The sequence below is a fragment of the Maylandia zebra genome, linkage group LG4 (genome assembly GCF_041146795.1).
Source record: "Maylandia zebra isolate NMK-2024a linkage group LG4, Mzebra_GT3a, whole genome shotgun sequence".
Taxonomy (NCBI): Eukaryota; Metazoa; Chordata; class Actinopteri; order Cichliformes; family Cichlidae; genus Maylandia; species Maylandia zebra.
Window position 1 is genome coordinate 32,852,888 of NC_135170.1, and position 60,948 is coordinate 32,913,835.

At 39.6% G+C, this 60,948-nt stretch overlaps 2 protein-coding genes across 4 annotated transcripts in view; both read right to left on the reverse strand.

The window, feature by feature from the left end:
• Positions 1-2,035, reverse strand: part of eif3d (eukaryotic translation initiation factor 3, subunit D) — an 8,334-nt gene extending 6,299 nt beyond the window's left edge. For both annotated transcript variants that reach the window (XM_004556343.5, XM_004556342.5), the window contains exons 1-2: positions 1,894-2,035; positions 1-34 (exon numbers count right to left, since the gene is read on the reverse strand). The exon at positions 1-34 is cut by the window's left edge and continues 92 nt beyond it. In XM_004556343.5, the coding sequence (XP_004556400.1) occupies positions 1-31 (31 nt within the window). In that variant the 5' untranslated portion in view covers positions 32-34; positions 1,894-2,035. The remainder of the gene's footprint in view (positions 35-1,893) is intronic.
• Positions 2,036-16,839: 14,804 nt separating this feature from the next.
• LOC101475277 (somatostatin receptor 3) lies at positions 16,840-60,698 on the reverse strand. 2 transcript variants are annotated; one of them, XM_004556344.3, is made up of 2 exons: positions 60,423-60,698; positions 16,840-24,308 (listed from the first exon to the last, which is right to left on the reverse strand). In XM_004556344.3, the coding sequence occupies exon 2, from the start codon at positions 24,272-24,274 to the stop codon at positions 22,823-22,825; it is 1,452 nt and encodes a 483-aa protein (XP_004556401.1). In that variant the 5' UTR covers positions 24,275-24,308; positions 60,423-60,698; the 3' UTR covers positions 16,840-22,822. The 2 variants fall into 2 exon arrangements, with proteins under 2 accessions (XP_004556401.1, XP_012775980.1); XM_012920526.3 differs by having other exon boundaries at positions 16,840-24,311.
• Positions 60,699-60,948: the final 250 nt, after the last annotated feature.

Below are 60,948 nucleotides of genomic sequence, written 5' to 3' on the forward strand. Positions count from 1 at the left end.
CCTGGATCACAGGGGCGTGGAACTTCGCCATGGCCTGAAGACAGAGGGGAAACGGAAAAAGACGACAAACCCTATGAGACCAAACATTAAAAACCTTCTGGGTCTAGCTGACTGATGGTACACATACAGGGTCTCAGGCAATGAGCAGCACTGATTTCTTCAGCAATGCACTAAAAGAAACAGGCATTGATCAGCTTGCGCAGTGGGCTAGTCATCACTGACCCCTGAAAGTCAACTCCATGATTTATGGCTATAATACAACATATTAAAACAGTGACAGGATTCTTCAGTTAAACAAATTTTCGTTTTAGTTACAATTTTGGCTTCCACTGATTGTTAAAACCGAATTGCAATAATTATTTTCTTTACAACAATTGCCTTGTTTGAGTTTTTATTTCATTTATCTCCTGCATAATTAGCCAATATAAGCAAGTCTTTGGGATAGTTTCTTCCCACATTTCTCTTTTCTTTAGGTGGTGGATCTAACTGATGTTTAGTTGTGGTTTGCCCCTTCTCAATTTTTGTTTTTTTTATCATTAAATGCTTTTAATGTGTCATGCTGTAGTATTTCCCACCATCTATCAACAAAGAGATTTTGGATCCCTTTGACAAAAACAGAAAGAGAATTCTGGTACATGAGTGCCTAAAAAGTACTTACATAGCTCGTGAATCAGTCATTACAGCTGTATGATCAACATAGGATCCTGCAGTACACCACTTGGGATCCTATGGTACAAGCTGTTGCCTAAGCATGTAACAAACACCTTTTGAGCTATTAGCGTGGGTGGAGGGTGTCTCTGTTACTCTATAATTAAATCAGCAGGGTGCCGTGGGGTTTCTATACCACAATGCTGTTTAATTACAATAAAGCAAAACAGAAGGGCTTTTGAACAAAAATGAATGTGTGTGGATGCACCCCAAATGATTTTAGTGTGGGGCAGTTTGACCTGTAGAAATCTGGTCTACTTTTGACACTCAAGGCTCAGTTACAGCACAGCAAATGCTGCATGCCCCACAGACATGAACCACAGGCCACAAATACAGTATTTAAATGGTTTAAATGTTGATTGACCCACAAGTGGGACATCTGGGCCATTTCAGATGGACCTGAGGTTGCATTCATCATACTTATCCTGAGTCAAGCCTAAATGTAGGCCACAGCTGCGTCAAATATTTCTTTGTAAGGTTTAGGTGATACAGTTAAAAAAAAAACAAGGAACCGGTATTGTGTTGAGCCCTTCAAGATAACATCTGGCATGCTCCCACCAACAAAGAACCGCTCTGTGGCTAAAATAAAACATCTCCTACTAACGCGGTGTCTTTTAAGACCGATGAACAAAGACCAATCAAGACAATCTCCAAAGCAGATTGAGTGCGCAGTAGACCTGACGTGGATCATTTCATCATCCTGTAATGCTGCATTAAAGTTGGTAACATAAAGTAATGATCGGTGCTCACTGCTGGTACATTCACGATTCTAAGATTTCAACCATAAGCACGTCCAAGGACATTATTTTATCGTTTGATTTGATGTTTAAGATTTGTGATATTAAAAACGAATAAATGGGCTCTTTACGGGCTTTCGGTAGCCAACTGGTAATAATCGCTGCTTAAAAACTAGACATACTAAGACTAAACGCACAGTTGCTAACTTGAGATCAGCCAGTGTAATTATTTAAAAGAAATAGAGCAGCATTGAAACGCTTTTTCTGCACCGTTAGCTCATTGTGGCTAACGCTAACCCTAGGCACCGCCAGGTGGTCATGCTAGCAATGCTAAGCTAACCGGGTGGAGCGCGTCACGCGCGTAAACACAAAACTCTGATGTTTGACTGAAAATGCTGCTAAAAACAGGCGCTTTTCACACGTCTGTGTGTGCTTTCTCTGCTCTTACCGTGAATTCTGTGTCAGTATATGGAGTCTTTTAATCCAGCAGTTTCTCTGACGCTGCTCTGCCCCAACACAGCGCCGGTATGAAAGGAAGTGCGAAGGGCCGTATAGCGCTGTGTTTCCTGCAGTGTTACAGCAGCAGCCGACGTAGTACGTCAGTTGTTTGTTTGTTTTTTACCGTCGTCTGAAATGAGCGTTCCCTAAAAAGTAAGATAACTGCTATTTTTACATTACATGAAAAAAAATACAGGTTAATGTATGTAATTTTAATAATTAATTAGGCCAAAGAGCAAATAAATGGTTGAATGGCCTTTTGAAATGTTACTCTCAAATTCTATGCTTATGAAGTTTAATTTTCAATATTGTTAAAGAGAAATACAACAATCATTCATACATATATACTGTAGATCTTTGGATGTTATATAATTTTGCATATTACTACATTTTTAGCCAATTTTATTTGGGTTTCATTGGCTAATTTTCAAGAGATTTTTTAAATCCCTTTGCGTTAGTTACGTGTCCTTTTATTTTGAAAGAACGCATCGGATGTAAAGCTATGCTATCACGTCTAACTTGACAGCTGTTGTGTGCTGCAGTTCAGGACGTCACCGCTAGAGGGTACCAACTACATGTGTTCCTGCTAGCGATCAACGACACAATCAAAAAATGTTTCCAAAAAAGCCTTAAATACTGCGGTTTGTCAACAGTGGTGGTGTTTTTCAATAATTGCAACAATAATCACTCAGACGTTTTGCTTTTAACAAGTATTTAAAAACTTTTCTTGTCAAAAAGTGCTGCAATTTCCCACTTTGACCACAGGAGGGCAGTGAATACTTTACATTGTGATCACCCACGGTCTCCACAAACGTCCAAAATATATATTTACACTTCCGGGCGCAATTTCCAAAATCAAACATTTAAACAGTTGTTAAAATATCAAAAAACAAGGTAAATGGGGTAAATATTATGTTTTCTTACATTGATGTGTAGAAATACATTTGAAACTACAAATTATATCCAATATTCACAGCCTAAAATACCTATACTTTCTAAAAAGCATGGAATGAGTATTATTTAATTAATTTTGTTAAGCCATTTAAAATAGGAAAGTATTTCCATATGGTCAATTTTATATGGTGATTTTTTGGTATCTTAATTTTTGTTCAGTCAGTAGCAGAATCCTGGTAAACCCATCCATTCATCCATCCATCCATCCTGAGGGTGTCATGGCGTTTGGTTACTGGGACAACAAACTCAGTTTTGAGGTTCTTTTATTTGCATTTTATGCTATTTTTCACTGCATGCACATTTATTGCACTGCACTTATCTGACAGTTTGCAGATTAAATAAAATTTTATGGCTTGATTTAAACTCCTGTGTTTGAATATAAATGGAGCCTTTGGAAGCAGCTGTGAGTGATGGTGTTTCTCAGCCTATTTGTTGAAGTTCTTTGTGCAACTGAACCAGCGACAACTAAAAACAAGCACAACTGGAGCTGATTAACGTCAGCCAACAGTTACTACCACTGAAACTCCCGAAAGTCAGAAAGGAGATGAGACGCTCGTCAGAGCTTTGTAGCAACAGAACAGGAGACAGCCACATTAGAAAAATCATTCAGAGGATTCAAAATCATTCTGCAGATCAATATGTCATGTTTACAGATTACTCCGGAGCTGTATGCATCACCACGCTGTGCAGTCACATTTGTGGGGAGCTGCACGTGAACCTGCAGCAAAACAACACTGTTTGCCAGCTGAGAACTAGAGGTGTGTGTGTGTTGTGTGTTGAAGGCTGGCCTGGAGGATTTGTTAATCTGTATGAGTAACACCTGGACATGTTATTGGGTTAGAAAATGCAGAAAGTGTCCCTCATCCAAGGTCCTGCTGTTGCGTTCCATATAAAGTGCTGGTTACTGAACCTTGCCACGTGTAAGTTGTTGTTTTCTTTCCTTTTTGTGTTTTGTCTTCTCTTCTTTTTGCCATTTCTGAGATGGCCTGTGAGGGTGTAGCTCACAGTGTTGGACTGTATGGACTCAACTGGAGCAACTGGAGCAAAGTTCACCTTAGAGGAAAACAGGTTTCTTTTTCTTTTCTCTCTCCTTGTTTTCTCAGCAGATACAAGATTCATACAGGTTCCATTTATTGTCAGTCCACCGTGTTTCATCTTGTCTTTTTAATGCTGCTTTATGCAAGTAATTAGAGCTTAATCTCATACACGTTCTGTCAAAAGTGCTTTAGAAATGTAAATCAGACGCACATCACCTCAGAGGCCTCGAGAGGGGCTTCTAAACGAATCCCCAATCCAATTAAGATGTTACTCATGCGGCGCAAAGGTCAGGAAATCTGATTAAAACAGAAAAAGGAGTCTGTGTGCGCGACTGGTGTCAATTTGGCAGAGAGAAAATGAATTCTCCTGCAGCAGCGTCAGCCCTTCCTGCTGCTCAGGGATCAGTCGGGTGATGAATAATGCTGCCATCTTCGCATATCTGCAAGTCTTTCTCCACATCTGCATTCTCGTCTCCGACATGTAGTCGAGCTCGAACAAAACCACAGATTCTCACTGTGTAGACAACAGATACAGCACTACAGTGAACTCTGCCATTTTCCTTGTTTTGTGTGTTGATTATCTCCCGGCAGCTGGGCGGTGAGTCATATCAAACTTGCCCACAGTCGTCCTTCCGGGATTTCTGGAGCGGCGCTGACAACAGATGGTCAGCACAGTGTGTGCTAAGTGATTTTATTATGTATCTTGATGGATGTATGAATTATTTCTGTAAACCAAAAAGAATATCTTTTACACCCTCACACAGAGGGTGTTTTGCTAGCTAGGTGGAAAGGAACAAGACAGCCGCTGTCTGACGCAGAGGTGTATTTTTGTCAGACTTGACGTTTCTTTGCAATTTTACAGCAGCAGCAACATCTTTCACACGACTTTGTTCTAAACCAAAGGTGTCAGACTCAGTTTTACTGAGGGCCACCGTGGGAAAATCAAGTGCCAGACATATACAGTTTACTGGCTCCAGTTTAATGAAAAATCCTTGTTTCTCGGTTTTTTCAATTAGAAATTAAACACAGGTCAGGGAAAAGTTACACCATGGAAGAGAGTTCAAAACTCTTTGGATTTTGTTCACAAAAGAATGGGGAAACTGGAGCGTGAGGAAGGCGAAGCTTTCAATTTTAGATCTACGTTGCAACCCTCACCTGTGCTCACGAGCTTTGGGTAGTGACTGAAAGCACAAGATTGTGGTGAGGAGGTCAAACATCTGGCGGGAGCTCAGAGAAGAGTTGCTGGTCCTTCCCGTCAAAGGGAGCGCGCTTCATTGGCTCAGGCGTTTGATGAGGATGTTCCCAAGAGGTTTTCCAGCCACGACCAACTGGAAGGAGAACCCAGGAGAGATGATATGTGTTGAATGGCCTGTGGAAGGCCTCAGGATCCTTCAAGGGGAACTGGAAAGCGTTGCTGGAAAGAAGGATATCTGGGAAACCTTGCTAAGCCTGCTGCCATCGTGACCCGAAGATGATGATTGATGTATGTTGAAGGAACAATGGGCTGGGTGGTCAGTTCCTTAATCTTAATTATGCAAATTCTCATGACCAATGATCAACAACCACTGATCAAAACCCACTGTCAAGGACCATTGATCACTGGCCATGAGTACCATTCACAATTGTTCCTTCAGTGGGCTGGTTTCAGTCATTATGCAAATGTGCTGTTTATAAGATTGGGGAAACCTGCAGTCAGCTGAGACTGAAGAAGTCATTTGGATGAGTGACTAAATGTTTCTCCCACAAAACGCTACGTCCAGATGAACAGAATCAACTTTTCTACTTACCTGGATGATTGATGAGCATGCATCAAGATGATTGATGGATGGATAGAAAAGAATGTATTCTAGTAACATTTTCTCAAGAAAACTGCCATTTAGCTGTTTCAAGGTAGCAAGTTTGAGACATTTATTGGTAAAGAATAAATAGTGAAAAACTAGCAGGCTGGAGGTGTCAACGTTCTGCAACATAAGTGTCAAAACACAGGAGGTCTCCCCGAGTGAGACAGGGAGCTAACGGAGCTGCAGATGAGGAATATTGTTTGCAGAGCTGAGTGATAAACTGTGTCAGTCTTATTTGTGTTGTAGGAGACTGGAGGGGGGTCCGTGGGCGGCTGGAGGCAAATCAGAAGTTAGTAAGGGGAACAGGCAGAGCGTGGGTAGGCTGGGGAGCAGGTGATTCCTTTCTTTGACAGGTTACAGAGAACAAGTGATGAAGTGGGCAAGTTTGCTCCACAGGCAGCAGCCGAGTGTGTTTCCGAAGGAGGAAAGATTTCCAAGACAGCTGGGAGCAGGAAACCAGGAGAGGCGAGGAGAGACGGGATTATTACAGGCAGATGATTGCAAACAACAGGTAACAGCACAATGTTCATCACAATAGTAATGACGATCTGCTGCAACCTCCAGCACTTGATTAATAAATCAAGCTGGACCCAGTGAGAGGAGCCAGCGCAGCAGCTCCACTTGATACTGACATCCACCTCACACCAAGCTGCTTCACAGCTGCAGGAGGTACAAGATAATTATAAAACTAAACATCCTGAAAATTTAAAAGCAAAAAAGTAAATCTTTAACTTTCTTTTTGAAAATGTCTACAAGTCTTGCCGAGCCCGTTTTACAGGTTTGGACCAAGCAACTGGAAAACAGAGTACAAAAACATCTTCTAATGTCCTGCCTTAGACATCATCATATCATCCCACAGATAATGTAATAACTGAAATAATATAAATAAAAATGAATAAATAAAAGAAAGAAACACCTAAACGAGCAGATTTTTATGTTCTTGGGAAAGCAAAATGTATTTGGCACCAGCGTGCATTCAGATCACAAATCTGATTGGAAAAGCTGTCACACAGGACAGGATTTAAAACAAATGCCAAACTTTACAGAATTAAAAGGCATTTTATACCATATTTATGTTTTTGTCTTCTTCATAAATCCTGATTCTTTATAACTCATCCACCTGGATGCTGGAGTTAGGGGCATGGCCTACTTTGATTGGCAGGTGTGGTGACTCACCTCTGCTGCTTGGAGTCACTGATCATGAACTCTCCACTGAGCATTTCCAATAATAATGTGGCTCCCTGTGCAGGACAGAGCATCTCAGAAAAGTGTGCTTCAGCTGTGCTGAGTTAAATTCTAATATTTTGTTATTCTGTTGCTTCAGTGAGCAGAAGAATCTGATTCTTTGTGTTTCGCATATTCACTTTGAGCGTGACAGCTAGCCTTAGCTGAACGCTATTTTTCATCCCAGAGTGAGTCTATAATCAGTTACATTTCATATCAACACAAAAGTGTAACCATTATTTATTATCATTATATTTTCCACTGTGTTACAGACAAAAGCTGTTTGGTTGTAGACGTACACGAGGCACTACACATTTGAAAAAGCATGTCATTGAAGTCTGAGCTATCCTCAAATGTAATATTTTTTCAACATTACACAGAATTTATGGTTATTCAACATCTTTATGTAAGACTTTGATGTCTAAAAACGTACCATTTTTACCATTTATCTGATATTTAAGACACAGAAATCACATGCAGCACACCTCACACAATGGATTAGGGGGAAATAGAAACATCTTTTTAAAACAGTTTCTATAAATATGAAGCTTTTTTCTCAGAATCAGGACCTGGTGCTGCTTCCCAATTGAAGATAACCTCATCTTCCTAAAACATAAAACACTTTAATGTGTGTAAACGTGTGAGTATGATGGCTTAAAGGAGTACTTTGCAGTTTTCCAACCTTCCCCTGTTATGGATCAAATTAAAGAAATGTCAGCAGAAATGTCACCCATCCTTTCACACCTCTGAATCATACTGAAATGATTCATACTTAATGAAATCATTATTCCCTCGATTCTTTCCAAGATAACGCTGAAAAACAGATGCTCTTTAAGCAGGCAGGGAGGTCTGCTGGGAGTCACTGTATACGCTATAATAGTGTTTAGATCAGTTACAATAATCCCCTATAAATTATCAAGCTTTTACGCATTTAATGTGAACATAAACTATGACATCACGCCTAAGCCCTGATATACTATCAGCCGCACAGTATGTAAGTGTAACACTGTGGGCATGTGTTAACCACTAAATACTAACATGTAAACTCAACTCATGTTTAAATAGACTTTCTCTGCATTTTTTGTAGAATATATGAATTAAAATCTGTAAAACAAGTAAATATGTGATGTCATATTGTCTTTAAAACACGTTTCTCAGTTTTAATGATAATTTTGGACAAATAATGATGAAAGTAATATTCAAAGACATGTATCCTAGTGTAAAGCAAAACTTGATATCCAGCAACACAAAAAAGCACATTCTAGTGTAGCGTGCACATTTTCTGTTAATAAATGATGGAACCTGCAGACTTTTTTGCAGTAATTAAAAATAAATGTGCCTCATTTAAAACTGATTACTGCTTGTAGTAAATAATCAATAAAATTGATAGTTGATGCAAAAATGGGCATGTTTGTCTGAAAAAAGGAATATAGCTGAAACCAAAGAACTAGATTTAGGACAGAATCAGCCCAGAGAGCAACATCCATGCTACCCGGTGCTTCACCATCCTGGCAATATGAAGCTTAAATGCTTTGGTGATTGGGTCTTCGTCATGGCTGCGGTTCAAAGTGGGCTGGTGCTACATGTGCTGAAAAGACACTGAGCATTTGAAGGACAAATTACTTCACAGTTCACTCTCAAAGTGATTACGGTGAGGACAAAAGGAAAGACAATGAAGACAAAGGGAAGCTGAAGTTTGCTTCTGTTATGCAACAGGCTGCTAACACTCATTCTCCTTTAAAACTGTTGTTTACTGGTATTTATGTTTAACCTTGTAATCATTTGGCTTTCAGTAAGAATGATTCAACTTGCATGACTCTTTTTGAACTGCAGCTTTCTAATGAAACATAAATATCTTTCACTAGTTTTGTGCAGTTATTTTTTATTATCTAAATTTGTATTTTTTTAATTTATTGGACATTTCTTAAAAATTCCACAAAAATCATTTACAATTATAAATAATTTTTTAATATTATAGGCAGCAAAAGACAATTACATGTTAGCCTGCAGGAGACCTGTGACTCCTTTATTCAAAGTCAAACTAAAGCCAGACACTCAAAAAAAGTAATAAAAGGCCTTTATTCTGCAAAAACCCAGCCAAAGTCCAAATTTGTCAGGTTTTTTTTTTTTGCTTTTTTGCTTCCTAAAAAGTTCTAGATACTCTGTGCAAAAAATTGATCTGATTAATAAATTACATTTTTCAGCCATGGTTTTGAAAGATATTTCCAGACAGTGAAGTCAAAGTAGCAAACACAGGAAATATTGGGAAGTTCCTCGTTTGGCTGTTTTAGTGTGCAGCTGTTCTCTGTTTTTCCTGAACTGCATCACACAACAAGTCTTTGATCCGCCCATTTTAACCTCCAACAGGCTTTTGTAAAATGACGTTAACTCGCATTAACTAAAACAAGTCTTCACAGTCCTGAGGTCTTTGATGTTTGTAAGACTAAAAGTGAGGATATTCACTGAGCTCAGAACTACCAGAAAATCATTGGAAAATCAGATTGGCCTAAAAAAAAAGAACCAATCACATCGTCTTTGTCTTTAGTAGAGATCATAGTGATCAAACTATAAACACTGTTTGCCAAGCCGGGCTGGGATAATTTCAATAACATCTCTTTCTCACAGTAAAATAACATGCAAAATTTGGAAATGCACAACCTGACCGATCATTTGTTTTTAAAAATTATTCATTCTGTTTGAACACGACCCTGAGGTAACACATTTGTACTGTTTTACTCTTTGTTTCTGTTAGAAAATGATTTTTGTTCACACACACGTTATGCATTGTAACACAGTGAACAATGATGTGCAGCAGGAATGAACTCCTGCACATAGTCAGCACTGATGTTTGTTAAACAGATATCAGCTGATGATGATGTGGCCATTCACTTGTTATAAATAAGAATTATTGTAGGGTTTTTACTTTACAATGTAAAGCACCGATTTATAAATAAAACTAAATTGAATTGAGTGAAAACAGACATTTGTTTTCATCGAATTAGACTTACTCACACTCCAAGTGTTATGATCTAAAGCTGATTTGTCATTTCTGTAACAAACCCAGAGCATTGCATCAAACACTATTCTACAGTTTCATATGAAAGTGTACAGTGGAGAGGAAGACAATCAAGCACTGCTATCCACAATACTTTATTTCCTTTCTCATAATTTGCAAGGGAAAAAACTGAAGTGCATTTTGTGAAACATTTCAAAGGGTAATTTTAGAATTTGGGATAGATGGCTGCTCCAAACAAGTTAGATCATATAAAAGGACCCTTTGTTATCTGGCTATTAAAACTAGGCTCATCTTATAGCTGCGATTTCTTCTGGGAGAAAATAGCTTGGTTCAAAGTCCAGTACTGCATTAAACCAACCATCCCTCAACGTTAATACACTTCTTACACTGCTTTGTAACAGTCATTAATATTGTCTTTGGGGCACATTTCATTTGTGTTCAAAAGCAGAGCACCAGCTGCATGGAGAGATTACTGAAGATGCTGGGCACAAGCCCAGGGCCCGAGCTGGGAAGTCTGAGCATAATCAAAGGGCTACAAAGAGATGCAGCAGAACAAACAACTACATAGTGACACAAAATTATCACAAAGATATGGAGAATGCCCAACAAAGGATGCCAGATGACCATGAAAACAACCTCAAAAACCAGAGAACTGCAAATGAGCTACAGGGAGACTGGGCCTGTTGAAGACTTAGTGAAAAGCTCAGAGAGAAACACATGGTGCTGAGGATGCTGAGACAGAGCCAAGTTTGCTGTTTACAATTTTTACGCTAATCTTAGCTACAGCAGCTGAACTATTAGATTTATATCTACCATAAAATGCATAAGAGCATCAACACACATAAACTAAACAAACCTGTGGATTTTCCTTAGTTTGTATTACTTTTTCATTCATACAGTCAGAGAAATAAGTATTAGAAAAAAACATGAAGAAAACCCTTTACAGAAAAGTTATGAATTGATTTGCATGTCACTGATCGGAATAAGTATTTGATCCCCAGGTACTTGGTGGAGAAACCCTTGTGGGGAAGCACAGCTGATCACCGGGTTTGCACACATATCAGGAGCCGTGTTGTCGCTCTCCTCTTTACAGAAACTCCCTAAGTCTTTGAGGTTTCTTGGCTGCCGCTTGGCAATTCAAAGCTTCATCTCTCTTCACAGATTTGTGATTAAGGTCTAGAGACTTTGGCCACTCCTTTGTTGGCTTGGTGGTATTGTTTGGTTCAGTGTCATGCTGGGAGACACATCTTCATCATTCTGGCTTTTGGAAGGAGAAGCTCATCCATGATTTTGCAGTACATGGCCCCATCCATTGGCCCCTCGATGTGGTGAAGTTCTGTTGTACCTTTAGCTCAGGCTGTACATTTGCCTTCTTAAGCAGAGGGACTTGGTGGATGCTACAAGATTTCAATACATTACTGCACAACGTGTTGCATTTTGCAGATGCTGCCCACTCTGATTTTCTTCCAAACTGAAACTTCCCCAAATGTTAACAGTGCTTTATATTCAGTTGTCAAACCAGCTGAGTTGTGGGATGGTTCTCAAAAAGGATCAAGGCCGAGCATTCCACACAGCTGCTTTATCCTTGGGAAAAATGCATGTAATCATTTGAAACAGAAGTCATGTGGTCATCCTCTTTTTCATCAGTGTCCATCTTCAGGATACAACACTTTAAAATCTCTGGAATGGTGCATCACACTTTAAATTCTTTTCTCTTGAACGCAACATTTAAATAAGGAGTTCAATACAAAAGCTTTACAAACCTACCTAGACCTACATCTTATCCGAGACCTTGGACGATAAAACCATCAAATCTAAATTTAAAGGTCATAACTGAAGACTTATTTGCACAGTATGTTACACTGAAAAATAAGGGGACACATTGGACAGGAAGGTCTGATTACTTTCCCAGAAAATTAATTTCCTGGATTCTGTCTTTTTTTCTAATTCATTTATTTTAGATGCATCAATTTCTGCCATTTTCAGAAATCAATTTGTGGTGGAAACCTTATTTATGCAAGAAAAATACAAAAACCAGGCACCAGCATGAAGCACAACATTTACTGGAATATAATGTATTCTTTATTGCTTTCTGAGTCAACACACACAGATAAGACTCTTCTGTCCTCCCTTTTGTTTGCTTTGTTTCTGAGATGAGTTTAATGAGCTGACATGTCTGACACCTTCTGAGTCTTCTATAAGGAAACAACCATGCATGTGTCACCCTTTCATGAACAGTTGACTTATTAGGCTGTGGACTTTTGTAACCAAGTTTAATACTTCCTCCAAATGAAAGACAAAAAGTATTTAGGTTGATTAGATATTTACTTTAACAAGGAGTTGAATAGATGTACCTAATAAATTGGCTGGTGAGTGTATATTTACTTTCTGTAAAAAGCGTAGGTGCCAAAGGCCACAGAATATTTGGCTCTTTCCATTTAATTAATTTATTTTCTGTGATTAATTTATTTCTATTTCTTATGGTTGACATCGACTGTAAATAATGGCCAGGACAGAGCTGATTAGCAAATAAAAGACCCATGACTGAAATGGAAAAGACTAATAACGTGACTGAAATTAGTGGTGGTGGTGGGGAGGGGGGTTAGCAGTTTTTCCTGATTTTTAACAGGGAGGACAAACACCTGTGTTGCTAATACTTGGATCTGTCTCTGGAATCTGTAGTTGTGCAAATAAATGTGTTTAGATTCTTCGTCTGAATAACTGACTGAGTCATAAATCCAAACACTGGAACTGCAGCAGCACTGCTAGGAAAAAAACCCCCAAAACGACAACAAATAGAAACTCTGCTCTAACCGGCATCCAAGAGAACTGTGAGACTCATTTGTCCCTGATGGTTTGAGTCGAGTCAGACAGTCTGACGAGAGGAAATATAACACGAGACACATACTGTTGCTATGCACCGAAGCAGCAGTATGTGTCTGTACACTTCAGGTAAAGGTTGATTTCTGAAAATAAAGACTCCCCCTCATTTGTGTTAGCTGTGTTTTAAAAGCCTTCAGTGATTAAAATGCTTGCATGTTTGTACATGTTTCTGTTATTTTAAATGTGCTGCAGAATCAGCTGCAGTTGTATAACGTGTTCATTAGGATCGTGTGGGGACCTTGTTGTGCTTGTCCTCTTGAGCTGATGACAGTGTTCACTCTGAGTTTCCATAGTTTCTCCTGCCAAAAAAGTGAATAATCGCCTATTAGAGTTAACTTGAGTCTTGGTCCATATTATACGTGGGTGAGAGCCTGTAGGCAGAGAATCAGAGTGAGTCATAGTGATGCCACCAGCAGACCCATCAACTGACTATCACCTCTCCATGTACAGTAAGCGCCGCTGGAGGAGGGGGGGGGTCACACTATATTTATAGTCTAACAAACTGTAGTAAACAAGAGCTCTGCTCGGCCACAACAAATCTCCACTCTCATCAAACTGCAAGCCACAGGGGCCGGGCAATATAAAGTATGTGCCAAGCAAACCCAGTTTTAATGTGTCTTTAATGACGGTTTTATGCTCCTCTGAGGATCATTGCAGAAGGCTGTGCGTGGGCTGAAGACCAGCAAGCAGCGGCAACTCGATAAAACTGAACAGAAGCATTGTTTCATTGTATTTACAGCTGGATAAATAAAACATGCTGTGAGGCATGTTTAGATTCATGAATGAGCCACGGGACGTTGGGTTTCCATTAAAGATACAGAGTTGTTATCACATTTACTGACAATTAAATTTATTGTATCACCTGCAGGTTTTTTTTAGTTGGTGGAAAATATGAACTGTAATTGAAATAAAATAATTTTTTTACTTCAATTTTTGAGCACCACGTGTCCACACAACCACCTAAAGCTTTGGCTTCTGGTGTATCAATCACTTCCATGGCCAGGAGTATAAACTCAAGCACGTACGCATGCAGACTACGTGGTACGCTGTCATGTAAAGTTTGGTGGAGGGACGATTATGGATTGGGCTCTGGTTTTTGTAGTCATTTCTTTCGTTGCCAAGTTTCAAAAATGGTGGTTTTGATTTTCGTGAATGAGACACTCTCATGACTCATCAAGTAATGCTACTGGCAGTAGGTACTAAAGGTATGTGTCTTTTAATACCTGTTTGGATCGCTTGGAACCCCAGCCGAGCAGGTACTAAACAAGTACCTGGTACCTGGTACCATGGAAAAGGGGCTAAAGATGACTGTGATTAGCAAGGAGCAGATCTGACATTGAAACTAATAAGTAAGCAAGTTGTCAGCTACACAATAAAGAATACTGTAGTTTTGTCAGAGATTATTAGCCAGGTAGAACTCAAGCACCTGGCAAGTAGGTGGTTGAGGTGCCCTAGTAGGTACCCTAACCCAAGTTCAGTGCATTTATTTACAGTGAGATAATGGTCTATACAAAAGATCAGCAGCTGTGTTGGTCCCAGTTTGCACAGGCAAGAATATCCTCAGATCTACCGTTTCTGCAACGTTCACCAATGTAGGGTTATTGAGGAGGACAACAGAATCATTCTGACAGGTACTATAACACAAGAAGGTGCCAGTGTTCTGGTAAACCATCCTACTTTGGCAAACTGTTCTACCGCATGTAGTTTATGCACATTTCTGCTGTCACAGAATAATTCCAGCATAAATTTAAGTAGGTAGGACGGTTTGCCATTTAACTTTACCCATCAGAGTATGATTCTAGCTCATATTCATAAAGGTAGGACGGTTTAGTCAGGATGGTTTGTGAGGTAGGATGGATTCCCAGAACACTGGGCTTCACTAACTGTTGCTATGTAACGATCCAGTGAAGACTGAATATCTGCCACTGCCTTACGTAGTGGGAACAAGCGAGGACCTCAGGATCAGGTGCGTGATTGTTTCAGGTGTGTGGAGGCAGAAGGCAGGAATTCAGGTGGAGTTTCTGCGCAAACATTTAACCACACATATACATACGCACACTCACACAAATATGCACATAAAGAACATAGTAGAGGTAGATCGGTTCAGATAGAAAGTTGTGAGTCAAGAGGTGAGGACAGGTGGACAGTGACAACTTTAACCTCCTTTTTACTGTAATTGAGAGAATAAGTTGTACAAAATAAGAACTGAAACTAGAGAATGAAAGCGTGAACTCATCAGGAAAGTGTTTACTGAGGTCAGACAGAAGGTAGACACGGAAACACCCCCTCCAACTGCATCTACCTCTCCATCAGCTCCCCTCCTCAGGATATGTCCTAAGTCCTTGACTGCAGCTCTGCATCCGCTTCTAATCATATCATCAAGTATGAAACAGGGGTGGGTCTCATTAGGGAAAACAAGGACCTGTCCTATCAAGAGCAGGTGAAGTGATTGGTGGACTGATGCACTGTCAACAATCTGATCTTAAATGTTAAGAAGACAGATGAGATGAGCATTGACTTCAGCACAAGCCAGCCCAGGCATTCCCCATTCATCACTGACAGTGGAGAGGAGGAAGTCAATAGTATCAAGTTTCAGTGGTGCAGATAACCGATAGTCTTGACTGGTCACTTAATACATTATTACGGGTTAAATGGGCTCAGCAACTGCACTTCCTGTGCCGGAAGAGGAGACCACACCTTTCCCCCTCCTGTTCTCACCACCAGTGTCCTGACCAGCCATCTCCCTCTGGTTTGTGAGCTGCACGCCATGATAGAGGAAATCTCTGCAGAGTGTGGTGAGGACTGCAGAGAAGATCATTGTGACTTCTTCCATCGAGGATGCTGTGCACAGACGCTGTCTCAACGGAGCCCATAACTGCATCAAAGCCTCAGCCCACATTCACCATGTACCAGCCGTCCCCCCTCCTGCCCACAAGCAGCATCAGGTCCAGGTTCTGCAATAGCTTTATGTATGGCAATTTCATGCCTCAAATGGTGAATGTATACTGGATTTCTATATATTCATTTCCTAATATTCTGTACAGTTTTCCCTACAAATAATAATGTTTATGTTTATTATAATCTCACATGTACATATCATATATACTTAAAAAGTGTTTTTATACCTTTAGACTTAGATTTGTTTATTATCTATATGACTTCCAGACACGGTGGGAAGATCTTTTAGACTGGCTTCTTCTTCCTTGGTCCTCCATTTGTCCTGTTTCCTTAAGTTTTTAAGGACATGCCGCACACAGTACCTGTATATCTTACGGTTTCAGCTAATATCCTGATGCATGTTCAACAATCCACGTATATAGGCAAACGTTAGAAAGGTGATTCAGGTTATCTGGATGCAGTGTTTTTAGTGAGACAGATGTTTCACAACCAACTGAAAACAAGTGGAAAAAGCAGCCAAAGAAAAACATTGAAAGAACTTCTGAAGGTGTGAAACTATTGCTCAAGAGCACTTTAAAAATTACAAGCAAGTCTGACTCCTTGGAAGTAAAATGAGCAGTGGCTCAAGGTTTTTGCACAGACCCATACATTTTATGAATAATCACTCCCCCGATACTGGTGCCATGATTAAAGTATAAAGTAAGTTCGTTCTGGGGTTCTTATGCCATAATGTTTTAACGTGTTTCATGAATAAATGATGACTACATGTAGACAAAACCTATTTCCATTTTCAGTATAAATGAGCTGTCATTTAAATGCAAGGTGCTGTGGAGTAGCATGGATCTGTGCTTCTTTGATGGGGTTTGTACAACTGTGTTTTCCATGCAGAATTTTACGCCATTGCTTTGCCAGCAGTTGTGAACTGAGGGCGTAGTGTTTAGTAAATCCACTTTAATTACTACTTTTTTAGGGTAGGAAAAAGAAGAAAGGCAGGTCAGTAGTAAATTTTAAGCAATATTTGGCGTTTAATGGAGATCCTCTTCCATGAGCCCCAATAAACCTTTGTATGCTCAATAGAGGCAACTTGACACTGTTTGTGAGTAATGAACAAAATCATTTTTACAGTTATGTGAAAAAAAGTCTGTGTGTAATCACACCAAAGTGCAAACAGTGTGTACAGGAGTCCATTCACATGTACCGGAGTCTGATAAAGAAAGGACGCCTGTCTGGCACATAGCTTTACTTTATGACAATTAAAACACACAAAATTACCAAGAATGCACACCAACACAAAGCCAGTGTGACCAAGTTTGTTTTACATGATAACTCACATTCCCGAAGCAGCTCAGTACACCACAAAGACATAACTTCAGATAAGAAAATAGTAACTTATTAACTTTTTAAAATCTTTTTCAGTGTTGCAGTTATACAGATCATAACGGTTAATTAAGGCGCAGATCCTTCAGAATTATATGTTTAATTACAGCTGTACTGAAATTGATGAGGACCATAAAAACAGTATTGTGGCTACTGCTCAAATATTTCTGGATCCACCCTGGCCTACACACCTCAGGCAGCACGTGTATAATTAATCAGCGAGCCTCGGCATGATGGCTCAGTGTTCAGCTTTCAAGAAACAACACAGACAAATTAGCTCTTTCGCTAAGGTCACAATCTGAGCAGCGACACAGATTAATTTCAAAGTACACCCATGTAATCAGATAATTATCTACATTATTTGTATAGAATCAGTAAGAATGCTGTAACATAAAAAGCCATGCAACTCTGTCTCTTAGAAATTGTCCTTATGAACCATTCCTGCTACGGCAAACACGTTTTCATGGAAACTGAATGCAGCTTGATTTCTTTTATAGCAATAGAAAATAATACAGAACACTCGCTGCACATAGGGATGGGCAAGCCGAACAAAAAAGCTACCTGATATTCACTGAGAACTGTTCAAGTGTTCTTCAAAGCTCGTCTCCTTGCACCTGTTCTAAGCGACCGGGACGTGACAGCTTTATCTGGCAGTGTTTGCTCGTCTTCACTTTCATTGACTTTATTTTTAAAGAGTTCCACACAGTCTGACAGCTGTATTGATCTTTAGTGCTGCATGTTAGTTACCAAAAAACCTTCTAAATCTTGAACTTCTGATCTTAAAACTAAATAAGAATCATTACGTAGAAACAAAAAAATATCCACAGGCCTGAATGTCTGATGCAGAATTGGCACAATTTTAATATCTTTGCCATAAATCAAACCCGCTGGCACACTTTCTGTAACATCTCTGCAAATCTGGTGATGGTTTAGACTTCTACCCTGGAGAAAGTTGCAGTTTCCTTGAATAGTACCGTGTCGTCTATACTGGGCCACACATTACCTTTGGCATCCTGGTTCTGGCCCAGGCTGTATGTCTAATATCCCTGTTCTAAATAGTGGAGTCCCACTTGTCTGGCCTTGAATATCAAAAGTCAAAATGGCAGCTAGAGACAAAAAAAAAATGTTTCCAGGTATAGGGGCGATGTTTTCTTTTCTCTTTTCGCTTAGCTTGATCATATTTTCAATACGAGGGCCCGAGACAGTAAATATCTAAATTACTAAAATATGCATGTTGAAGATTCTGGTGTGGTTTAACTGTTTTGTGGAGCAGTCAGCATGTGTTGGGAGAGTGCTGGAGTTTTATGGGTAAATTCGTCTTCCACATGTGAAAAACTAGGATACAAGTATTGTTTTAGTTAAATTTAGACATCAAAGAAATATGTAATTTGCTAAATTAAAAGATAACATGGGTTTCTTTGTCTGTATGCAGGTGTAATAACATTATTTTAGCAACCTGTGCATAGCAAATAATTCTAATAGTAGGGCAATAAGCGAACCACAAAAATCTGTATTTTAAAACCAGAAATAATTGCAACCCTATGATTATAACCTTACCAACTTCCCTACGTCAAGCAACCTTACTGAATGAACAGACATCAATTTAAAGTATATTCCCTAATTTCTTCTTTATTAATACAGTTTTGTCTCTTTCTTGTGGGAAAATGTTGCCATGCATGGAAAAGTAAACCTGTCAGTTAAAAAGCAGTGTCGGTGTGAACTGTGGACGTAGTATTTCTATAGATGGAACTGCTGCGATCAGCCACCCACATCTGATATTATCTTAAAAACCCTTATGTTGCAAAAAAAGCATATTATATAAAATCTGAATATGTTATTTGCAGACAATAGCTTGAAAGATATGAATAACAATATCCAGCAGAAAATTTATGAAGCATTTTAAACTGATTTCAAGGTCACTGGTTAAATATTCAAGCTTTTCTGCAGCATAAGGAGAAAAGTGAATGTGTGTTTTTCAGCACCTTGAATTTTTATTTCTGAGGCTTAAAATGAAACAACTTTAAGGCTGGGTCAGTCTGTCAGTGGTTTTAAGTCTTATTAAAATAATGAGTAAACATTTGGCCCGCTACCTGAGCAGCAGGTACAAGAAATTTAAGAGAATTTGTTACATTCACCGTTTGGCTTGAAATCATTGGATACCTGCCTTCACTCAACAGACTGCTCTGACACTACCCATATGGAAAAGAAATCGAAAAAACTTATAAAGACTTGCATCAGATTTGGCTTGCCTCATATAGTGAATCATATAAGGCTAATGGAAAAGATATATATAAATCTTATAACGTTTGTATCTGTCTTGTGTGAAACTTGTATGAAAAGCATACAAGAGTGAAAACAGATATAAGATCCCCTGAAAAATTATATAAATGAAACTTGTATGTATTGGATACTTCCTAAAACAATATATGAAAGTAATGAGAAAGTGGACACTTTTATAAGTAAATCAAATAAGGGTATAAAAGCCTTCAGTATGATTATATATCAGAAATGGGAGGGTTTTTTTTCTCCTTCTATAATCTGAGTGTCAGGTAGAAACAAGTTTCATTTGTTTCAGTTTGCTCATTTTAAGTTTTAAATTTAAAATTATATATATATATGATCTGTATCTATAGGAATATAAATAAAGGTGAACACTACATGAAAAATTCACAGCATTTCCGCTTTCCAGTGTGATTGCGGTTTGACTCGTGTGAGCCGGCGTGTCGTCCTCAGAAACGCGCGAGACGCTCTGGATGAAAGAACTCGGTCCTGCGTCACGCTTCACATCTTCACGGTGAGGAACTACGACACGGACAAATGATGCAAGCGAGGGAAACCGGGATGACGCTAATGGAGTTTGCGAGTGCCTGCAGCAGCTTGATCTTCATTAGATCAGAGATTATACTGAGTTTAAATGGGGCACTGAAATTAATGAAAAAAATATAGAATATTTAAATTTAAAAAATGGTTTTCCTATGAACTTTTCCTTTTTTGTTGGCATGTTTTAGAACAGCAACTTCTGTATGTCAGCGGTTATTAGAAGCACTCTCATTCTGACAGCAGCCTCAGGGCTTTCACACAGGTATCGGTTCAGCACTGACAGATTAATGGATTCTCTAATATCTCTTTGACTGTCACATCAATCCAGCCGTTATTATAAAGCACTTTGGTTTTATGAGGCGGCTTTTTCAAATTATTTTACGTGCACAACTGCTGCTCTGATGACACACTGGAAGCAGCTGGATAATAAGATTTTGTAATTATGCTGGATCTAAAACTGTTAAAGTGTTTGATTTCTGAAAGCAGGGCTGGAAGCTCTACGAGAAAATTCCTACAGCATGAGCGTGGATATGCTCATCTTTTATATCTAACGTTTATTACTTAATATGGCCAAAGCTTCTAACAGTGGGGTCAGAAGTTTTGGCAAAGGCACAAATCTTGTCTTTCATACAAACGTTATTTGTGGCGTGGTGGATATCAGCCTCTGAGCCAAATCCTGAATGATGGCACATTTCTAAGATTAAATCTCGGTGGGATTAAGAAATAGATTTGAGGAGATTCCTGGCCGTTGATCCAAAAAGCTGATTTGACCTTAGTTATCGCTTTGATTTCTGACGTGGTGCTCCATCATCCTGAAAAATGCACAGATTATCACCCCATTGCTCTTGGACCATTGGAAGAAGCTGATCTTTGAGCATGTTTTTCGTATGATCAGTCCTTTAAAAGCAAGCAGATAACCTGAAGCCCACAAAGGGTGATCGACTTGAAGCACTGATAATACAGAAATGGATTACCATCAATCAGGACTTGGGCCAGAACTGATTATTCACCAGTAAAAAAAAAGAAGCAAAGAATGCTTATGCTGAAAATAATCCAAGTAAAAACTGAAATGACAAAGTGTACAAAACACAAAATGTGTGCCACTGCCAAAACATTTGGTCATGAGTTTAAAATTTCTGTATGTGCGGGGCCAGCCAATCAAAAATTGTCTTGAACAGAGAAACTTGTTTTAGATGGAGGATAAACTGAGGGAAGTGGAAGCTAAATAAGGATTCATCTCAACTGCTAATTGTGTAAAGTTACTCTAGTAGAAGCAAAGAATGAAAATATGAGGCAAGGAAATGAACATAATGGGTCCCTGGAATTTGAAAAAGTGCAGCAGGCTTGGAAAATAATAACATACTAATAATGTAAGTAAGAGAAAACAGTTTTCCACAAATTATATAGTATATAGATAGTTTATATCATAGATCCACAGTTCTCATAACCTTAACTATGCCTTGCACAGAGCCCGGTATAAAGTGTATAAGGATTAATTTAACAGTGCACCATGCATCCAAGGGGTTAAATAAGTATTTAAAGATAAGATATGACTGTCATGGTCCTGGGTCGGTGACCCAGCGCTTTTAGTTATCATTTTCTAGTTTATGATGATGATGATTATTATTGTTTGAGTTCTGTGTGTCATATTTGGTCTGCCTTTGAGTCTGTCTCTGTCTATGGTGTCACCCCATCTGTTTGTGAATCTGTCTGTTTAGTTCAATGTCTTGCCTGGTTCCATGTGTCTGAGTTTCCTGTTTTATTGTGAAGGTTTGTGTCATATGTGAGTGTGCTCAGTTACGTTTCCCCTGTCTCGTCAGCTGTGATTTCTCCCAGGTGTGTTCCCCTTCTGTCTCTCATCCCTTGATTACTGCCGTCTGTGTATTTAAGCCCTGTGTTTCTCTGTGTCAGTGTCGCGTCGTACCCTCAACTAGCTGTGTGTTCTGCTTCTATGTTCCTAGTGTTTGGCCTCCTGCTCCAGTTTAGTGTTTCTTTCCAGTGTTTCAGTCCTTGGTTCCTCTGTTCTGACTTTTGGTTTTCTTTTGGTGAGTTTAGTTGTACGAGGTTTTTCCCAGCAATAAAGCTGCGCCTTAAGTTTCACTTCCGTGTCTGAGTTCTGCATTTTGGGTCCACCACTCCTGCTTGCCTGCCACACAGCGATTCATGACAATGACACTATTAATGAGATGCTGAGTATGTTTAGGAGCTGGCAGCTGGTGGTTATGTTAAATTAAACAATCATATTCAAAAAATATGTAATTGACTTTTTCCTGGATTCACTGAGTGTGAAAATTAGTGCTTTTGTCCTAACCCAATCAGAAACATTTTTTTTTTTTGCATGTTGTTCATCCACCCCGACCACCTCTTTACCTGTTTGACTCTCTATAGAAAACACAAAGTGTGATCCCGGCAGCAAAATGAAACTAACAGACAAACTAGGATTTCTAGGAGCTGGAGCTGCAGGCATTTGGTTTTATAATAGTTGCAGTAACAACACCCATGTCATCAACCTAGATGGCGACTGAAGCTTAAATACAGCCAAACCTGAGCAAATGATTTTCACATTATGGAATATAACAGCTTAAAAGAGCAGAAAAAAATGGTGATCAAACCAATTAAAGGCACATATTTGTACATACAGGCATGCATATAAACAAAATTTACATTATAAACATGCTTTTTAATGTGTACACTGATGAAAAAATGTTAAGACCCACCCAAGTGTTCATTAATGGGTTGTTATGGGGGGTTTTTTTGGCTTAGAAGCAGGCCACCCTGTATTGTACTCACTCCACATCGGTCCCATAAACTTAAAGTTCATATTTTACACTAGAGGTAACTTATCTCCAATGATGCGCTTGGTTCCAAGTTTTCCTCTGGTAGCGTTTTAGTGCTCCCACCCTTGGTTCCGTTGAGAAGCAGTGGGACAGTCAGGGTGGCCCCGTTGGCGTCTTTCCCTTTCGCATCCCCCATGTTATCCCGCCTATCTGGGGAGGCTAGCTCTGTGACTCCAGGCGTTGCGCCTTTCTCTAAGAATAACGGCTGCGAGCTCTGCAGCTGGTAGCTGCTGTTTCCATTCTGGGCAATTCTGTATATCTCAGTCATTTCTGAAACCACCTCTTCATCATCATCCTCTTCATCCCTGATTGCTCGTCTCAGGCTCTCTCTGGGCATGAGCGCCCTCCTGCCCTCGTCCTGCTGCTGGTGCTCCAGGGGCTCGTGGTTCTCCACCTTCCTCGTGGAGCGGCAGAGGGCTTTCCGGAAACCCCGCTTGAAGTTGTCTGACAGGAAGCCGTAGACGATAGGGTTGGCGCAGCTGTTAGCATAACCGAGCACTACGACAAAGTAGTAAAGGCCCTGGTACTCTGGTGGCAGGGCCACCAATAAGTTGATGATGTTGAGGGCATAGAAAGGTAACCAGCAGAAAACAAACACAGCAACAACAATCACAACCATGCGTGTCACTTTCCGCTCTGACTTTCTCCGCTTGGTCGAGGTGGCGTGGACTTTCTTCCCCGAGCTGCGGATCTTGAAGACGATGAGCAGGTAGCAGAGGCAGATGATGAGAAGAGGGCAGAAGAATCCAACAGTGGAGGTGTAAATGATGAAAGCAGCCCTCCAGATGTTAGCCGGCTGGGGCCAGGCGATGTTACAGGTGCCTCCTGCTTTCTGGATGTTAGCAAAGATGACCACTGGCAGAACAACAAGGAATGACAGCGCCCACACGGTGCCATTCACCACTTTGGCCACCTGAGGCCGCCGCCACTTAGAAGACCGAATGGGGTGGACCACGGCGAGGTAGCGATCGATGCTCATTACGGTCAGGCAGAAGATGCTGGTGAACTGGTTGATGGAGTCGACAGTCATGACCAGTCGGCACATGAAGGAGCCGAAGGGCCATGACTGGAGCGTGTTCTGCACCGCCAGGAAAGGCAGGCCGAGCATGAAGAGTTCGTCGGCGATGGCCAGGTTGAGAATATAGATGTTTGTCACGGACTCTATCTTTGAGTAGTGCAGAACAATGTGAATCACTAAAGTGTTGCCGCCCAGGCCGATGATGCAAACAATTATGTAAATGAGTGGGATGAGGACCCCTGCTACGCTGGGACCCGAGAAGGCATCAGGGGCGGTGGAGTTGGTGGAGTTGAACAGCGTGTCGTTCAGATCGCTGTCGTTGAACATGAGCGGAAACAGTGGGAGACCCGGCGAGGGGCTCGCAAAGCTGCCGTTCTCCCACGTCTCAGCCGTCATCTCCAGGCCGGAATACGACGCGTCACCCATGTTGCTTTGTGATCTCAGCTCCCACCCATCTGTTCTGCTGAAGCAAAGAAAAATAAAATAAAGTCACTGAACTTCATAGCTGACATTTTTCAAGTTTCTTTCAGAAAGCAATGAAAAGAAATGGAAAAACTGTTTTTCAAGGACATGACAAAGGGTAACAGTACTTTTACTTTAATATTAAAGCTCTTCACACTCAGACTAAGAAGTCATCAATAATAAGAAATATTAACCTGAATATATATTTACCATGATGTACTATGATGGCTGAAGTGGTTAAAGTCTATACAATTTGTAACTTTGTATAAATTTACTGGGTCATTTTAAGAAATTTCATCAACAATTTTTTAAAACACAAAACAGTATGCTTGTTAATAGATAAGTGTAACACTAAAGAATTTACTATTTGATTGAAAATGATGCTCACAAGGTATCCCAAGCTATTTATTATTTGTGTGTACTGAATATCATTTTTAATATTTTATATATATATAATGTTATTTTTTTCTAACTATAAGCTTGGTCTGATTTTTTAAAATACTGCTATAGTTGTACTTTCAGCAACTTCCTTATTTTATGAAGCCGAGGTACTGAGGTTGGACTTAGAGGCATAAACCTTCAGATGCCCATCTCATCCTGGTTTAAAACTGGGGATTCTTTGCATGTAAAACACACATTAACCACATGAAGACAGTATTTGTTTTTCTTGGTATAACTCCTATATTTCTGTTCTGTCACCAAATAGTTTGTTGCCATTCAGGCCACTAAACATTATTTTTTGCTATTTGCAGGTTTAATAACCTAAAGCCGGCCTTTCACTTAATGACTTTTCGATTTCACAGATGCAATAAAATCAATCCAGTCTTCCAATAAACTCATTGGGGTTTCCATTGTTGTAAAAACAATGGAAACAATTGATTGCTTGATGCTCATGGGACCCGACTCCAGCAGAGCTGTTTAAACCCATCTTTTTCTTGTCTTAATGTTATAGCGTTATGTCTCAACTTGTAAATGGTGAATTTCTTTAATGTGAATGTGGTATGTGTTGACATGTCCACAGTCTGTGGTGGCTTCTCTTCTTCATTTAGGTTTTTTGCTTTTCTTTTGTGTACACAAAGGCAGCTGTGGCCCAAAGCTCCTGTTCAACACGTTTAACCCCTCGGCCATAAAAGGTGGGTGGGCGGGGTTGGTAGTGTGGACACCCAAGTTTGCGAATAACTCGGGAACGAGGTGTTGTAGGATTTTGAAATTCATACCATAGGTGCAGCTACTAAACATCTTGGACGACTTTGAATCTCAGTGACCTTGAACTCAAGGTCAAGATAAGAAGTCAAGCTTTCAGAAAATCACCTTGGGTTTTCAAACTTAAATGTGCACCTACTAGGAGGCTGACTAGGAGGAGACAAAAGGTCTCCCAATTTAGTTGTCCAATACATGTAAATAGTAGTTATGTTGTAATTTTGCTAATGAGAAATAAAACATATTTAGGAAACATCTATCTGGAATTATAAAACTTGTGGTAAGATGAAGTGTCTGTATTCTGAGCACAGATTATTAGATATAGTATTACAATGCATTTGTAAATTAAGAGTTAGGGTATTTTATAAAATCAAGCTTTGCAAGTCACTTTTTCACTCCCAAAAAGTGTTGTTAGCCATAATAAGCTAGGCTGTTACATGAAGAGTTAGCAGAGATGTTTCTCAGAGGGTGAGCTGCAAAAAAGAAAGGCTGTAGATAAAATAACGAAAATGGGATAGAAATGGATATGAGATAATGACTCACACAGCAAATAGATAAAGATGCTTGTTTGCAGCATGATTTCACCATGCCATCTATATTTGGTTCTTTTGATAAAGCAGGTAAATTAAACACAGGATATTCTCACACGTGGAAAAAGCAGATAATTGAGATTTCATTAGCAACCCAGCAGCACTCTAGTTAATGTGAACTGGGAACACGCATGGAGGAGAGTCGACTGGAAGACGTAGGGGGGTGAGACTTTGTCATGCTGACCAAACACTGAAGGGAAATAACAGCTGCTACGCTCACCCACACAATCTCTTTCATTTTTAAATGAAGCATGTGAGAAAGAATGAGTATCTGGCATGCTAGAGAAGGTCGTGTTGCTCTGCTTATTGGTCACTGCTGTCCAAACTGAAATGACATATTGTCAAAAATGTTGTACAAGTTGTAGACTGAGAAGACTTTATCTATTAACAGTTGAAGCATTCTGTTGTTTTCAGTGACCTGAAACTAGGATAGCTGTACTGAGGTCCAAGAGCAAGAAAAGGTCTGTTGTCCTAAAGAGTTTAACACTACAATTTCAATAGTAAACATAAACATCGCCCCCTGGTGGCAAATAAATACAGCAATTTAAGGTACATCCGCACTGGTGTCACTTTTCAGCTACATCCATTTTTTATATACAGTTTATGGTACATTGTGATGGACCGAGTTGAAAAAGCAGGAGTCACAGGAATTATTAGAAAACTAGGGTTTCCATTTATTTAACCCCCCAAAAATTATATTTACAAAAGTAATAAATGTTCAGCTCATAAAAGAGGTCAAAGAAACAAAACTCAACAAACCAAATGACTGCCCAAACAAACATAACTGACCTAAACATGAAATGACACACAAGGGTACATACAATGCCTGATCAGACCACTATGAACATGAGGGGTAACTAAACAAAACACAATTGTAAACAACAAAAATGCAGTAGATTCTGGTTCGTTAATAAACTAAACACCAAAGAAGGAAATCAAAACTACTAAACCCTAAACTCAAATACTGAATTAAGTACAAATACTTTGTTTTTAATTAAAGAAAATACACATTCTCCCCTTCAGTAGGAAGTGGTGGTGTGGTCCAATTATCCCTCTTTGTATTTAATGATTTCAAACTCTGTCCACCACCTTTTGTCTGGCAACTCCCAGGGATCATGGCAGGTAAAAAGTAAAAGAAACAAAGGTTAGTCAAAAATAAAAGTAATGAACTGGTATGAATTCCTAAGTAAACTAAATGTACGTGCTTACAAATAGAACAAATGTATCCAAACCAATTAATAAAGTTATTGGAAACTAAAGTGTGTTATTGTGTTCAAATGAAGAAATGAAAATACACAAGTTACCGACTTTAGAGTGTGGCTATGGGTTTGGCCATCACATACATGGTATGGTGAATAATAACGGCTTTAACTTGAAAACAAATGACAGCCTTAATGTTACGCCTGAACTTCAGATCACAGGATTTTTAAACATTAAGGCTTTCTAAAAACCTGCAGAAACCCTGATCAGAGAAATTAGAGCTCGCTCACAGCAAAAACTAACACAACATCTGTATTTAGTAATAACTTTTGTTTTAAGCTGTAACAAACCAACAAACAGAAGGCTTAAGAATCTTTTTCGTCTTCTAAAATAACTGATAAGTGGGAATAACAAATACAGAAGAGCCTGTGAAAAACAACCTTACTGAGCTTCAAAAGTTTCGAGGGTCTCTACACTCATGCTCTGTTCTGCAGTACTTAACATCAACTGCACAATGCCAGTTCTCGATTGAACTGCATTTAGTGGCCAATCATAACGGGAATCTCCATATGCCTCCATTCTAGCTCAAGATAACAAAAAAGAAAGCAGCTCGTCATCTCATTCGTTAATTTGAATGAAGGGAAGAATTTCTAAGATCGTTTTTACCAGCTCCAGCCTTTGCCTGTCATTGACAGACACAGAACTTTATTGTTTTTTTACTATTAGAATTATAACTACAAAAATAAAAGCAATTTAAGTTTAATAAGTTTCGATGAAAGCCATTTTTTTCTGAAATAACCACACAGAAACTATTTTTGTGTGTTGAATGACTTTTTTAGCCCACTTCCACTTAGGGTTAGTTGCCTTGAAACAGCACTAAACATGCCGGAAAGTGTGTCTACTGGAGTGTGCAGACTGGAATTTGGTCATGTTGTATCTATTTTACACAGTCTGTGTGTAAAATAGACACATCATTATTCTGGATGATTTCCTGGCCTGGCTTGCTGTTTCCTGAATTAGATAACTTTTGTCCAAAACATGAGCTATTTTTAAACCATTGAAACATCCATCCATTCTCTTCCACTTCTCCTTGTAAGGCTCAATGTTGGGGGCGGGGGCTGGAACCCAGCTGTCTTAGGGCGAGAGGCAGGGTACACCCTGGACAGGGCACCAGTCTGTTACAGGGCTAATGACAATCGTGGCTCAAGAGTTGGCAGTTCGTCTTGTAATCGGAAGGTGTGTGAATGTGAGAGTGAATGAATAGTGGAATTGTAAAGCGCTTTGAGGGTCTCAAAAAGCGCTATATAAATACAATCCATTCATTATAATACATGGAGAAAGACAACCATTCACACCTATGTGAATTTAGAGTTACCAATTAACCTAACCCCACTAAGTGCATGTCTTCGGAATGTGGGAGGAACCCACGCACACACAGAGAGAACACGCAAACTCCACAGAATCGAACTCAGGACTTTCTTGCTGTGAGGCAACAGTGCTAACCATCGTGCAACTGAGCTGGCCCACCATTTAAACAAATATATCTGTAACATTTTTTAACACAATGTTGTAGACTAATGGAGATGACGTAGCTCACCTACAAAGACCTTAAGTTAACTCTTTAATAAGTACACAGCAGTACAGCCTATTCAGTGTATTCAGTGTCAGAATGTGTCAGAATAAAAGGATGAATTTTACAGAAAGCCTTCTCGAAATCGCTTTGTTCTTCTTCTTCTTTTTTTAACTTACAGAACATCTAATGTGTGAACAGCAGAGCCCTGAGCGTATCCAAGAGTTCATCTAACAAACTGACTGAAAGCTTATTGTTGTGCCAAGGCGGCAGCTGCAGACTCAATAAAAAAGGATTTCAGTCTCTTTAGTTTAATTTAAGACACGTGAGGAAAAATGCAAAGTGCAAAACACGAAAACAAAAGCAGCCAATCTACTGTTTACCTCTTTGCGAGGCCGAGTAGTTTCTTGGTTTTGTCACATTAATCATTTTTCAATATCTCCAGTTCCTCGTGATTACGCACATTTCACATTACATTCCCCAAATTTGGGCACCATGGAAACAGGGGGGAGACAAAGCCCAGAGATCAGGGTCGTAAATCAAACTGAACCAAATAAAAGAAGAATGAGTTTTTTTGTCTTCTCGAGGTGAAGTGTTTGAAAGAGAGGAAGAAAGAGTACACACCATTTTTCTTTTGCAAGGAACAAGGACAAATTACAAATACCAGCAAATTGGGTCTGGTATGTTGTACTGCTGATAAAAGCCTGCGCACATGGTGGTTTTGTACTGCCCTGAACTCATATTGCTCTTCAATTAAATAACAGAGAAACTGTAAAAAACAAACAACAAACAAATACAATTATGTCCTCTGGTTATGTTTAAATGTGTCCCTGTTGTCTCGTTAGCTGTCAACATGTTTACCAAATCAGCTGCAGTCATTAGATTATCATTATCCAATGAGAAAGATACACAGTTTTAATATTGCTAAACTGGTTTGGATTTGCATGTATGTCCATAACGTGTTGATAGCAAATGTCTTTCTAGAAAGAGTAAGACTTCATAATAACAGTCCCTCAGCAAGAAAACATAATGGTGTATTTTTAGGTATAAGGAAAAAAATATCCAATCACTCAGTGTTGGGTGAAAAAACATGTAATCACCTGTAATTTGCATTTCTAAAATAAAGACATGCACAAACCTAAATATGAAACAACAGTCTGAGTGTTTGCAGACCTTAATGAGCTGTTGCACCTGGCTGATTGAAAGGAAGCATCGCAGCAAGAGATCTTTCAGTTGAAACAATGGGAGGAATTATACAACTCTATCACACACAAGTGTGGGAAAAGACGCTGGTTTCTCAGTCAGCTGTGTCTAATGAAAATTTGGAGCTAGTACAAGCAAAAAAAGGATATTTATGACCGGAAACATTCAGGCAGACGGACACTGTGAAAATCTCAAAGCAGTATGTCTTCAATAGAAACGTAAAAAATACGAATAAAATGTATAAGACAATGCATGTGAAAAAATGATTAAAAAGCTCCCTGAATAAGACGAGATTCACACGCAGAAACCTACGGAGCCCCTCTGATGACATGGTCCAAAAAATAAATAAATTTTGCCCACAAAGTACTACTTTGTGGGCACGAAATGGGTATAACGTGCCCACAAAATACTTTTTTGTGCCATCGAAATACTATTTTGAAGGCTCGAAATAGGTAAAAGGTGCGCATGAAATGCTAATTTGTGGGCACAAATTGGGTATAACGTGGCAACGAATTACGCATTTGTGGCAACTCAATTCAATTCAATTTCAATTTCAATTAAATTTTATTTATACAGTGCCAAATCGCAACAAAAGTCGCCTCAAGGTGAAATAGATAACGTGTGCACATCATATTGATACAATTCCTGGACAGCTGCTAAGAGACATAAGCATAAGAGTAGGCTAAACCTATACACCGTGTACAGAGACAGTATGATTAAGTTTTATTTTAGGCTGGGAATGAGCTACAAATGCCTTTTGAAAAGCCTGGCAATGCAAGGAACCATTATTACGGAGAGACATTTAAACAGGATATTGAGAGCCCAGTTGCTTTACAGACGTAAGTACGACCTGGACGCTGGGATAGATTTTATTGTCAACCAACTGGAAGGGCCTGGGAAGGATCACGGTTATCGCTCAAGTGTTTCGTGCCCACAAATTAGCATTTTGTGCGCACGTTATAGCTATTTCGTGTCCTCAAAATAGTATTTCGTGGGCACAAAAAAGTATTTCGTGCCCACGAAGTAGTATTTTGTGGCCACAATTTATTTATATTTTGGACCATGCCATCAGAGGGGCTCTGCAGAAACCAGCTTTAACACCTTACATTCTGCGAATCTGAGCTGTCCACTGCTATTTGAGAAAGACTTCATCAAGTGCCATGCCTCAAACATTTCAGGCCATTATAGAAACCAGAGACGTTTTTCTCAGCTTGATCCAGCTGTTACGACTTTATCACTTTCTCACATCATTATGTTGGGTTTTTGTTGTTTATGGGCATTTCCATAAATTTTAAATGGTAAATTCAGTCTTTGGCTCATAAATACAGAAGATCCATATAAATTCAATGCAGAAATTCCTTCATTTTAAAATGTTACATTATACTGTATATATTTTTTATACCTTTTTAAATTTCTTCATTTTTAAATGATTAGACTGGCAAATAGCAATATTAGGCTATTATGAGACAACAGCTAAGTGTATTACAAATACATAATTTACTTTACATATACATTAGGTGACTTTATAGTTAGACATTTTTCGTTCTTAGGCTTAGGATGTTCAACCATCCCACCCTTTCTAAATGAGAATGAATACTGTGTAGTGCCTCAATAAATATGATATCAGGCTCGGATGGCACTGGTGTAGATGTGAACCTGGGGACTGAAGTTAGAGTTTCATTGTTTTATTCATTCACTGAAGGAGAGGAGGACTCGACCGCGGGACAAAAGAAGGCAGAGTAAAAAACAAAAACAACAAAATCTAAATCATTAATGAAAAGGCTGAGGTCGCACGCAGGAGGTCAGTGAGCGAAGCAGGCGACTTCAACAAGGAGCTGGCAAAGGGCAAAAGAAACCCTGGAAAAGGTCGTACACAAAGTAAACTAGAAGAACACGAAGCAAAGAGCAAACCTGAGCAAACACACAGAAAGCTTCACTATAGGAAGCAACATGAAGATAGCAACTGACAACAACAACATGGAATAGTGAAGTATGTTTAATAACTGGACAGGGGTGAGATAACCTGAAGACCTAAAAACATAAAATCACAGAATACTTGTTTACCTTCAGCTGCTGTTCGTTTTTTAATATGACGAGTTACAAATCTCACTGCTAAGATATGAATCATGGGACAAATGCTAAAGGACATTGTGCATATTTCTGAGTCACCAGAAGCTTTGACTAAAGAACAGATTTCACAACCATCATTTGAATAGACAGTAATTATATATATATATATATATATATATATAGCGTTTAATCAATTTATAATTAACAGGGACAATTGGCCTGCTTTTTAAATTACACCAGCTAAACACTGACGACTGCTGCTTTTCGTGAGTCTGTTAGATGTGAAAAAAATCACGTAAACTGCATCACAACAGGATGCTGTGAAAGAGCTGTAATTGTTTGTGTGATCACTGCTGTGGTTAGACACATCCCAGTCATCCCCGTGGCATTTCTCCAGGATTTCCATACTTAACTTTGTCGTGATCGCTTTCATTCCTGCTGAGCGTGATATGGTGTTAGGTCGGGGATCCAGTTACGCACCACAAAAACCCATCTCAGCAGCATCAAACCTGCAGCGTTCAAACAGAGACAAATGAAGTACCGCGAATCCTGCACAAAGTGGAGATTTTCTTACATGATGCTCACTTCATCCCCATTTCTACGCATATTTCTACCATTTTTGTGTTCTTGCACATGATTTTTCATCTGTCTTCTCTCACGTGTACTTTTCTGTGTCTGTGTACACAACATTCATGATGTTCAGTTTTAAACGGCAGAAAAAAAGGCCACATCTGTAAGTTGGAGGAGTTGGTGGAGGAGCAAATTACTTATCACACCAGAGACACCATGATGGATTTTTACCTTCAATTTCAATTATTCATCTGTTATTATTACTATCTGTTATCATTTAAACTACAGGGTTAGGTTGAAGATAATATCATATTTTGCAGCAGATGTTACCATTTTTTTAAAGCTTTGGCTTCTTGGTTGCCATGGTGACACATCTCCAGTTTTGTCACAATACATGCTGAAGATGCACTAATTACTGAAATAAACTGATTACAGTCGTGCTTTTTGTTTTGTGCCGGTGTATACAAATATAGATTCGTTTTTCGTGGTAATTCCACATTTTGCTGTGCCACCGGCTGAGGCTGCAGCTATAACCAACAACCAACAGATTTTAAGGTTTTCCACTTGTCATAGGGAAGTGCCTTTCTTCCATTTCTTCCCCTCGTTAAGATGCTCCTAAGCCTCTTAAAGTCCTCTCCACTCCTAACAGTTTTTCACCTGAGGAGCTCTTCTAAGGGCTCAATGCTCTGTGAAGATCATTCTTTTTCATGATACGTCTCAACTCTAAGCCGGATTTCTCAGAAAACATCATAATGAAGGGAACACTTGAACACTTATCAATTTTCTTAGAATTTTCTTTTATCACTAGAAACACTTCATAGTACTGAGAAGCTTTGTAAATAAGTGCTCTTTCATTTATTCCCTGGGAAAGAGAATTGATTTGGTTTTGTTAACAAATATAGTATAAAGTATATAAAGTGCTAAGTGTCCTGATGTTATCACCATGTAACTGTTCTTCTTATCAGCTTTGACACCAAAAATAATGGCATGCATGGGGGCAGGTTTGGTATGAGCACTAGAGGGGACACGTGGAGTGACGGGTCGTCTCAAAAAACTTTAGAAATGCTGCATCACTTTCAGATTCATATTCCCAGAGTTTCTGATTATTTACTCTGCTGAGTTTACACAAATGGATAACTCCCGTCCTGATTTGTCTTTGACTGGTTATTTATTTAGAAAAAGAAACAAAAAGAGTTAATAAAAAGTAACCCAGTATATGTCTAACTGTCAGGCCAGTTTTGTGTCTTTAAATGAGCCATCCATCTATCCATTTTTACTTGTACCGTCCCTTCTTTAATTTGACTTTGGTACATATGGTACAGTGCCAAAGTCTTAAGCCTCCCCTCATCCCTTTATACTTTGCAACCAAAATAAGAAATAGGTGGAGGGTTTTTTTAAAACAATGTTCAAACATGTTATATGAGACCAAAATAATTCTAACGAGCCAGAAAGTCTGTTTGATATGACCACCTTTACTCTCCCACACAGCCTGATAAATTGAGTTTAGGACAAAATTCAGAAAATACTAGAATTTCATCATTTCATCAAAACTCAAGCACAAACTTCTTGGACTGCAAACTGGCCACACAGCAAGCCCTATTAGTTTTCAGATAATGTCATTAAAAATGCTCCAGCCAGAAGAAATGCAACAAACACAGCGCACAGTTCAGCGGAGGTGAAGCGGAGTCTGGCCGCTACTGTCTGGCCGGGCTTGTTTGTTTCCACTGCCTTTGATTTTGGACTTTTACTTCTGCCTCCTGTTCGTCTGGATTTGGCTTCGCTCCTCCTCTGTGACTGTTGTGGCATTTTAGTGCCGCCATTCGCCTCGCTCCTACCAACACCACAACTGTCTGTTTTTTTACCTAGAAAGATACTTCAGGAATAGAAGTTATATACATTTGAAAACTAATCTGAATTCATTTAAACTCGCAAAGAGAAGCAGTTCAATCTATGATAAGTTGTTATTTTTAATCGATTTTTCTAAACCTGGCAGTATGGGAGTGTCAGGGATCTGACTGCAGTTGAACAATATATATCAAATATATAAAACAATTCATTTACTTTTTGATTTTTCTGTGTCACCAAAATGGGTATTACTCTCTAAAAAAATAAATAAATTAGTGCCATTTAAACCATTAGCTCTATTCAAAAGCCACAAGGAACAAAGAGCCTTTTATTTTGCAGCACTTATGTTGTCCTGAGGAACAAAGGCATAAAGAAGAGTGCACGTGACCTCATTTGCACTTAGATAGGAAAGTGATCACATATCACAAAAAAGTTTAAATAGATCCAAGAAGAATTCAAAAGACAGAATTATAATTGGTTTCTTCAAAGCACCTCAGCAGGAGATTTAGGATGCTGCCAGAATTGGCACCCTGATCGTGTAGAAGGAGCACAGAGGCGTTTTAACGGTAATGTGATCCCTGGTTGAACTGTAGGGGTGAGGATTTTTCTGTCACTCAAGAAGTCTTCAGACTTTGCAGTAGTCCTAAAACTTTTTTCCATGCTAAATAAATAAATCAGAAATTAAAAGCTCGGTCTGTGTCAGACTGTCAAAATCATTCCGAGGTCATAATCAGCTCAAATCAGCCTTCAACAACCCTGATATATTTTTGAAAGTGGAGCTCTGCTGGGTTTTCATCCATTATTTAATTTGTTTTTCTCTTAATCTGGCCCACATACTCATAGAGCATCATATGAATGTTGATCCAGAGCCATCACTGCAGAGCACGAGCGAAAAAACGTCCAAAGGAAAATGAGGTCATAGCGGATGAAAAGAAGGTTTGGTGTCCCACGAGGAACCAAAAGTTAATGTGAAATTATTATTTTAATGGACCTTAGTGGGACTTGTATTTTCCATCAAAATAAGTAGGCAGAAAAAAAAAATGCTTGTTTATATTTAGGAAAAGATGACAGTTTGTTGTCTTAGTTACAGTAAAAGTTCAGGAATGAACTAATATCAAAATATTTGTTTTATTCTGTCTTCACACAAAATAGTTTCAGTTACTTTGTTTCTTTTTTCCTTTTTATCTAGTTTTGTTGTTTATTTCACTTAAAAAAATCTTTTGCACCTGCTCTAATTTGTTTAGTTTAGTTCAGTATAATGACTGTGATGTAAACAGAGACGACTCTCACTGAAGTCACTGAGGAAAAGCTTCATTTAGTGTCTAATGGCTTTCTATCATTTGGCATTTCTTCTGTGCGGTGCTTTGAATGAATAATGAGAAAGCAACAACTTCAGTTTCACTTGTCACCAGGATAGCCAAACCTGCATGAATATATAACAACAACTTAGATAGATAATGCATAGATGGTGCATTGCAATGTGAGGTCCAAGTTCCCCAAAAAGCTGGCAGACCTAGGGACATCTGCACAGATCCCCTCACAATCAGACAAACGTTATATAACTCGGGCCCAAGAGGACCATTTTCTTCCACTTATCCAATTCACAAGAGAGCAGGAGCCTGCTATAGACTGAGAGGGTGGGGACACAGATCACCAGTTTATTGCAAGGCTCAAACAGAGAGAAAACAACCATTCACACTCACGTCTATGGCCAATTTAGAACCAGCAATTAACCTAAACCCACTAACTGCATGTCTGTGGAAGAAAGCCACATAACTGCTGTTACAAGCAGAAGTTCAGATAATTCAGGGCACCAAATACTGGCCTCGTATCTAGTTCTGTTAGTGGTTCTGATATTGGACTTAGCAATGAATAGTTTTAAATTGGCCACCCAGAACCGCATCGGAAGATATGCGCCTCTAAACATTCACATAACAGTCAAGGACCAATGCTTACATTTCTTCTGAAACTTCATTTCAATTTTCTATGGAAGCCTGGCTTGTGACAATAAATGTGAATTTTAGTGCCTCTTTTCAGATTGTTGGTGCAAAAAAAACAGGCGTCATTTAAACAGGTCATAAAAATTTCATTTAAATTTCAGTTAATTTGTCTTGGCTTCATGGAGCAGCTTGATTTGCGTGTCTTATGTAAAAACTATTAAACAGCTAAACATGTTTGTCAGTTGAATTACATGTATGGCATTGTGTGCATACCATCGCTTGTATTTCACAAGAAATTCAGGTCTTTTTTCAACCAAAAAACTCAAATACTTGCTGCTTTCTTTGTCATGTGTGAAGATAAACTGAATAAAGTTGTTTTTTTGGATAAAACAAGCCATTTAAATATGTCAATTTGGGCTCTGTGAGTTGACAACATTTCATCGACTGCTGAAAATATTCATGATCCGCAGGAAAGTTCAAATATTACACAATTAGCAGCTTCATCTTAAAATAAACTCTGCCGTGCATCCATAACACCTATTTTAATTTTTTACGAGGCTCACAGAATTAATTTACCAAGCTCTCTGTCTACATCTATAACATCTTGACGCTTGTCTGTTAACTGCATTTTATTTGTAATATTCCATTCAGTCTCTAATCTAATCAATGAGAACGTTTTCAAATCTGTGACCCAAACATCAGTTTTTGCTTTCTTTAGATTATTGTTCACCAGCTTTCTACTGTCACTACAATTCTTCACCTTTCACATAGCAAAAGAAAAACACTTGGAAAAAACAGCACACCTGACTAAAATGAAATATGATCTATATTTAAGCCGTTTGATGTCAACAGCCTTTGACTAGATGATGGTTAGAGATGTATCAGGGACTCATCACTTGTGATCATTGGTGACACATTCATTTTTTCTTTATTTTTGGTTGTCTCGCTGAGTCATTCCGGACAGATTTACAGATTTATTTATCCAATACAGTGGCGGAAACAAGGCTACAATTTACAGATGTCTCCTAAATGCATCACAAAAGATGCTGTCCTGAAAAGATGACAGGTTTGAGCATAGACTGACTGAATGTGAGTGTGTCTGATTGGGCGAAATGGCTGATTGTGGGGTAAAACTTTCTCAAGAACCGCTCATCAAAACGACTAAAAAATCGAATAAAAAAATCTGTCCAGCAATCTTTGATTGATTTTTAGACCATCTCTGATGAAATCTCTAAATGTCGGGGGAAATCTCAACTCCCCCGTGAGAGGGGGAGTTGAGTAGAGACTTGATTTTAGGGTTAAATTTAAAATTAAGTTTATATCTCCTTGAGGACACTACGGAGAAATGCCTATTAGATTTTTTAAAAGTCTCCATGGAGTCATCCTGAAAGTATAGTTGCCTTTTTTCTATATCTCAAAAACAAAAAATGTACAGGGCAGGCTCATCGTGGCCACCATTTATACTATGAAATTTCACCCAGATATGAATCCATGCAGTTTTACATCTGCACTTACATAACTGTAATAAATGCAGACTTCAGGAGTTTCTGCATCAAAAAGGTCTGCACACGCTCTGATGGTTCAAGCTAACACACTGTTTTAGTGTTACATTTTACATGTAATGGTATTAAAGGTAACCGACCCCTTTAATATGTCTTGAGCAGTCTTAAAATCACCCCAGTGTGTGTTTATTCAAACATTCTTTGAACAAGTGGCTTTTGTTGCAGAAGTGCCTTTGTGTGGCTGAACAAACCTGCAGCTATCAGAGCTGCTGGAGGTGAAAGCTGCCTTATCTCAGACATGAAGGTGCGACTGCTATTTGTGGTTTCATGGAAGTGAGTGGCACACAACGTACAATTACTGTGAATGGGAAGTAGTTGTTTTTATTGTGAGCTGTGGTTTTGTTGGAAAATCATTCAAGCAATGGAGTGGTTCACTGTTTAACCAAAGCCTTTGAGTTTTGTTTTGTTTTTTTTAGAACATGTGAAGTCTATGAAATACTTTGTCACAATCGAGATATCGACCGAAGAAACAGTGTAGCATTTGTGGTGCCATTTTTTTGGAGACCTGGGCCCGTATCCCTAAAGAATCTTTGTGCAAAAAGTGGCTCCTAGCGGCCAAATTCTAAGAAAATTCTCAGAGTCATGACGTTTTCTTAGAATTTCCCCTAAAAGTGACACGACAATCCCAGTTAATATAAAAGCTATTCCTCAAGATTCCTAACGCTTAAAAGGGCTCCTAAGGCGAGATCTGCTAAGAGCAGGGAAGAGGACTTTTAGTGGCTTAGGAGTTCCCCTAAGCAGCTGCACAAAATGGCCAACAGAAGAGGCAGGAGAGATGTCCTGCAAACACTGGATGACAGGGAATTATTGAGACGCTACAGATTGGATCGTGCAGGAATCATGTTTGTGGTGGATCTCCTTAGAGATGCAATTACTTCACCAACTCGACGCCACAACACTATTACACCGGAGACGAAAGTAATCACAACCCTGAGGTATTTGGCAACCGGGAAAATGCAACAATGCAGCAGTGATGACTTGGGTCTGCAATCACAGACATTGCTAAAAGCTGAGCCGTGTTACCCTCGTTAAGACCACACTGGACTTGTAACGTTGTGATTTCTACTTCATTAAGGACAGCCCCTTGAGATAGGCCATCTTGTTTTCAACAGGGTCCATATGGGAGTGAAAGTACAAAATATGTCAGCTAGGATATTAATATGAGCAAATAAGACACAAATCATTATTTGAACAGGGTGTAATGAGTTTAAGTTTTCACATATTTTAGATTCTAATGTTAGGCTATAACCCCTACAGCTTACTATTCATTTTCCAGATATTTTCTTGAATGTGAAATATTATTTACAATTACAGTCAGCATAAGATTAGAGTATATAATATGTTTATTGATTTGAGGGTACATCCTTTGCTCATTATCACCAAAAGCTCATTTCCATCAAACTTGTAGGATCAACCAATCACGGCTTTTGAAATGATGACTCATACCTAGCAACGGGGTCAACCACACCTCCTCACTAAGATAGGATTTTCCATCCATTCCTTGCTCAGAGTTCACTGAAAATGTTCTGGAATCCTTCTAAGCTAAAACTCCTGGCAAGGAATTTTTAGGTTAAGTTAGGAGCTCTCTGAGAGGATTCTCAGAATCTTTAGGGATACGGGCCCTGGAATGTTAATGTACCGGCCTTTGTGTGACTGTAGGGTCTGTACCTTACAATATAAAGTGTCATAAGGCAATTATTGTTGTGATTTCAAGTCAATTTACATAAATAAAACTGAATTGAAACGAACTGTCTCTAAAGCCCTTTGGGTCAGCTTCTGTTGTGTAAGATGCAAAAAAAGCTTCATTTTTCATAGAGTACGTGTGAGGTACATTTTTTCATTTCCCAAAAGATTATTTATTTCAGCTGATCAGATTTATTTGTGGTCTACACACTGAACACTGAGGATAGAAACGAGGTATTAACCCTATCACATTATTATTGAGTCGATACCAAAACCAGCGTTGGTATCGATCTTATCGGTAGTTTTGGGTCGATCTGCCGACCTCTGGCAGATGGTTTTAATAATCCACAGAGGAACTTAAGCGTTTTTGCTTTAACCACCATGTGAGATCATAAGCTGGTATTTTCTTTAAGCCAAAGTCAGATAAAACTGATTGATATTAACAAAGACATAAATTATCTGGTGTGAATTCGTTTATCTTATGCCATTGTCGTGGTTGTAGAGTTGTTTTTTAGTTGGTTCCCAGTTTGGTTCACTTTTACTTTTAGTGGTGAAGTTTCTTTTATTTCTTTTATTTCTTGTTTTTCTACTTTTACTTTCCTCGCTGTTTCCATCTCCATCTTTCCTCCGTCTTGTCTTAGTGCTTGTACCTTCATGTTCATTTCTTTCTGCATTGCATTGATTGTTTTCACTTGTGTGTAATTACTTTCACGTCTGTCCCACTTCTGTTTGCTCCTGCTGTGTGTCATTCCCCACTGAGCCCCCCACACTACTGCAGAGATGTTTCGTTAGATAGAATTTACAGAAGTTCCTTAAATGCATCACATGCAGGAAGTTATACAGTTACAGCTGAAAAGAGAGGCTTGCTGAGAGTGTGGGTGTGATTGTGGGTTGCAGCCTTCTCAGGAACCGCTCATTCAAACAACACGAGTGACTGTTTCTGTTTGACTCTGTGAGTACTTTGACTTTCAGACCACCAGAGAGATACAGTTTTATCAAAGTAAGAACTTTCTGTCCTTCTCTTACTTTCTCACACCCTTCAAATCCCTCTTTTAGGGTTAAATTCAAAAATAGCTTTTGGTTAAGGGATGGTTTAGTTAGTTTTGTACCTGGCGAAGGTTAAACGTAAGAATGCATTTAGAGTTTTTCTCACAACAGAAAAATAATTCTCAATACTTAATTTGGTTCTGAAATCAGTAATGCATTTCCCCACCCACATTAGCTTTTCTCATTGTTTCTGTGCACACTGCTGTGATTTTTACACATACTTCACTACTATAGATATTTGCTAATGTGTTGATACACTTCTGATCTGAATCTCACAACTCAACAAACCATTTGTACTTTTGTCAGTCAGACTTCTGGATCTCTCACGCTCCTGAATACCATCCACCATCGAATTAGTGTTTTCAGTCAAATGACTTCAAGCATTTTTCAAATATGCATGAAAGACCGAGGCCAGTAACACACTGTCAGTGGTAGCCGTGAAACCGCTCTTCAGTTGAAAGCAGACATAAACACATTCTCAGGAGAGGTTTAGTTGAAAAGCATAGAAAGACACACACTTGTGTCAAGGTGTTGTGAGACTGCTAAGTACACATAAGCGTATACTATACATACACTCATCAACCACTTTATTAGGCACACCTTGCAACTACCAGGTCAGACCCCCTCTTCACCATATTGACGTGATAGCATCACACAGTTTTTTTCTTCCCCATTCAGGTTTGAATTTCAGGACATTGCCTTCACCATGTCCACATGCCTAAATGCTTTGTTGCCGACAGGTGATTGGCACTGGATTCACTCCAATCCACAAGACTGCAAATGCCAACTCTAGAGTAAATCAAATGAATGGTTCTCGAGATAGGTGCTGATTAAAGCCAGATTAGCCACCGGCTGGCCTGTGTGATCAGCTGCTTCTCAATCTCTCAATCCCAGTCACAGAAATCATTTCAGACTGTTCAAAAAACCAGCCACGGTGAAGCTGAAAACGACTAACTGAGCTGATATTTGAAACAGGCTGTATGGTTTTAGCTGACTAACTCTAATGTCAGAGCATCATAATGGATAACAGATGACAGTATAATTAGTAACAGTACAAAATAACAGATGAACAACTCAAAGCTGACACTGCATGGACATCCGTGTGTTGACAACATTTTTCACGTCTATACAAAAGGCATTAAAACCAGAAAAGCGCAGGTCAATTATTAATAAATCACTTCTGCCATCTCCAGATAGATGCTGGAGGTACATAAGCACACTGTCTTTGCCTTCTGCTGCTGCTACAGACTGATGCTGCCATCTCGTCACTGTTGTTTTTTTAAAGAACGTGAAAGTTTTGGCAGCTCGGCCTTCTCTTTCCATCTGCCCCTGTCAGTTTTTTTGCTCTTAAACTTGTTTTCTGTGCTTGTATTCCTAACCATCTTTCTTCTCTGTGGAGTTTGCAGTTGTGGGCATGTCCACAATAATTGTAAACCTAGAATTTCACACAGCCCATTTCTGAATGTCGTGCTCATTCATTCATGGTAAATGGTAAATGGCCTGCATTTGTATAGCGCTTTTCTAGTCCATAGGACCCCAAAGCGCTTTACACTACATTCAGTCATTCACCCATTCACACACACATTCATCATTAAGACTTCATTTAAAAATGCTGCAGTTGTGGAGGTATGAGTCAGGATAGGGATAGCGATCAAAGTGAGATTTTCCAGGTGGGGACAACTTCCAACAGATTGCTTGTGAACAGACGTGATCAGCTGACCTGTGCTGTTGCAGACTCAGTGTAAAGCAAGGTTATTGCTTTACACTGATTTTCTCAGTAGTATTCTGTAATATATATGCGGTTTGCAAGCTATCATAATGTTCTTCCAACTGCTTTTCTGAATGAAGCAAATTTATTTATCTAGTGGTTTTCAAGACACAAAGGTACCCACAAGGTACTTCACATCAAATAAAAACCTTAAAAGGCAAATAATAATAAGTTACCTGAATGCCAGTTTAAAGTCAACTGAGCTCATTGATCACAGACTGGAGGCCAGACAGCTCCAAAGAGTGGGAACTATGATTGCAAAGGCTCTGTCACCTTTAGTTATTAGTCTAGATTTAGGGAAGGATCACAAGGCCGATCAGTCTTTGGAGTCGTGCTGGTGACACATGACTGCAAAGGTCTGCAGCTGTTGGCTCTGTTCTACAGTGTGTCTTCGTCCTGTCTTCCTCCGATCACCCCAACCGGTCGCGACAGATGGCCGCTCCTGCCTGAGCCCGGTTCTACTGGAACTCTTTTCCTGTTAAAAGGAAGTTTTTCCTTTTTATACAGTTCCAACAATTTTGTAAGATTAAATATTCCGATCTTCCGGAAATGTACCTTCCAGAAAATGAAATCAAAGCGTCCACACATCCTGAACAAATCTACTCTCTGAAGTAAATAAATCTACAAATGAGGATGTTACATATGAGTTTAAGATCTGTCTTGCTGAGCAGTCCTTACTTTTGAAAAAAATCGAATTTTCCTTACGTCTTTCTCTGAGAGTGAAGTTATCAAACTTTTTTCCACCTAACTCACTTCAGCTAGCAAGACTGTCAGTTCAAACGAAGTAACTTGCTTGCTCCCCGCAGAGCTAGCTAGATGCTTAAGTACTGGGGTCGCAACTTCACTGATCCAACAATGTGAGACAGGGATGAGAATGAAAAAAGGATGAGTGCAGCATGAAGGCAGGGTGGCATTACTTTCTGGTTTTTTAAGAGCGCTCCGCAGCATCTCCTGGGAGGAACGCCAAGCTGCAGCACATTTATTATTTGGTGAATGAATGACATCAAACATGGGATACCATGGAGCCGATAGCTCAGCCTGTGGAGTAATTTCTGCCCAGTACCACTGACTCTCCATTGAACTGGTTCTTCTAGGCAAACTACTGACTTATTTGCAACAATCATGATTTGATATCACAATGATGAGGAGGCCACTGCCCATGTTGCTTTGTTACTTACAGTCAAGTGCTTGACTACTATATGTAAGTATTTTATAATGCATTTGTCTACACTTTGAGGCAAAGTGAATGCCTCACTTTGCAAAATCATCCATTTTCTTCTGCTAATATCATGATGGCAGTGGGTTAAGCACAGCATCCAGAGATCCTTTGTCCCAGGACGTTCTAATTCTGAGACAAGACGAGATGCATAATCTCTGCAGTGAGCTCTGGGTCTACCCTAAAGGGAAGGCATTCAGAAGGAATCCTAATGAGCATGACCATCTCAGCTGGCTCCTTTAATGCAAAGGCGCACAGGCTCAACATCAAGCTCCCCACACAAAGTCAAATTTCAATCAGATCTCATTTGGTTTGAATTTCCTTGTCTTCAAGATCAGTCATAAATAAGGTATTTCTAAAAAAAAAAGATGTCGAAAATAGATTGTTTTCTTGCACTTTACCACTGGGAATGACTTCTTTTGCTACGGGATCAAGATGACTAAATATATTCACATTGCACAACAGCAGCACAGTGATCTCAATGCAAAATGTAAGGTAAACACAGTTGGGAGAGTTTGGGTTTTTCTTTTTGTATCTCACTGCAGTGGCAGTTTTAACTCGCTGCGGGAGCGGAAATGCCAACATCTTAGCTGTCAAACGCTGCTGCACCTGCTGGGCTGAGCAGAGCATTCATCGCAAAGGTCAGAGTCTCCAACAGCCGCACAGCTTTAAAGGTTCGGAGCATTTCAGGGAGGAGCTTTGTTATCCTGACAGGTGAGTAGCAGTGCAGATCACCAGGTGTTCACGCAGAGGCCAATGAGATGCGCTTATACTTTACTTTCTATGACACATCATACTTCTACTCTTACTGCAGTTCAAAATGCATTTAAGAGCATTTAAAAAAACCAAGCAAATATGGTTATAGATTAACCTACCACGTGAAACTTAATCAATCATTGACATTTAAACTCTGAAGCTGCCGCCTGGGAACTGTTGTTGAATCATTTTATACATGTAACTAAATCAATAATCATAAAGGTGTAGCTCAGGGAAAGGGAATGCTTTTAAGTAAATCTGTATTTGTGTGGAGTGAGAGCCACATGACAGCAAGAAATCATTTCTGAGTTTTGTTTGCCAGAAATATGAATTATGTTGTTTATCCTCGACTACTATAGTTAGAAATTCTAATACACAAAATGTGAGACTGATACAAAATTAATACTAATTGCACATACCTGATACAAAATATTGTATCAGGTATGTGCAATTACTGCAGTGTCATGTGGCGGGGACACCTGCATCTACAGTTTGTTTGCAGGAAAATCAAGCCTATACTAAAGCCTATACTGCCAATGCAGCTCTTAAGGTCTTCTAGTAACGTTTAAGGAGCAAATATAAGACCATAAGTCAGTATCATCAAGTGTATAGTGTATCTTTACACTGTCACTTGCAGAATTAAGTGTGGAAACCAGGATATACAGGGTTTCATCATTTATATTTTAGAATATTCACAATTAAAACAAAACCAGATATGAAGCAAACCAATGTTTTTAAATAAATATGACTGATAGTGTCCTACTTATAACTGAGATAATTAAGAAATGTATTTTTAAAATTTCAGAGGCAACAGTGTCTTCTTTAATTTAAGCCATTACCCACTGTTCTCTTATTAAACTGAATTTGTTCTGCTCATTTCCAGCAGAACGTGGATTCTTTGCATGCTTTGCCTCTCAGCTCATGCACAGTCTGAAAAACAGTCTACAGTCTCCCTTTAAACCAAGTTTATCCCTTTGTTTCATTTACATTGCTGTAGTGATGTGCGATACCACTGATTTCCTTTCCGATCTGATACCAAGTAAAATTCGGGGTGGTATCGACGATACTGATCCGATACGATACTTTGTACAAAAGCTTATCTTATTTATTTTATTTATTTATTTATTGTATCTCAAATCACCATGATTACAGGACATCAGACTACTTGTTCTTATCACTTAATAATGCAGAATTCATCATATTGAAATAAAAAAACTGAAGTCGTGCGCTTTTTGAACACCTTGCCTGCCTGCAGCACTAAAGGACTCTGTGAGAGACGTCTGTCTCACCCTGGCAGCACCTGTCCCACTCCTCCTCTTCAGTTCACCTCAACATAAGCTCATCATATTCTGTGATATGATTTACTCTGAGGAGAGACCAGCCACCCTTCAGAGTAAACTCATTTCCACCGCTTGTATCCGCGATCTCATTCTTTTGGTCACTACCCACAGCTCGTGGCCATAGGTGAGGGTAGGGACGTGGATCGACCGGTAAATTGAGAGCTTCGCTTTTACACTCAGCTCCCTCTTCACCACGACGGACCGGTGCAGCATCCGCATCACTGCAGCCGTAGTACCAATCCGTCATCATTCGCGAACAAGACCCCGAGATACTTGAACTCCTCCACTTGGGCAGGAACTCATCCCCGACCTGGAGTGGGCACTTCACCCTTTTCCGGCTGAAAACCATGGCCTCAGCTTTGGAGGTTCTGATCCTCATTCCCGCTGCTTCACACTCGGCTGCGAACCGTTCCAGTGTGAGCTGGCCACTGACAGTAGGTGACAGTCCATGTCCCAATTGCCAGTCTTGGCAGCCAGGGATCAGTCCACCAGGGCCTCCGCTCCTGGCCGCCGCCCGGCACACAATGCACCCGACCCCTATGGCGCCTCCTGCGGGTGGTGGGCCTGTGGGAGCATGGGCCCATGTCCCCTTTTCGGGCTATGCCCGGCCGGGCCCCATGGACTAAGGCCCGGCCACCAGACGCACACCCTCGGGCACCAGGAAGAGGCTCTGAGCACAAAATCCATAGAGGCTGGGGTCTATCACATCAGGCAAGACCTCAGATGCAGGCTGTGTAAAGATGCCCCTGAGACAATCCAGCACATAGCAGAAGGGTGCAAGATGCTAGCAGGCAGGGCTTACATGGAACGCCATAACCATAGTTAGTAGTATACAGAAACACCTGTGCCGAGTATGGCCTGGAAGTCCCGAGGTAAAAAGGGTGGTGGAGAATGACCGAGCTATGATCCTGTGGGACTTCCAGATACAGACGGACAAACTGGTGGTGGCTAACCAACCGGACATAGTGGTGGTGGACAAACAGAAGAAGACGGCCCCAGTGATAGATGTAGTGGTTCCTAATAACAGCAACATCAGGAAGAAGGAACACGAGAAGCTGCAGAAGTACCGAGGGCTCAGAGAAGAGCTCGAGAAGATGTGGAAGGTGAAGGTAACAGTGGTCCCAGTGGTAAGGATTAACTTATATTACACAAGACATTTTTAAGACTTCAGTTTTCACTTTTTTCATGCCTTCCTTAACCAAAACACACTTACATCCAGAGGGCCATCACTTTACCTACATCACTATAATCAATATTTGATTCATCACTGTTTAATTTCACTTTTTAAAAAGTCTCTAATTAATTAAAATATTTTTAAAGTATCTGTTTCCGCTGCTGCACGGGTCAGCCATTGTTATTTACAGGGGTGTTTTTTTCACAAACCTTTATTTTCTGTGTAATCTTTATGAACATTATATATAATTTCTCAAATAAACTAAACTAAACAGCAGGTGAGTGGAGCCACAGCGTTCATATTAGTGTTTGGCAGACTTCTTTTTCATAGAAATTAGCACTTCAGTTTTTGCCATTCAAGTAATCAGTGAAGCTACTTTTACAAATATTACTGTTGTAATGATTACTGATCCTGTTATTAGGAAAGGAGAAAAAGAACAACCTTGCAGTGTTTCAGTCTCCCTCTGATTCCTCAGCATGTGACTTCTTTTCACCAGCCTTTATATAAAATGAAATTAAATCATGCTGCTGCTCTGAAATGTTGACAACAACTGAGTGCTCCATGTCTGATTGTTGGTGGTAACAGAAGAACCGACCGTTTACGGTTTAAAGCTGTATAACGAAATCTCCAATTACTTTAAGAACACTTTTCTATTGCTTATCTGAAGTGCATATGGAAGGTCTGTGAATGAGGAGCCAAGGTGTAAAACTCTTATTCAAAGTTAGTCTACTGGAGCCTTCTAGTGTCCACAAAGCCATGAAAGGTTCAGGTCTGAGCAGCAGCTCAGGGACACTGTTAAAGACATGTTTAAAGAGTGTATTTGCTTTGTTTTGTTTTGTTTTGTTTTTTTCTCTTGAAAGCCAAGACTGAACCTTTGAGCAGCTTGCCAAGCAGTGAACCAATCAGTTTCCCAGTAGGGAAGAGTGCAGAAAGACTGTATTATAATCAAAGGCTGGATGCTATATTAAGATATTTACCATATCTGTTTTTATAGCCTGTAACATAATGTTGGTGTATTTAGAAACACAGAGTCTTTAATATCACATATCTGTAGATCTAATTTGAGTCATCGGGTTGAATGACAGTTTTAATATATGTGAAAGGTAACTTAATCAAGAGGTAACCATAGCAACATTACAAAAGCTTTGCACAGCACATTAAAAGCACAGCAGCTAAAGGTTCAAGGTTCGTCCCTGTCTATAAAAAGCTTCATCTCCAGCGGCTGATATTCGACACCCACCACCCCCATCAGAGTCATGTATGACTCTCGGGTTAGAAACTATTCCCACAGTTTTGCATTTAACATGTATTCCCACTTCAAATAGATTTAAGGGTAGAGTTGATGGGATATTGTGATACTGGACATTTCACAGGTTTCACTGGTAACGTTAACGTGTTCTCGTGCAGATTTGCAAGAAATTGCTTGAATCACAGAGATGCACACTTTTTTTGATTTAGGCTCATTCACTGGTTACACTACTCATTAAATCATTTTCACTTTACTCCATAACATAAACTTAAATGCATTGTGGGGTTAGCTGTAACAGGTAGGGCAGGTAATCTAGGAATCAGAAAGTTGGTGGTTCAAGCCAGCTATGAAACCCAAGTTGCTCCCTATAAATTCATCTAAGCGTGCATATTAAGCACTCAATATAGAAAAAGTGCTTGTATGAATGTGTAAAAGAGACATGGTCAGTGTTGGGGAGTAACGGAATACATGTACCGCCGTTACGTATTTAAAATACAAAATATGAGTAACTGTATTCCGTTACAGTTACCGTTTAAAAAGGTGGTATTCAGAATACAGTTACTTTGTTGAAATAAATGGATTACACTGCGGTACTTTCCTGTTTCATTTTGTCGCGGGTCAGGACTGTTTGGGTTTTGTTTGACAGCTACGTTCTGTTGTTCCAGGCGGCAGCGCTACAGTTGCCATGTTTACAGGGCGACGCTCTCTCTCTCTCTCTGCGACTGTGTGTTTCCTGGGTGAGAGAGCGCCTTTTCGTTGTTGTTGTTGTGCTAAGCTAACAGGCAGAATGCTACAAGCATAGCTCTAAAGAATGTAGCATCATGGCCAGTGTAGTCCGTGTTGCAGGGAGAATGGACTGCCATACACATTATGGGTCTGTGAGCGCGAGGAGGGAGAGAGAAAAAGGGGAGTGGAAAGGTTGGAGTTGTCATCGAGGAAAAAGCTGGAGCATGGAAGCATGTAAATATAATAATAACCACTTCAGCCAAGAAGAGTGCCTGACGAGCCCAGTTGTAAGTAAGCTATTAAGACTCGACTGTACACCGTGTTCGTGTTTTCCTCCGAAAACAATAAGTTCCGTTGGAGCAGTCTTTCAACGCCTCTCTCTGTCTCTCGCAAGAAAAGCTGACCCACACAACAAAGTAAAGCTATTTTTCGGCTATGAGCCGACAGGGACCCCGCCGTATTAGTCAGAGGTCCCTTTACTACAGCTCGGAGTCGCGGACCTTCAGTAATAGTAATAAATCACACAGCAATAGTACATTCATGTAGTTGTAAAAAGCATGATAATATATTAAGTAATCCAAAGTATTCAGAATACGTTACTGTCATTGAGTAACGTAACGGAATACGTTACAGAATACATTTTGGGGCATGTATTCTGTATTCTGTAATGGAATACATTTTAAAAGTAACCTTCCCAACACTGGACATGGTTACCAACAATATAAACCTTAGTCAATGTGGAATATGTATTTGTTGTTTGGCTTTAACGTCACTCTGGGGTCTTTGTGGTTTGCACGTTACCAATATGCTCTTGCCCTTTTGTCCTATAGAAAATGTCCATATCGGCATTCCTGAAAAGTTGTAAACCACTCCATCTTTTTCCTCTTTCCTGCACATGGACCAGAGTCAGCTGATTGTAGCGCATGTATGCAGGAAGAAAAAGGCATGGATGATAGGTTTTTTCTCCTCTTTATCCACCCATCGTATAGTTGTACGACATCCAGAAGTACATAGTTGTACCCATCGTGTAGCTATGTTGTTACTTGTGTTGCAACACAAGTAACAACATAGTTGCAACTCTAACGTAATTACTGAATGTAGTGCAGTAACTGAAAGATGCAGTATTATTACAGAAATGTGTTAGTTTGAAATGCACTGCAACCAACAGTAGTTGTTTGGATTTTTTGATTAGACACCAGAGAGGCCGAAGCATGAAAGAAAAGTTGTTAATTTGATTGTTAATCACCAATCCTACACTCACCCATGACGTGTGGGTAAAAGAAAAGGAATACAAGCTGGAGAAATAAGCATCAGTTTGGTCATTCAAGGTGTCTCAGAGTAGAGCTGCTGCTAAGCTTCCTATATGAAGTGTTTCTAGACTCCAGACATACTGAAGAGATTTTGTATCTCAGCTGACTTGGAAATGCCTTGATGTCATCACCTCTGGTGATGGGGGCCTTAGAGATAGAGATGAAGGCATTTTAGCTTAAAGTGCTGCCCCTGTGAACCAGACTCTGATAAGGAGTTGAAATGGATGGTTAAACTTGTGATATATACTTGGAACATTTGTCATTTGCTTTAAACACACACAAATGTTTCATATTGTCACTCTGAAGAAAGAAGTCCAAAAGAAACTATTAAATTTAAAAGGCACTTGTCTGAATGGAGGGCCTTTATTTGTTATTCATTTTTCATCCTGTTAAATATATGACAATCTTGTTCCGGCTTTTTCTTATGGTTACATTTCTTATGGAAACTTTTTACAGGTACATTTATGATTGCTTCCAAAGTGTCTTAAATATCAAATCTTACTTGGTATATATATGTATTAAAACTCAACAGCCATACCTTGCACAGTACCAGGAAAATGTTATTGGCAGCTAAATATTCCACAAGATGTTTTCATCAGAAAAGCATTTCTGTCCACCTTTCTTATGAAGCTGTCTCTCTCTACTTAAAGATTACATGCTCATGTAAATGTGAATGAGATTTAGAAAATAGGGCCATGCGTACACACAAAGCTTTATTTCTGACACCACTAAAGCATCTAAGCTTTTGTATATAAACACAGTTTGAACTGTGAGTTTAATTTTATGCATCTTACTTCTGGAGAACATTTATTATGTATATTTCTAAATAACTAAAGATGGCATTAAATAGTTAGTCAAAAATGAGAACAGTTTTAGACATTTCCACAATTCTTTTATGGTTCTACCATAGCAGTGCTGTAGAGAAATTCCCATTAGACACAAAGTAACACTATATTTGAATTGTGCAGCCACACAGCAAAGCCATGTAGAGGCAGTTCATTTCATTTCACTGTCCATTTACTTCACAACTGTAGTATTCAATCTCACACAGTGTGTCACAATAGAAGCATCATGAGCACCATTTCAGAAGATCAGAAGTGTCACAAATGCTTTTCTTTTGTTGAAAGGGCTCGCTTTTCTTTCAAAATGCGTGATGTGGCCTTCAGAGAATCTGCAGAGGAAAAACAGACAGATCGATACCACTTCAGGGAGCGCTGAGTCTCAATAAGAGAGCAAGGAAGCATATTTTTGTAAAATGTCAAACTTTAGAGACAAAGCAATACCGGCTGAAATTACATGCAAATATGTATTTGCATTTTCTCTTATTGTTCCTTATTACAGTTACAAAAGCAGTTCAGTTTCCTCTTAAGACCAGAGAAGGCACTAGTAGGGCCTTTAGTGTCTTCAGGGATTCTGTGGCTATGCTGTGGTTTTTGTGCAATCATAATGACTCATTCAATCTAATAACATCTGGAAGGTGAAGAATACGCAGGAACCTTCGGGCTGAAAAATAAAGAAAATATTCTGTTTTGTTTAAAGGTCAGCGTTGTTTTGAGATACCAAGATTTGGTGAAGAGCTGGCGCATTTTAGAACATCGGGGATTTAGCAGTTTTGGTTAGGCTGATTATAGTATTTACATTCTCAATCCAATAATTGATCAATCAAGCCATCCATCCATTTTCTATCAGTATCAGGTAAGAGTGCAGTGGAGCTATTGTTAGTAAACATGCCCAGACCTCCCTCTCCCCCAGCCACCACCTCCAGCAATTCAAGGGGACCACCAACCTTTCCAACTCACTCTCCTCATGCCCTGGCCTGAACCCCCTCATCTGGTTCAGCCTTTGAGAGTGATAATGATACTGATACTGGTGATATATCTATACTGTCAACTCCTCATGTATATGGTAAACAGTTATCGATGATTCTGATTCTGATTTTCTCAGACACCATTCAGAGGATGCTCAATCCTCTGCTTGTTTCTGTGATATTTTCTCATAGTCACTACCCACTCTTCGTTGCCATGGATGAGTGTAAGGATGCAGATCAGCTGTCATAATCAAATCCCTGCAAAAGACCTGTACAATATCTGCATCACTGCAGACACTACACTGATCCCTTTCTTGGTCCCCACTCTCCCCCCACTCAAGAACAAGACTCCAAGATCCTTGAACTCCTCCGTTTGAGGCACTGCTGACTGCCTGTTTAGGCGCATGCTTCTTGTTGCCCCCATTAACATTGGTGTGAGCCATAAGTCTGCTTCTTGTTTTAACGACCTCTAATCGTAAACCAGCACTGATCCTGAGTTCTTTTTTCTGACCTGCAATACCAGTGCCTATCATGGGGTGATCGTGGCTCAAGAGTTGGGCGTTCGTCTTGTAATCGGAAGGTTGCCAGTTCGAGCTCCGACAGTCTCGGTCGTTGTGTCCTTGGGCAAGACACTTCACCCGATGCCTACTGGTGGTGGTCAGAGGGCCCGGTGGCGCCAGTGTCCAGCAGCCTCGCCTCTGTCAGTGCGCCCCAGGGTGGCTGTGGCTACACTGTAGCTTGCCATCACCAATGTGTGAATGGGTGGATGATTGTGTATAGTGTAAAGCGCTTTGGGGTCCTAAGGACCAAGTAAAGCGCTATACAAATACAGACCACAGACAATTCTGGAGAAGACTGTTCAGTGCACCTTAATTGCTTGTATAAATGGACATCTCTGTTGCTGTTCACAACAACCAATGTGGTAACCATATACTAGGCTTAAAGCGTGATTTACACTTCTGTGTGAAATCCACATCGTAACTTACAGCATAACTGGAAATCCTTTTAACACTATGCTGTAACTGTTAGGATGCCTGGGTCGTTGACCCAGGGTATTTGAGTTTATTATATTATTTATACTTTTTAGTCTTTGGTTTCTTTGAGTTCTGTCTTATGGTTTATGTCTCTGTCTTCTTTAGTTGCTCTGTCTCCCCTATCACCTGTATCCCCTTGTCTAGTTCGCGTCTCTGTGTATCCTTAGTTCCTATATCCCCGTGTTCAGTCAGTGTTTGTGTCTGCCCTGGTCCCACGTCTCTGTTCCCTCTGTAGTGCCTGCATGTGAGTCTGTGTTATGTGTTTCCTGTTTTACTTTGAAGGTCTCTGTCTTATCTCAGTGTGTTCAGTTTACGCTTCCTTTTGTCTCGTCAGTTCTGATTTGCCCCAGCTGTGTTTCCCTCCTGTTACCCATTCCCTGATTGCTCCCTCTGTGTACTTAAGCCCTGTGTTTCTCTATGTCAGTGTCGCGATCTACCGTTTATTTTGCTGTGTGTTTTGCCAGTCCACCGGTGTTAGTTTATTTTGAGTTTTTTCCAGTTATGTTATGTTTGCGTTCAGCATTAAAGCTGTTTTGGATTAAGTTTGTCTCTGGAGTCTGCACCTTGGGTCCTATCCCTGTCCGCACACAGCCATGGTTATGTGGAAGGTTACTTAACAGTAACCTTCCACATAACCATACACTCTTAAAACATAAAAAAGGTTATATCGTAAATTACGACGTTGATTTCGTAGAAGTCTAAATCAGGAATAACATGGAATGATCCACCCACTTCTCACCAAACACTCTGTCATCCTTTCCACTCACCATTCAGACTATTACGCCCCTGAGCGAAATAGAGGTCATTGGTTAATGAAGACAACAGGACCAAATCATCCACGGAGACAAATTCCCGAGACCACCACCAAAACTGAAATCACCTTTCGCATTCCTCTGCTGCTGCCTGCCCTGGCAAAATCCAGCAAACATCGGGAATGAATGTCTGTGAAGGTTCTCAGTCATCCAGGTCATCATAGTCTAAGGAACTTGGAAAGAAAAGCGTCTGGACTTCTTTTAGTCGCTTGAAGACGTTTCACGTCTCATCCGAGAAGCTTCTTCAGTTCTAAGGGTCCAATTGGTGGGGAGTCTCAGATTTAAACCCTGTGGGAGTTTCCCCCCCAAAGAGGGACAAAGGACCCCCTGATGATCCTCTACCTAATCCCATGAGCCAAGGTGTGAAAGCAGGTGTGGGTCCTAATCAGCCAGGGTTTCGGGTGAGCTCATTGTGAAACCTGGCCCCACCCTATCATGTGATTTCCTGAGGTCAGATGGCCCAGGATGTGAGTGGCCGTCTGGGGAGGGAATGAATCTGACAATTCGATCCCATTTTTTTATTTAATCTTCCAGTTATTTTTTAATTTAAACTGAAAATAATCTTGTCCATAAAATATGAAAAAAGTCCATTACTACTCACAGCTCTGAAACTTTGTCAAAGTAGATCTGCCATTCAAAGAGTTTCAGTGTATTTTAAGAACAGACAAAGTATGTACAGTCTTATAAATATAACTACTGCTATTTAAAAAAAAAAAAAAAAGATTTATCGGCCCTGTAAAACCAACTACATATGTCACTAAAACATGTTTTTTTCTTCTTTTTGTTCTTTTTGTTCTTTTTTTTGTCTACAAGTGTGACCTTATACAACTGTGTGGGACGCGTTGGTCAACATATGGGGAAAAAAGTGATGTTGTTCATAAAGTTCATGTGTGGGCTTAAAGCTGAGGATCAGAAGTGTTGGCAATCTTTTTCTGCCAATGTTCAGAACGAAATCAACATTACTTGAATAAATCAGGGACTCGTGGCTCAACATGAATATTTAACATCTTTATTTGTACCTCCTTTCCTTAGAACTCAGTAGGAAGTCTGATACCCTAAGGGTGCTGCTGCCGCCGCCTTTCTGAAGCCTAAGAGAGGGGTTATGAAGGCTTCTCCTAAGGGCTCGGGGAGTCAGACGAACTTAATAAACTCGCACCCTGAGATCCAATTCTGGCTTTACTTTTACTGTATGCTCTGGGGACCTTTTTCTTTCTTGTGTTGGCCCTGTATATGAGGTAGATGTCAATCTCAGAAGCTGAAGGAAAAAAAAAACATTTTGTTTTTCGCATCTTTCAGCTACATGATCAAAGCCGCTTCCAGACTTGTACTTCTTTACATAAATTTCGAGGCAATTTAAAAACTTGGACTCGTGTTTCGATTTGCAGTCACATGGATTAACTGGAAGGATGCAATATGAAAGCCTGAATTTTGATCAAGTGCAGTTTGTTTGCTTATTTAAGAGACTGATGATCAGCTGAGTGTTTTACTGATTGGTTGACAAATCTATTTAACTTGTTTAAGCTAACATAGCAGATCTCTCAAGAAGGAGGAACATGGGTAGACTATAGGCTCATTATCAATGATGCAGATAAAAGGCCTGGATTTGATTTCAGGTGTGGTGCTTGCATTTGGAAGATTTTGCTGTGAACACTCGACATGCAGTCAAAGCTCTCCATGCAGGATGAAACAAGTCATCTTTAAGCTGAAAATAACAGAAAGAAAGAAAATCCATCCAAGAAAGGCTACAATAGTTGGATTGGCAAAATTTACAGTTTGGTACATCTTGAGAAAGAAAGAAACCACTGGTGAACTCAGGAATGCAAAAAGACCTGGAAGTCCACAAAAGACAACAGTGGTGGATGATCGCAGAATCATTTCTATGATAATGAACGCCTTCACAACGGCCAACCAAGTGAACATCACTCTCCAGGATGTAGTGTAGGTATATCAATATTCAAGTCTACCATAAAGAGAAGCCTGCATGTAAATATGGAGGGTTCACTGCATGCTGCAAGTCACTCATAAGCCCCAAGAATAGAAAAGCTAGATTGGACTTCTAAAAATCTAAAAACGCCAGCACAATTCTGGAAAACCATTCTTTGGAAAGATGAAACCAAGATCAACCTCTACCAGAATGATGGCAACAAAAAGTCTGGAGAAGGTGTGGAACAGCTCACGATCCAAAGCACACCACATCATCAGTGAAACATGGCGGAGCAGTGTGATGGCTTGGAAGTACATTGCTGCCAGTGGTACAGAGACACTAGTGTTTATTGATGATGAGACACAGGACAGAAGCAACCGGATAACTTCAGAACTGTTCAAAGATTCAATGTCTGCTCAAATCCAGCTAGATGCAGTCAAACTGATTGGGCATGTTTCATACTACAGATGAACAATGACCCAAAACATACAGCAAATGAAAGCCGCTGAATTAAAGGCCTGGCAGAGGATTAAAAAGGAAGAAACCCAGAATTTTCATTTAAAATTAATTTTGGTAATGTAAAGAACCAAAATTAGAAAAAAATGGCCTCTGTCCAAATATTTATGAACCAAACTGTATTTAAGCTGGACACTAAGGAAGGAGAAAAGGACTTGAATCAATTCATTAGGCAGACACATCGAACCGGAAAGGATGTGCAGTAGGTTAGGATGATCAAGGATTGAGATGGAAATGTACTAACAACTGAAGAAAGTGTGCTGACAAGGTGGAGAACTTTGAGGAGCTGATTGTAGAGAATAAGAGTCAGAGGAGGATGAATGAAGATAGTGAACCAGGAAGTGCAAACAATAAGTAAGGAGGACGTGAGGGCTGGAGTGGATGAACATACATCCAATGAAAGGTGGATTGTCCAGATGACATAGCTGTGAACGTATGGAGATGTCTAGGAGAGAAGACAGTGGACTTTTTAACCACTGAAATCAAAAAGTCCACAACAATCAGTGTAATGGTACTGATGTTTAAGAACAGGGTTGAAGTGCAGAGCTGTAGTAACTACAGAGGAATAAAGCTGATGAGCTATACCATGAGGATATGGGAAAGAGTTGTTGAAGGAGAGAGGTTCTCCTTATGAGAATTTCGGAAGGAGCTTCATTGTGTTTTTGAGGATCCAGAGAAAGTATATGATAAGGTGTCAAATGAGGAACTGTGGTGCGGCATGAGGAAGTCTGGAGTGGCAGAGAAGTATGTGAGGGTGGTGAAGGACATGTATGCATAGAGACAACGGTGAGGTAGGTGGTAGGAGTGACAGATGGGTTCAAGGTGGGGGGGATAACATCAAGTATCAGCTCTGAGCCCCTTCTTGTTGCGATGGACAGGTTGACAGATGAGGTCAGACAGAAGTCTCTGGGGAGAGTGACTGACAGATGCCATGTTGACCTGTAGTGAGAGTGGGGAGCAGGTGGAAGGGGGCCTGGAAGAGTCAGTCCAACTATAATTTCTTATGTAAAGAGTTTATTTTAAAATATGCTCATTTCATTAAAAATATACTATATTTCTTCATGACTGAACTTTTATTTAAAAGGTGCATAACCATGACAACCTTTTTTCATGACTGGAGTAAACCAGCAATGTTAAATATTTTATCTGTACATCTCTACAAGAAAGGGGAAAGAAAACCCACCACAATCTGTTTAAATGTAGTGAGATATCATAATGTTACCAGAGATAATTTACTCTCCTCTTAAAAGGCAATTCTGCCTGAAATGAGGCTGTGGATTGTGCTTGTTAGCTACCCACCTGTGGTGACTCTGTGTGTGTGTGTTTGACTCATTTGTGGGCAGATGATGGCATCAGTTTGCTATTATTTTGCAAATGCATCTCAATTAACTTCAAGGATCACATTTTCAATAAAATGAGTGTTTGACTCCTTTAGATTTGAAATGCAAAGCAAAAGAAAAAAATCAAATACCAGGAAAAGATCGAGCATTTTACATCTTGAGTGGTTTCACATGATGGAGACGTGATGCGTTTTCTACTCTTTCACAATAAATGGTGGAAATCAAGTTGGCTGGTAATCACACTCAGACTGTCATAAACACAGTAGGGAACTTCTTTTTCCTTTTTTTTTTTACAGGAGAAAAAGGAAAGTGTTTTCTCCCAAACGTCTTGTCAAACACTCAAACTTCACTTCACTGAGATACCGCTCTGATAATGATCTCACCAAAGATACCAGTATCATAAATGAGAGCTCCATATTTAGGTCTAAAATCCCAAAATGTGGCTGAAACAAAATGAAACAGGGTGTTTTTGTTAAGCTTGTTTATAATAATTTTTAATAGCAGTTAATTGTATTTACTAAAATGAGTGAAACACAGTAAAATGACTGGATTGTAAAGATTTTAAAAAAGGAGAAATTGTACATTTTTTGCTTGTTTACATCAAGGTCTAAGGTCTGTATTTAGTTATTTAGAGTATGTACTGTATTTAGAGTTTGGTTATTGTGTTATGTAGAGTTCTTCTAAAAGCAGTAACCACACAGGAACATAGATGATGGTGAGTATAACTAGATGGGTAGATAAGTAGTTACAATCTTTTCTTTATTGATTTTTTTTATCCAAAAATGCTAAAAAGTTCTTAAATGCAATATTAGCTTTCGTTTTCCTTGTTCTTCCATTATAGTAAAAACATCTGTGTTTGCCCTTAAACTATAGAAATGCATATTGTAATGTATTTTTAATCTATTTTTTAGCTGAACAAAAGCATAAATAACTGGCCGGTTAATCAGAAATACACACAAGCTGCAGGACTAAAATATATGTATGTAAATGAGAGTACAGAGCAAGCAAAGAGATGCGGCTGTTATGAGAATCTCATCTGCGTTTCCTAACAAAGTGCCTTTGAAAGAAGTCACTAAAGCTGCCTGAAGGATTCAGAAGCCGACTGCCCTTTTGTTACACAGTACCTGTGCAAAATCATGGATAAACCCAGGAAACAGAATGAGTAGCTCATTAAAATGCATTTGCCTGCAGGAGAGAAGACCATTGCATGGAAATGGCTGCAGCCAAATGCTCCCAACAGGTGACGACTGGACTCTCAATGAGATAAACTGGATGTAGAAAATGACCTTTAGTATAAGACCATAACAGAAAATGTAAAATATTGGGAATTTTGGACTAAATATGCTACTAGTGCCTAAAAGAAGTAACTCATTATGTTTCTGCCTCATTTCATTGTCAAATATAGATGCCTCTCACTTATATTTGACAGTGAGGAGCAGTTTGCACTGAATGTGAACTACCTCAGAAAAGCACAGAATCCCTTTTTAAACAAGAATCGCTGTAAGATACAGAGATTTTAATCTTTTTTTTCTTTTCATGATACCAAATAAGCTTAAATATGCAAGGTATTTGTGAAGTAATACATCGCTCACAAGTAGTTCTTCCATCTCCCCTGCAATATTGAAATACATCCTGATCAAACCATTTTTTTAAAAAGGACTTTTTCACTGGATGCTGTTGGCAGTGGTGAGAGCCAGCTGCGTAGGCTAAGCTTAAATTAGGTTTAAATGAAGCTTTACTGCATAAAGTCCTTCGAGTGCACAAAAGACACAAAGATGCACAAAAAGACTACACACAAAAACTCAGAATAGCTAAAAATACAAAATAAACCACAGGGGGGAAAAAACTAATGACCTAAACTACAGAAAAAAATAAAACTATCAGAGAGAGCACAGAAAGAGACTAAAAGAATTAACAACTGCAGGATCAAAGAAACTGGCCACAAAAACAAATAAAACTACTAAAAGCATCACCAAAATTAATTTTAAAAAAGATTAACAAAAACACTAAAAACAAAATAAGAACCACACAAACAAAAACTGACCACAAGCATGTGACTAGAAATACCACAAAAAAATCATTATAGAATCATCAAAGAAGGCAAAAATAACTCACAAACAGCTCAAAAATACAATTAAAGAGATGCAAACATTTCTAAAAGAGACACACAATCCAAAGAAAACTAAAACCAGCAGAGGAAGAAGAAAATGGCCACAGCCTTCACAATCATTCCGTGACTCATTCAGTCTGGGGGGGGGTCAGCCTTCTCAGTGGGGTGGGTACCTTTTACATGTGTGTACGGAGGGGGTGCTTTTGTCTCACAATCTGCCCATGGCTGCTGTAGCTGAAAGGTTTCCGACTGTAGTAGAATCTTTAAAGTTGCTGATTTGGCATTTATTGCAGTGAAAAAATGGTCTAAATATTAAAAAGCGTGCAGTTTGTTGTGTGAAGAATTTGTGCCTTTAATTTTAATTCATTCAGAACTTCCTAAACATGTCTGTAAGGGTTATTTAAAAGCATTTAACGGAAAACTCTCGTTAACCATAAATCATCTGAATGTACAGGTGAGCTAACAGATCATCATCAGCTGTCCGCACTCATTCACAGCAAACATCCATTAGTATGAACCGGTCAGATTTACAACAGATACCCAAACTTACCTTAAAGCTGAGACTTCTCCGCACCTTCAGGACCAGACTTTTACCGGGGCTTTGCTGGATTTATCGGTGAAACAACGCGAGAAGAGCCGCTGCACTTTGCCTCCGTCGGGATGAGTTCCAGTGGCATCTCCAGCAGAGAAGCAGCCCGCTGCGCTCCTCCGTCCGCCTCCTTCTCACTTCTCCCTCCGTCTGCTCCGGACAGACTGATGCACTCAGAGTCCCCACCGCAACATTATGAACAGCGCAGGTCGCACGGTCTCTAGCTTGTAACTAGGTAACAGCTCTGCTGCCGCACACAGTCAAATAGGAGGTGTTAAAATCCTTTGGTGTGTGCGTGTGTGTGTCGTTCCCGTGTGTGCACACTCTGTGAATGTGACTGTAGTAGCGCAGGTATCATTTCAAAGCCTAAAGAACCATTAAAAAGAGCAGGTGTGGTCTATGATACTTTAAATTAAACACTTTAGCTAGAAAGCTGCCAGTCGGGCATATAAGTACCTCCCTCTACTCTAAATAACAGTCAGCCTGC

Bases quoted from the DNA above. Each gene is read 5' to 3' on its own strand.
- LOC101475277 (XM_004556344.3), bottom strand. From the start codon at position 24,274: ATGGGTGACGCGTCGTATTCCGGCCTGGAGATGACGGCTGAGACGTGG.